The sequence below is a fragment of the Eriocheir sinensis genome, chromosome 35, assembly GCF_024679095.1.
Source record: "Eriocheir sinensis breed Jianghai 21 chromosome 35, ASM2467909v1, whole genome shotgun sequence".
NCBI classification, from domain to species: Eukaryota; Metazoa; Arthropoda; class Malacostraca; order Decapoda; family Varunidae; genus Eriocheir; species Eriocheir sinensis.
In genome coordinates this window covers 4635070-4705299 of record NC_066543.1, presented here as the reverse complement: position 1 = coordinate 4705299, position 70230 = coordinate 4635070, and the positions used below count along the sequence as shown (strand labels likewise).

Below are 70230 nucleotides of genomic sequence, written 5' to 3'. Positions count from 1 at the left end.
CTTTTTTTAATATCGCTGACAAGTAATGATAAGTATTTACAAGCTTATAAAATGCGACATCCAAAACACTGACCTTATTTTTTCGTCTTTTTTTTTTAATCTCGCTGACACAAGTAATGATAAGTATTTACAAACTTATTAAATGCGACATCCAAAACACTGACCTTATTTTTTCGTCTTTTTTTAATCTCGCTGACACAAGTAATGATAAGTATTTACAAGCTTATTAAATGCGACATCCAAAACACTGACCATACTTTTTTCGTCTTTTTTTTTAATATCGCTGACACAAGTAGTGATAAGTATTTACAAACTTATAAAATGTGACACGCCAAACAGTGACCTTATTTTTTCTTCTTTTTTTTTAATCTCTCTGACACAAGTAATGATAAGTATTTACAAGCTTATAAAATGCGACACCCAAAACACTGACCTTATTTATTCGTCTTTTTTTTTAATATCACTGACACAAGTAGTGATAAGTATTTACAAGCTTATAAAATGCGACATCCAAAACACTGACCATATTTTTTCGTCTTTTTTTAATATCGCTGACACAAGTAGTGATAAGTATTTACAAGCTTATAAAATGCGACATCCAAAACACTGACCATACTTTTTCGTCTTTTTTTTTAATATCGCTGACACAAGTAGTGATAAGTATTTACAAGCTTATTAAATGCGACATCCAAAACACTGACCATACTTTTTCGTCTTTTTTTTTAATATCGCTGACACAAGTAATGATAAGTATTTACAAGCTTATAAAATGCGACATCCAAAACACAGACCATATTTTTTCGTCTTTTTTTAATCTCGCTGACACAAGTAATGATAAGTATTTACAAGCTTATAAAATGCGACACCCCAAACACTGACCTCATTATTTTTTTTTTATTTGTGCTGATAAGTACTGACGCGAGCGAGCGAGTGCGCAAGTAAAAAACGTGAACTACTTGCTGACAAATTATTTAAAATCATTCCATATTTATCCCACGGCATGTCTTTCTCTGCACTTTTTGCAACCTACGTTCAAGGATATTTATAACTACGGAATGAGAACCTTGTTAGTCCTGACCTGATACAATGTCCTGGGCTCAAGGTTGGTTACGAGAGAAACTTTTTACTACGTGTGTTAGTATTCCTAGCAGCCTCCACTCATGGCTAGCAAGTATACTATATAGCCTACCATAGAAGGCGCGAGGAAATCTTAATCGCAGCGCAGTAATCGTTCATGGCTAACAGGTAGGGTACACTTGGTTCTCTTCTTCGCTGTAGGCTTTTTACGAACTTAACGAATGCCTCGAATGTCAGAGCCTTCGGTGGTATTCTTCATATCAAGGTTTATCCAAGGTCAGTGACTCGTTCCTGATGATGATGATGATGATGATGATGGCCGCCGTCAACTAACAAACACTTCTGCGTTATCATCCCTGAGTGTTGTTGGTCCTGCTAACGTGTGTGTGTCGGGAGAGCAAAACATCTGACGCAGTATAAGCAGACGACACACACACACACACACACACGCAGAGACAGAGAGAGAGAGAGAGAGAGAGAGAGAGAATGCCTCAACGTGATGTAACAACCTCACACGAATCAGACAACCCACACTTTCCCCTTCCTTCGCTTCCTTTGTCCTCCTCCTCCTCCTTCTCCTCCCTGACCACCGGACGTACTGTTGGCAGGTGTGTAGCCAAGCAGGGTTTTGGTAAACACGCCTGGCACGAGTGGGGACAACCTATAGAAGTGTCCGCGTTAATGTTGCATACTAACACGCCGAGAACGAAAGGAACAGCAACCGAACCTTCATTCCGCGAAGTGGGTTCCCTTTGTATGGTATGGCGGAGTTATGGGGGGGAGGGGAGGGGGGGAGATGCAAGGTGCGAGGGTACAATATGGGGGGTGAGGGGGTTAAGGGGGGAGGTTAGGTAGCGATAGAGAGTGAGAGTAGTAACATGGAGGGGAGGGATGGGAGGTGATTGAGGGAGGAGGTGACAGAAGGGACAGTGTAGAGATGAGGGCTGGTAGGGTCTGTGGATGGGGTGAGTTGGCTAAGTGGGGAGTGGGGGGGGATAGGAGTGATGGGGAACTGAGGAGAGGGGAAGAAGTGGGGAAGGGATAGAAGGGCTTTGTGATGAAGAATTGAGAGTGGTGGGGACTTGGATAGGGGAGGGATAGCAGGGGGTTGGATGTGACAGAAGTGATGGGTGGCACTGAGAAAAGGGGAAGAGGTGGAGACTGGGAGTGGGGAGAAGGGTCCTGGGGTGAGGAATGGTCGGTGGAGGGGACTATGAAGGGTGAGTAATGGAAGGGTGTTGAGGGTGATAGGAATAATGGGCAGCACTAAGGAAATGGGGAGAGATGGGGACTGAGAGGGGGCAGGGATAGGAGGGTGTTGAGGGTGAGAGAAAGGGAGAGATACTGAGGGTGATAAGAGTGATGGGGGGCACTGAGGAAGGAGGCAGCGATGGGGAACTGAAAGGGGAGGAGGAATAGCACGGTAAAAAGAGTTATAGGAGAGTGATAGAGACGAGGCACTGAAGGAAGGAACACTGATGGATGGTACTGGTGTGACCGTGTGTGCTATGGGGAGCAGTAGTAAGGGAGAGATAATGCGGTGGTGAGGACTGGTGGAGGGCTGTGGATGAAGAGAGGAGGGATATAGAAGGGCTGGAGGTATTAGAAGAGTAGAAGGGAAGCAAAAAGTAGGTAAAAAAAGGAGGGGGGACTAAAGAAGGTACACTAATGTTAGGTAGGAGTTTCAGGAGTATTAGAGGGGGGAGGATAATGTGGGTGGGGGGGTTAATGAGTGAGGGGAAGGATGGGAGCTCATGGAAAGGGGAAGAATGGGGAGGGGAGGGGAGAGAAGGGAAGGATAAGGGACTGAGGTGGGTGAGTGAGTTGAGGGGGGCGGGGGGAGTAATACGTGATGGGGAGAGGCAATACTGGTAAGAAGGGGTTACAAAGTGGTGGAAAGGGGGAGAAGATAGTGGTGGGGAAGGGGTGGAGGGGCATAGTGAGGTGGTGGGTGGCTATGAAGTGGTGATAAGGACGGGAGTGATATAAGGTAGGGGAGAAGCATGGTGGAGCAGTTGTGGGGAGGGTCGTGGTGGGATTGTGGGGGGTGGTGGGGGTGTAAGGGTGAGGTGCAGCCAAGGTGTCCCCGAGGCACCCGCTTCCTCCTCTGGGACCTTGGTGTGTGTGTGTGTGTGTGTGTGTGTGTGTAAGGAAGTATAAAGTGACAAATAAGCAATACTTCCTGATATACAACAACAGCAACAACTACTACTACATCTACTACTACTAATAATAATAATAATAATAATACTTTAGCTGCTATACCACAATTAAAATTAGCCAATCTTAATCGATACTAAATAATAGTTTTAAGCCTCAAACGGCAACGCTTTTCTAAATACTATTAAAAATCCCTGTATACTTCACTCCCCCACGAGAAAGTGTGTTCATCGGGAATGATGTAATAGGGCAGCTCCTGGTGACAACACTTCCTCATAGAAAACACTGCTGACCTTAACGAGTGTAACAAGGAAGAACTTCTTGGTGGCAAATGCAGCTGATCTTGATGCATTATGAAATAGGTGTCTGGAGGCAACACTTCCCTAAAAGGAGCACTGACACATAACTGGAAAGCAGCCGAGGACAACACTTCCCGACACGAACCATTGATTTTGCGACACCACTCGAACTCGTCTACATATGTAACAGGAAGTGTGCATCCAAATCGAACAAAGATAAAGTAGAGGGCATACGCTGAGCTGCGCGTGACCTCGGTGCTTATTTCCGTTTTATTGGCTCTCGAGCCTGAGGTGGGTAAGAATTAAGAATCCATTAGCCCAGGACACAGGTCAGGTATAACATCCGGGTTAGCAGTTCACCTTCCCCTGGTTTCCCCGGGTAACCACAATATCACAAAGGCTTCAGATTTAAAACACACACACACACACACAAACAGCTGCAATCACTTAATAAACCGATTACTATTATTATTACACACACCTTGATATACCACACACAACACTTCCCAATGAAAAGTAATGCTGGCCATGTTCAGCAACACTTATTGATAACTAACACTGATCAAGGTTCAGCAACAACTTCACGATGAACGGTGTTGCTGCTGTTGTTGCGTTGTGGTACTAGCGTAAGATGACAGCACACCCTGATGGGGAAACAGCACACTGATCCCTGATAACCTTCCTCACCCTGACGGACACCTATCGCCTCCACCTGCCAAAATGGTTCTACACAGAGCATTTTGCATGTTGCTGCTGCTGCAGTTAAACATGACTACTCTGAGCTATGTCAAGCCTGCCAGGGGAAGCAAAACGCAGCCTTGCTTGTGTCCCTCAACTTATTCATGTCTCACCAAGAAAACATAGATATACAGATTTTATGAAATATGTTAAGTTACTCCAGTCAACTGTTCATCCACATCTTCCCACCCCCACCCGCACCTACACACACGTTTACCTCCCGCCAGGTCCAACTGATTATTATAGTTATTTGCTGTAACAGTGAAACTGAAGCATAATTAGTTGTACCATATATAGATAAATGAATGTGTGTGTGTGTATAATATATATATATATATATATATATATATATATATATATATATATATATATATATATATATATATATGAAATGAAGGAAATGGGGCGCTAAACAGCAGTACCGTATGCGGTCTCGTACGAGTCCCCGCTGCTTGGCCTGGTGGCCCAGTTCTTATCGCGCTGGTGGTGACCCAGCTTGAAGAAGTCACCCCCCCTCCTCCTCCCAGTGACCCCCCCCCCCATGGAATACAGCAGCACCCCCACCAGGAAAGCTTTCCCTCTCCTGCTGACCCAGCCTGACAGCCACCCCCAACTAACGGGTGATTCCCCCCACAAGAAAGTAGAGGCACCGTTGGTTGGGGGTGCTCCCCCCTCCTCTCATGCCCTGCCCACACCCGGTTAACGGATGCACCCCCGCCTCCCTGGTGACCTGACTTGACACTCCACCCCCCGCCCCCGCCACCTGCCTTGACGTGGCTCCCAGCCCCCGTGACTCACCTTGAAGTAGCCTCCCTGGTAGAGTGTGTCGGGCGGACCGAAGATGGCCACCTCCCACTCGAAAAGGTTGTCGTCGTTGAGGAGCTTGACGCAGAAGCCCTCCACCGGCTCGTCCTGGAGTCCTCTGTATTCCAGGGACAGGGCTCGCACAGCACTGCTCGACGGCTGCATTGCCATGGCCACAGCACAGCCTGCACACTCCGCCTTCACCTGCTCCTCCCACTCCCTGCTGCAGCCCCTCCTGCACCCTGCTGCACAGCCTCAGGCTCCCGTTTCACGCCGTGCTGCTCCTGCTGCCTGCTGCTGCACGGCCCTCCTCGCCCTGCTGCTGCACCACCACCACCACCACCACCTCCACAATCAATGACCGACTTGCAGCAGCGGGCCAAACTTCCTTCCTCCCCCACACACACGCGGCGCCCCTCCCTCACACAGCTGACACAGACATGCACCTGGCCGAGGGGCAGGAACCTGGAATCTACAGCATCAGAAAATCCAATACTGGCCCTTGACACCTTGCGCCACTCTTATCGTTTCTGAGGCACAACCTTGGTCTATATACGGTTCAGAACGCTCCTTCAGCAATCACAGATCACTCCGTCGTCTACTGTTCACGGCCTCGCTGAGCAGGGGGGCTCCAGGCGGCAGGGAAACACAGGAGAGAACAGCTGTGTGTCTGCCTCAGTACAACGAATATGGCGGATCCTGTCCACCAGCCTCAAGTGTTTTTATTTACTCGCATTCGCACTTCCGTGGCAGCCTCGATATGCGCATGATAAATATCACGGTTTAACTTATGTATCAACCTTTCTATTTCACGATAAAGGTTAACCAAGGAGGGAGAAAAGGAGGAATTATGCGGCAATCTCGGGAGTTCTTGGCCCCTCCCAGCGCACCCACTGCTCGAGGACTGGAGGGCAGGCTATCGGATTGTTGTGGCGAGGCTCAGCTGCGGGGGGAAAACGTCTCGTACTTCTCCTCACCACCACCAATCTTATAAGAGTCATATTATAAAACCTTTCGACGCCTAAGCACATGCATTTAACAAGGCTTACGTAGGATCTGTGGGCATTTCCAGGGGTAATTGTCTGACCCAAGGTAAATATATATCTCTATACTTGCTTTGGTCTGACCCTGGTGGTAGAGTGACAAAGTTTCTCCACCATGATTAACGTAAGAAAATAGAAACACTCATGGGGACGCGTTTAACACCAATCTTATAAGGGTCATATTCTAAAACCTCTCGACTCACAAGCACATACATTTAACAAGGCTTTCGTAGGATTTGTGGGCATTTCCAGGGGTAGTTGTCTGACCCTGGTGGTAGTGACAATTTCTGCACCATCATGAACGTAACACTCATCCTCGGGGACGCATTTAACACCAATCTTATAAGGGTCATATTCTAAAACCTCTCGACTCACAAGCACATACATTTAACAAGGCTTTCGTAGGATTCGTGGGCATTTCCAGGGGTAGTTGTCTGGCCCTGGTGGTAGTTACAAAGTTTCTCATGGGGACGCGTTTAACACCAATCTAATAAGGGTCATATTCTAAAACCTCTAGACTCACAAGCACATACATTTAACAAGGCTTTCGTAGGATTCGTGGGCATTTCCAGGGGTATAGTTGTCTGACCCTGGTGGTAGTTACAAAGTTTCTCATTGGGACGCGTTTAACACCAATCTAATAAGGGTCATATTCTAAAACCTCTCGACTCACAAGCACATACATTTAACAAGGCTTTCGTAGGATTCGTGGCCATTCCCGGGGGTAGTTGTCTGGCCCTGGTGGTAGTTACAAAGTTTCTCATGGGGACGAGTTTAACACCAATCTTATAAGGGTCACATTATAAAACCTCTCGACACTCAATCACATTCATTTAACAAGGCCTTCGTAGGATTTGTGGGCATTTCCAGGGGTAGTTGTCTGACCCTGGTGGTAGTGATTAACGTAAACACTCATTGGGACGCGTTCAACCTCTTTTTTGGCCTTTAATTAAAATTGACTGATGTGAGAGAAGGAAACGAAGAATATGGAGATCCCCACATTAGGTCCGTACATATTATAAGACTTTCGCGTCAAAGAGTCAAAGAGGTCAAAGAGGGGGTCAGTCGGGTTCTAATGCGTGCTTCTTCAGGTTCATGGTGCAGAAGAAGGGTCAAACTACCACCACGGTCATCAAACTACTCCTGGCAGGTCGGTATTATAACTCTTTCCCTTCTCACATCAGCTTTTTCTAAAGGTCAAAGAGGGAGTCAGTTGGGTTCTAATGAGTGCTTCTTCAGGTTCATGGTACAGAAGAAGGGTCAAACTACCACTAGGATCATCAAACTACTACTTCTGGAAATGACCACAACTCCTACGAAAGCCTTGTCAAATAAAAATTATGTGGTTATAGTTTCTCTCGGGCTTAAAATAACAAAAATGGACATACTTATACATCATATTTTCCGTCATATGAACACTTTTACTTATTTACTAGCTTGTTTTATCACCAGGTAAACTCGATCCGCACTCTCAAATTCTAACGCATCCTCCTCCACAGCTAAATATAGATAAGTAAAGGTGAAAATAGGTCAAAGAGGGGGTCAGTTGGGTTCTTATGAGTGCTTCTTCAGGTTCATGGTACAGAAGAAGGGTCAAACTACCACTAGGATCATCAAACTACTACTTCTGGAAATGACCACAACTCCTACGAAAGCCTTGTCAAATAAAAAATTATGTGGTTATAGTTTCTCTCGGGCTTAAAATAACAAAAATGGACATACTTATGCATCATATTTTCCGTCATATGAACACTTTTACTTATTTACTAGCTTGTTTTATCACCAGGTAAACTCGATCCGCACTCTCAGATTCTAACGCATCCTCCTCTACAGCTAAATATAGATAGGTAAAGGTGAAAATAGATAGATAGGTATTATAGCTGGATATTGATGTAAAAGAAAAGCCTACGTCTATGAACTTTTCGTATTAATGCTGTAAATACGTAAGCCAAATCAGCAGGTATTTAAATCATAATCCTCAACAGCTTTTATTAATTTTATTAACTGCATGGTCATATTTTCTTATCAATCCAGTTCCAGTTTTAGGAGGCTAATCAGCTGAGGGAGGAACATATACCTAATATACACTTTTCATTGTATTGCACTTCCTATCACAAACTATTGCTCATGTATTGTCTGAAGAATTTCTTTCCACAAGGTATATCTGGAAAATATGTGGTTGAAACTTGAAGACTATTAAGTAGTATACAAGAGCTCTAACAATGGTTTACAGACTGGTATAAGAAGAAAGTTTTAAGTCTAGCAACACACTGCTGCCATGCAAGTCACCTTAATATAAGGTTAATATTAACATGGTTTAAAGTATTATGATCTCTCTCTCTCTCTCTCTCTCTCTCTCTCTCTCTCGTCTTTCATCTCATTATCTTTATTTTCTCGTTTTTTTTCGTTTTCTTCTCTCTCTCTCTCTCTCTCTCTCCATATTAACACAAACAGTACATCCAGAGGTCACAGTTTACCTGAACACCCACAATTGTTGATACACTAACTCGTAGAGCCACAGCTCAGAGTGTACGTACAGCTGCCTCACACACCCACAGCTCACTCTGTATAGTGTCTCAACTTATCCACCGTTCACAACAAAGCTGCCGCTACACTGTGACTGATATACAATAGCAATACACTGTAACTCTTCAGGACAGTCACTGATCAGGTTACATTACACACCAACTAATACAATGTGACCCAGTACACCCACACCTGATTGTGAACAGTACCCATACCCATAGATACATGTGATGTGACCTACTACTGATACACTAAGACACAATACACCCACACCTGCTGATACAGAGCACACCCATACCTGCTGATACACTGTGACACAGCACACCCACTCCTGTTGGACAGGGGTTCTCACAATGGCATGACCTCTTGATGTGAATATAACTCACCCACACCGGCAGACGAAACATAAAGGTATATTTACCAAGCAGCTTTGGTGGACACAGTCACCATCTTCAGTGATTTGAAGGAAGAATATAAGTAGGGAAAGTGTGTTACAGAGCTCATATATATATATATATATATATATATATATATATATATATATATATATATATATATAATATATATATATATATATATATATATATATATATATATATATATATATATATATATATATATATATATATATATATATATATATATATATATATATATATATATATATATATATATATATATATATATATATATATATATATATATATATATATATATATATATATATATATATATATATATATATATATATAGTCAGGTCACCTCCTCCCACCCCCCTGCTCTGCGACTGACTGACGAGGGCGTTGAAGGGGTGGGAAGTGACCTTACTGCTAGTGACCTCATTACATGATCTAACAAATGTATATCCTCATGAAGTGATTTTCTTATTCATTAATCCAATGTGTGTGTGTGTGTGTGTGTGTGTGTGTGTATATATATATATATATATATATATATATATATATATATATATATATATATATATATATATATATATATATATATATATAAAAAATCACTGCATTTATACAAAAGTTAGCTACCATCCCAGGTGATCCCATGATTTGTTTCTTCAACATGTAAAATTAGTTTTCATTACTAGTCCGAAGTGTATATTAAATTTTGTGATCATTAATTCGTTCTTTAAAAATGCACGTTAAAGAGCACAAATATACCCTCAATTTCAACTCGTGAGGATATACTACATATGAGTTAGATCTTGTAATGAGGTTGCTAGTGGAGAGGTCCCCTCCCACCCTCCCGTCTGTCAGTCACTGAGCACTGGGAGGGGGGGAGGTGATCTGACCCGCCCACAGTAATTACATGAGGTACCGCTTGGAGTGATGGCTTTGCCAGCCCTCCAGCCCCGCACTCTCGGGAGTCACCTGATTACCTTTTTAAACCTGAGGTGTGTTTGTATACATAAGGAGCTCTATACACACTTTCCCTACTTCTACTCCTCCTTCAAAAACCTGAAGATGGTGACTGTGTCCCCAAAATCTCTGGTAAATTTGTACACTTTCGTTTGCCAATATGGGTTATGTTCACACACCCTCACCTGCTGATATTGAGATAAATTACACACACACCTGCTTATACACTGAGACTGTACCAAAGACTTCAGTAATAGACTCCATGCATGAAGAATTGCCATGAAGGTTAAAAGTTCTGACAGTGTACAGCTTGTTGAGCCTTAAAGGTATATACATGTTGTTGTGTGTGAGTGAGTCACAAAGATGAGTTTTCTCACATGCTATGGTCAAATCTGTACATCATTACCCTCATGGCTACCCTGTTCCTCACTAAACAAGCTGGAAGATGAACACTTAAGACAGAAAATAGCACTCAGAGCACATAATGACTGAGAGAGTAACAACCAGACAAGTGGAAGCTCATTTTTTGTTCTCAAACTCTTGAATTCAATGTGACTCTCTCCTTCTCTCTCTCTCTCTGAAGATGGTCCCAATGAAAAAGAATGAAAAACTTCATTATAATTTTCCTGTCCATATTTTCCAACTGTCAGCTTGAAAATCACACCCACTTCATTCAGACATACACAGTAAACAACAATACAGTCTTGTTTGGTTTCCCAGGACCCTGAGCAGGCACTGGGACCAGCATGAAAACTGTGACCTTGTTATGAATACAGAAAAGTGAAACTTCTGAACTCTATCTCTCCCTCACAGGTGCATACACAATCAAGACTATCAGTAACAGTAACAAGTTTAATTTCACCATTCCAAAAAATACTTTAAAATCTGCAATGTCTACAAAAGTAAGAAATTAAACTATTTGCAGGTACTATTGCAAAACTTCTTGTGACTCGCTAAGGCTAACTAAACCTCCCCGGCTAATAAACTGCCTTAATCTTTGTTGTGAAGTAAGGAAAGACTGGTGGAATAGAGTGTAATGCAGACTAGTGAGTATATGCTATGTATCTATACCAGCAAGCCACTAATTCTGCTCAGCCTTTAAAATGTGTCAAAGAGAAAAGTTTGTTCATTTGAGTATTAACAACAGACAAAACATAAACTCACCATGCCATATGGTTTTTTTAGACTACGAGAAATAGTCAAATGACACCATGACATATTACCATGGCCCTCTAGGATATGGTTCGAGAGATGAAATGACTCATATACTGCGTCATGGTACTGAAGAGGTTAAAGACAAATTACCTATCCATAATTATCTGGGAGTGTAAAAAGACAGAAAGTGCAGAATAGAATATGAGTAACTAAATACTAGGAACACTGGCAAACTAATTCAGCTGAACCTTCAGGAGGTATTACGGACGAATGGCTATCGACTCTGCTTTGGAAGTAAAGACTAATAGGAGTCACATAATTAAAAAATGTTTCATTGGTATGGACCGTATAAACACAGCCTTAATTTAGCTGAGCTTGTATTATGAAATTACGTCATAGTTACTTCTTGTCATGGAAGTTAAGAACACCAAAACAACACAATGGACTGCTCAATATTTCTACCAACAAAGCTATTATTATTATTTTTTTTTTCACAAAGTATGCCTATCTACTTGGTGTTCTGGATGTGAAGATTCAATAATGGCCAAATTAAGCAACTCAGCTACTCTTTAGAATGGATATCTCTCCCTCCAAGAAGCTGCCACAACTAAAGGACAAACTTGTGACCCCGCAGACACAAGCCTGGCGCTCTACCACACAACATCCTCCAATACCCTAGAACTGAACAGAAGCAGAAGCACATAAAACAGACTAATGAACATTTTTACCACCCAACCTCTAATTCAGCTGAACCCTCAGACTTACATGTGCCTATCCACTCTGTTCTGTAAGTTCAGAAATACAGGAATATGAGGATGCAATAGACAATGATTTATACAAGTAAATCTCTCATTGGGGTTCACCATTAAGAGGAGTTGGAAACGAGTACCTATCCACTTCATACTGAATAATCAAATTCAAATTAAACTGAATATCTGCCTACTTCACAGTTGCTAGGATGTTACACACACTGTACCACAACACTAAGTTATGGCTAGGTACCTTTGAATATTCTCTAGTACATGAAGTCAGAAAACAAGAAACTCTCATAACTTGTAAATAAGGAAAAGTTAAATGTTTGAGCCTTTGCCAGCTTCAGGAAAGTGAGAAACATTTCATGGCACATCATGCTGAAAAGAGACTTTCACTGTGAGAATCACAACACTGTTGTGCAAATTCCATACAATACATCTTTTATCAAAGAATCTAAACACTATAATGAGGATCCACCTGCTGCTGGGAAAATATAATATGGTTAAGTTGAGGGGAATTAACAAACTCAATGATGCTTGTTTTATCTCCATACCCTCTGATCCTACACCACATAAAGGCACTCAACAACATGACACTGAACCATCTGCGACACCTGGCAAAATAATGAGTTGGAGGGGGAACAATTTAGAAAAAGAATGCAAAATTCATGGCAACTAAAGAATTTCTCTTGGCTTAATAAAAAAGATTGTTAACCTTTTGACAAGTCTTAGTCCTGCATGAAGCCTTGTTAATTATAGTATTTTGGAAGGAGAGCACCCTGGATGGATAACCAGTTGAATACCAACTTTCCTACCATGAGTCAGACCTTGTGTCAACAATTTTCATCAATTGGAAAGGAAGCATAATTAAATGTCAGAGGAGTGACCCACTTTTGTCACAGCGAATATTCACACAGCTGCTGCAATACTTCAGTGATTGAGATTTGGATAAAAGACGTACTGTATCTACAATTTCTTTGAGAATACAACAAAATACCAATTAAAAATAAAGTCTTATTGCACTCATATTAAAATATATAAAATAATTTATTACAAAATGCATAAAAATCTATTACAACTACTACATACAAAATTATTGACTAGGACACTTCTTTTAGTTAATACTGATATGATGAATTATACAAAAATAGTCATAATAAAAAGGAGATGACTGATTATCAAGACTAGAAATTATTTGGGACTTGACAGCTCCCTGACAGCTATTGAGGCAGGTTCAGGTGCTTCAATTAGGCTCCAAGAGTATTACTTGGGAACAAAAGGGCCATGAGAAGGCTTGCCTACGAGTTCTGTTATTCCTTGTAGAGTTACTGGCTGACTCACTTCTGGCAGGCTTCCCTGAAGGAGGCTGCATTAAACTCCTTGAAATACAATTCTGGCCTGAGGTAACCTAACAACTTCTCTACAGCACACAAGCTGATGGCACCACGCTTCACACTACCTGATTTAAGTTGTCTTATGGTCACACTCTCACAGAAAGGAATAAATTTGGTGATGTCTTTGCCATTATACACTAGCCTGAAGTAATATGCTGCCTGGTACCCTGGATTGTGAGTGGCTGTGGTGTTCTGGTACAGCTCCAGCACCAGTCTGGAGGCATAGTGGGGCAGCTGGTAGTTTGGTATGCCAAGAGTATCCAGCAGGTACTTAAGGGTACGGTCATGGCCAGAGTACACCACTACACGGGGCCGGTCTTCCCTCATCATGTCATTTAAGGATGAAGAAATGCTTTTCATCAACCCATATACTCTTAGTTTGGCTGCTTTACGCTGGGCGGAGGTACGCTTCTGTCGGCCTTCCCACTCCTCATAGGATACTAGGCCTGTGACATCTTCAACCCTAACACAGCGACCACCAAGGCAGGGAAGTGGAGCTCCATGACAAACATAGGACAACAAGGCATCACGCATTACCAAAGGGCTGGTTATGTCCTCCCCCTCCCTCACCAGTGGGTTGACACGATGCACCAGGTCCACAATGCCTGGGTGGGACCTACGATAGTCTCGACGTTCCTGCTCATACTTTTGGTCATAGCGATCAGACTGTTCACAGTGACAGTCATCCCCACAAAAGCTAACACCACGGCCCTCCTGTAGGCGCACTTTAGAAATGTCAAAATCTGGGATGAAGGAGTAAAGGAAGGCCAAGACACTCTGGAAGGTACGTCGGTACTTAGTACAGTACACTATGATGTCGTCCAGCTCCCAGTGATTACTGAGCAGGTTGAACTCTGTGAGGTACACCTGTTTTAGCACTTTGCCCAGCTGTAGGTGCTGTAACACACCTTGAGGTGTGAGGTGCCCCAGGCCACAGCGAGATGGAAGTGGCAGCAAGGGAAACCTTACAAACGGCCCAACAAAGTTAACGTAAGTGTTAGTGCGCGACACATTGAGAATGTCCCCAACATACTTTTTGTAGGTGGGGGTGCCATAGCTGTGATGGCCACAGTTGATGCTGGACAAATTTCTTACATGTACTAACGGTCCACGATCCCCATGACGCAGCAAGATCATGACTCCACTTAGCTGATACTGTGATGGTAACACACCTGTGAAGAAAGTTTTCATCAGTGCTGAAATTGAAGCATTATCAAAGTGCAATTTCTACACATATACACTAAATTTTCAAGATGCCTATGTGAATCTAGTTATTTCAATATATTATTTAAACTTTTAATAATGTTATGGAGTAGACTAACATAACATGAACTTTATGAAAGGGAAATAAAACCTAATAAAAAATACAAATGCTGAAAGGCAACACTGACCCTCCTGGTTCCTCTGTATACGATCTGGTGGGTTACAAAGGTGGCGTAGCTTCTTGGCACGTGGCTTTTCCTGCTGCAGAAGGCTGGGTGCCGGCATTCCTCCCCCAGTGACCTTGAGGGGTGCTGGGGGGTGTGACGGATCTGTTTCAACCCTCCAGTATGACACTGAAAATACATTTCTTTCAAGAGAGAGGAAAAAGCCTAACAAAAGAAAAAATGAAAATAGCAATAAACAATGCTAAATGCAAACATCTTACTCAAGTCTTTAGAATACTTTAAATACATATTCCTGAGCCTGCTTCAGAAGGACCTTAACCCAACCTAACTATAACCCAAACATTCATCTTACTTGTGTGCTCTGTAAATTCATATATGCTTCTGCAGTGATAAGACTTTCTATCTAACAAAGGGAACTTGTTCTTTGTTGATTTTTACTATATGCTGCTGCCCGCTATGTTCTTGAAGATACAATCTCAACCTTGTAATTTTCATGCTCCTGACATACAAGTATTATACATCCATATCCATATGGCAGTGTTAGCATTAAAACTTTTTCATACAGATACGCTCCAATCCTCCTTTCAAAAGTCTTGTGGCAAAGTACCAATACAATGAGCCATTTTTAAGAGCAATTATAATCACAATAGCATGATACATATTTGCTACAAGTATCTTTATCAGGTATATATATCAGTGTTATCCACAGCCAATGCCAAGAAGCCAGAGATAACAAAAGAAAAGATTTCTCTAACTCCTACATCAATTAAACTTCACCAATTCTTTTGAAAGTCCAATTATATCCAATTCATTTCTTAAGAAGTCAGATTCCAAAACAAGTATTTCTATAGCTTCTACACCACTGAAACAACCACAAGCCTTACAGAAGAGGAGTATTATGCCAAGCCAGCCCAAGATGAGGATGTAGCAGCGGAGAACCTTGAACTTCTTGTGCCAGCGCATGGTTGTTTCTGTGCTGAGCTTGTCCTCAGACTTGATGGCTTCTGTTACAGCTCTGAGGATAAAAGTGTACATTTTAAGGCTTTTTTTCATACAAAATAATTTCTTTAGAGATATCCAAAGCCAAGATTTATTTTTTGATGTTCTTGAATTGTCCTGGCCATTCTTTATAGCAGTGTTTATATTATCATGAATTACATAGTGAAAATATTGTTTTTCCAACTTTTGAAGGCATGAAGAAAGATACAGGATATCTTTTCTTTCCGTCCTTGATCAACTGCCTAAATCAGTCTGCCATGTAGTGCTCTAGCCTAAAATAAGGCCTATAAGGGTACTTACATAATATAGCAGCAATATTATTATAGTTACTTAATTGTGTGTATTCATATGATAGTCAGTAACCTACTGAAAATACAATAATAGTTTCCTTTTTCCACATTACTTTCATAATCCTAATAAATCAGTTTCCTGTCTTTCCTTAACTTTGATGTGTCAGTAAGGGTGTACATTGTTTTCTTTATGCTAGACATCTATTGTACTATTCTTTGAATTATTACAGTGCCATATATCTCTATATTCATATCTCTTTGTATATGTATGGTCCCAAAAGGACTGACCTTGGAGAAATAAGTTATCTCTTTGGTAATTGTGGAGATTCACTACGCGCCTCCAAAATACGATATTACGCCTCCATATTATACTTAAGGGACGAAATACATGTCCCTCAACCATAATATGAAGGCGGAAAAACTTATGAAAGTAAAGAAAAAGTGGTAAAGGTAGTGAAAAGACATATTATACCTTCGCGCACTGTTTAGGTATTGGCGGTGGTGGCAGTGTTGCCACCACGCTGTTATTATTTTTTTTAGAACACGCACCTTTACCTATACTATACCCGGCCCAAACCTTCACAAAACCCTTTGGGTAAAGGTGCGTGTTCTAAAAAAAAAATTACCACGCGTGGTGGACCTGGTCTCACATGCGTGGGCTAATCGCTAACTAAACGTACCATCGCTAACTGGATCGTTGGCAGCACTGCCACCGCCGCCGACACCTAAACAGCGCACGTATGTATAATATGTCTTTTCACTACCTTTACCACTTTTTCTTTACTTTTAAGTTTTTCTGCCTTCATATTATGGTTAAGGGACATGTATTTCGTCCCTTAAGTATAATATGGAGGCGTAATATCGTATTTTGGAGGCATGTAGTGAATCTCCGCAATTACCATCTCTTTGATGATGCCAAAATTTGTCTCATACATTAAGGGTTCAGGAGGCTGTGAATTTACTAAAATTGGATACCAAGGGAAAACATTATTTTGTTATGATATTAGCTGACTAAATTAGTTTTCTTGCTGTAGATATTCTAATGAGAATATGAAAACTTAACACTGAGTTTTGTCACAGATTGAGGACCACACAGATTCCTGGAAGTGCTGGCGAGGAAATATAACATTACGAAAGCAGAAGTGAACTGGCAGGTACACCACAAGCTTATCAATGCCAAGATCCACACTAAAGGGTAGTTCGTATTGCAACCTTCACCTGTATAAACCACATTAATTAAATTACCCACGGGGGAACGTATACTCCTCCTGCATAGATAACTGGTCTGTGGCCCATCACTGGAGCACCACGACATGTCACTGCTCCACTTTCACGCTGCCAAGTAACCCCAATCGTCAAATATCAAGGCTGCTCCCTTTCCCGATAGCAGTGAAAGCATTAGGAGGGAGTGTATCACTGCCTAGTCGTTGAATATCTCGGTTTGTGGCACTGTGTTTGTCAGTTGGCACCTGTGGCACTATATGAACCCGAGCTGAGTGTGGGTTTGGAAAGGCAGGAGGCGGGGCACTCGGCAAGTCAACCCACCCGACCCCGCGCTGCCATCCCGCCGCCGTGGCTGTGTTGATGCTTCGATCGGCGGCGGTGTGGCGAGAAATACCTCCCCGCGGAAATAACTCGCTGTGATGCCGGAACCCATATTAATTTACCTTACTTTCCTCTCTCTGTCCACCTGTCATCTTTACAATGGTTGATATTACTTGCAAGACACCCACCCACCACATCAACAGACCAAAAAAGCAAAAATAGAGTGACCATCAACGTGGGGTAATCCTTTCTAAAATCTGCCCTATTCGTTTGTTATAAAGCCTTCTCTGGATTAAGAGTGTTGCTCTGATGTTTGTGCCGCATATTGGAGCCTACACAGGACACGTAAGCGATAGCGGTGAGCGATACATGGAACAAGTAAGCAAGTTAAACCTCTCTCTGCGAGTTATTTTACAATTGCGAGCTGATTCCTACAACCGCGGCACGGCCTGTCCTGGCTGGCGGCGGCGAGGAAAGGAAAATAGAAAAATAAAAGACTGTGAAGGCAAAGTACATGCAAAAGCAGAGCGTAGTGCATAGTGAAGTATTAGAGAGTGGAGAAGAATCAAGGAGTGAAACAGCAAAACAGTCATAAGAAAAGAAAAAAAAAAAAAGAGGGAAAGGGTAGGCTACCTCGCAATCAAGTTGGCAGCATATGAGGGAGAGAAACGTTCTGATGATGGCAGTGATATGAGAAAAAGATCTTTTTGACGTGAGTCGATTGCGCTGATTGCCATATATAACAACCTCGAGTATAATATTATTATTATATGCTTCACTCTCGAGCGCATATAAACCTACCTTTACACTATTTATTACCTATATTAGTTGAGACTATTTTTAATACAAAGCACTCGTTCCGATAGTATATTCCAGCTAGTGTGATCGATTTCTGTGTCTGGCTGAATTCCTTCACACTGTGCTTAATATATTTCCTTCATCAACTTGCTGTAGGCCTACCCTTATGAAGATAGATGATATTCATTGATGTCAATCTTTTCCTTTGACACCTTTATATAACACGATCGTATTAATTGTCTCTTTTTGACTTGTCGGATATATACATATGCCTTTATTATTTATCATTATGAGTTATTCGTTATGGAAGCGGAGATTTGACTATGCTAATAATAGACTATAGTGACGAGTGCCGTATATATATATAGTTCAACGAGTAAGGCGATATTTGCATGAAGAAACTCTATCATTATACACACCATGCAGACACTGAATTAGATATACATCATATAACACCCTAGGAGAGCTATGGTATAAAGGTAGGACAACTTACTAAAAGAATATGCCCGTGTGCTGTGTGTGACGGGGACCAAGAACTCGATCCTGCTGCCTTCCTGCAGTCACTCATGAGCACTATTAATAAAGTGCACGTACCCACGCGTCATATGCACCAGTCACTAGGCACCAAGGTCACCACTATCAGGATTATCCCTTATGATAACTTATCGTGAGCTAGGCAACAGCAGACACTTAAAAAAAGGTCGATGTAGCCCAAGATTCTCTAGACTCCTTGATGTAGCTTATAAAAGGTAAAGGTGGGCGCATACGCCATATATCTGAGAGTGGCTGCGGTGCCCATGAAGTCCCGAGAAAGGAAGACGACATTGATCGTAATTTTATAATAGATCCGAGAGAAATCTCTGGCACTGGCATATTAAAAAAAAAACTCCAGATATGAAGGACAGCAAAAAAAAAAAAAAAAAAAAAAAAGGGGAGGCCAAAGTACACATTGTTATAATTATTACTATTAAAATTATCATTATTATTATTATCATTATTATTATTATTATTATTATTATTATTATTATTATTATTATTATTATTATTATTATTATTATTATTATTATTATTATTATTATTATTATTATTATTATTATTATTATTATTACTACTACTTCTATAATAATAATAAAAATTACTATTATTGCTATTATTATTATTATTATTATTATTATTATTATTATTATTATTATTATTATTATTATTATTATTATTATTATTATTATTATTATTATTATTAGTAGTAGTAGTAGTAGTAGTAGTAGTAGCAGTAGTAGTAGTAACAGAGTATATACTATTTTTTTATGGTAGTTGTAGTAGCAGTAGTATTTTTTATAGCAGTAGTAGTAGTGGTGGAGGGGGTTGTGGGGGAATTATTATCATTAGTAAAGTACGTACCTAGTATATGTAGTGGTAGCTAGTATATATAGTAGCAGTAGCTATCATTATATTATTATTGTTATTATATTCACCAACACAGCAAAAATTAGTAGGGCCACACATCACCTCCCACTGGTGGAAGCCCGAATAGATCAATAATCTTAGTGACCTAAAGGATAATTACTCGCCACACTTGTTGGTCTCTCTCTCTCTCTCTCTCTCTCTCTCTCTCTCTCTCTCATATTTAAACAATCTATCAACTAAGTTAGCTGAACTATGCCTTTTTGGTGTCTAACTGTTAACTAGTCTGAGTACGTGGTCTGTTTTTCTATTCATCTCTCTCTCTCTCTCTCTCTCTCTATTTAAACAATCTATCAACTCTGAACTATGCCTTTTTGGTGTCTAACTGATAACTAGTCTGAGTACGTGGTCTGTTTTTCTATTCATCTCTCTCTCTCTCTCTCTCATATTTAAACAATCTATCAACTAAGTTAGCTGAACTATGCCTTTTTGGTGTCTAACTGATAACTAGTCTGAGTACGTGGTCTGTTTTTCTATTCATCTCTCTCTCTCTCTCTCTCTCTCTCTCTCTCTCTCTCTCTCTCTCTCTCAAATGGAACTTCATACCTAAGGATCGAGGTGTACTGTTATAATTATGCCACTAAAGATCAATTCTTTCTGCTTTTGTTGAAGGTCCATCCAGAACATCTGATCCACTTATATGTAGACAAATAATAATGAGGCACTATCCTAGAGAAAGTTACCACGTATTGAATTTACGAGCTTATTTGTTCTCCATTAAGGAATACCAGTCTATAACCCGTAACTTGAGGACATACTGAGGGGACTATTCTATATTTTTCAATGCAAATAGTGGGAGGGGGGAAAAGTGGGATAAGTAAGTATTAATGAATGTCCTGGGATGAAAATGGCACCACGTGACTCCCAAACAAGGAAGGCTGCCTAAGAGGGTTGTGTCGAGGCGTGTGATTGGTCCATCTTGGCGCCTCTCCACCAATCAGGGTCCAGGAGGTTGCAGTAGCCACGCAGGGTAAACAAGAGCAAGGTGGATCCCTGCGTGGAGGCCGTGCTGCTGCTGTCCTTGTCAAATCACCTTGCCGAGGCCTGACGACCGACTACACGCCTTGACACCCTCATATAAAGGTATTTCAAAGTGTTTCTAAGGTTTGTAACAGCTGTGGCATGACCGTTTGGGATATGAAGGCGTATTGCTGAGTATATTGACACCTACTAAAACATAATTGTCAACAGCTGAGCCACGCGATTAGATTTAAATTTCGCGTTGAGACAGAATAAAGCTGAATAATACACACAAACTAATCATGCAAAATCCTTAACTAAAAACTAGGCCATGTTGAAAGAAATATAAATAGTTAAATAATCATAAATATATATTAGCACGTTCACACCAGCATATCGTATTACTAGTGACCTTTTCCATTACTGTCATGATGTTCTAGGTTCCATAAGGATTGTAGGAGAGTGTAAAGAGTGTGTCAAGTAAGCAGTGTGGTGCCCAACAACCAAGGAGTTCTCTAAATCCCTTGCTAATAGCTGAGTGGATTGACAGCCTTGGGTGACGCCCGCCCTGTCTACAACACAATGGCAAGCTACATCAAGGGTGTCTATAGCTACATAAGGCCAGTGAGTATCTACATCATGCCAAGTTCCTTACTCCATCCAATACACTATTATTGTGCCTACTCCCATATTCTTTTTACTTATGGTCATTTAGTTTTAAAAGTGAGACATTATTGGATTGGAATGTTGTTAAACTCTCCAATAGTCAGATTAAAAATGACACACTTTAATTCTGTCCCTGGGAGGTAATGTGTGTGTGTGTGTGTGTGTGTGTGTGTTTCTTGGCATTCCTGGTACTATTTTAGAATTAGATGTCTCAAGATATCAATATGTACAAAAGTGAATCTAATTTCTGGTAAAAACTCAATCAGTCAGTGATATTATGCTGTGTGGAAGGATATTCATAAGAAAAAGAGAACTGGCCTTTGCCAAGTATTTTTCAGTAAATGAAAGAAAAGTGTGCAAAGGTAAAAGGAAAAAATCTTAGAAAAGTTTTAAGAAAAAAATCATAAATCAGTAAATCTGTTGTACTAGTGAGAGAGAAATGTGTGTCCTCCTGATTAGGTTGTCTGTTGAGGAGCAGACAATCTGACCAGGAAAGAATTAAATGTTGTGTGGGATTAAAGAATACATTAATCAAGCAACATTGCTAGGTAAATAAAGTAACTGTTGTTAACAAAAATGCATGTAAAATTGTTATACATCCTGAAGGTATATGGCTGGGATAGCAACTACTGGTGTGTGTGATAGGGTTTGTCATGTCTCTGTGGCTAGTCCATGACTGTTACATGAATGGTTATAGGAGAGGAATGAAAGCCAGATCTGAGGATGTAAGTGCAAGGCTTAAAGTGATTGGTATGGAGCAGTACTTGGTAGCAGTCTTTTTTTAAATGATACAGTATTGTTGGAAAAAAAATAAAGGATGCTGCAGAAGATTGTGGATGGGTGGAGAAAGTTGAAGGTCAGAGATATATATAGATAGGGCCAGACAGTCTGATCAGCAATGATAAGACTTTTACTTTTTGCTTGTAAAGATTCTATACATAACAGTTACCATATTTACAAGTGTAACTTGAGCTTTGTGAAAATTATATTCATTGTGGGAGTAATGTGTAACTTGTCATCATAGTAATATTATTATCTATTTGGTTGCTATCATGCATCAAAATTCAGTGAATATGATAGTAATAACAGTGAGTATAATGTTAAGGCTGAGGACGATATATGATTAGAACACTGAGAAAAAAAAAATTTGACAGTACCTTTAATCTCTCCTTGGTCTATTCTTTTATGAAATGACCCCCAACAGGAAAGTAAAACTGAAACTGCAACAGCCACAACAACATCAGAGCCAGCCAGCCCCATCACAAGCACTGCCAGCCAGGCTGAAGAGAAGCCACAGCAATCAGGGTACTTGGGATGGGCTGTAGGAGGTGTTGCTTCAGGGATCTATGCTGTAGGTGAGGAACACTAAAAGTTAATTACCTAGTTTATTGACTTTCAGAATAAAAAAAATATATGCATAGTCTTTTATTAGGCATCATGACCATACATTTAGTTGATACTTCCTTGTAGGTTTATGTTTGCTCCTAACTTTACCTTTATTCTTGTTACTTGCTGTCCATTTGTTACTCAATCCCACAGTTGATAATAAAGTCATGAGAGAACAAATATGAATTCCACACAGTATTGCTTCTCTTGCTATTCTTGTTTGCCATTTTCATGCTTATTTATAAGGACATATAACAATTTCAGTTCAAGCTCTAAAGTAGTATACCGTATTTTAATTACCTGTACTTTTTTTTTATCTCATATGGTCCTGCTTTAATGCATGTGGTGTCCAGGTAGTATGTCTGGTGTATGGCAGGTTGCAGGGAAGAGTTTACTATTGCATAAACATAAATTGTATTAAAATATTTGGTAGTAAAATCCTTTCTTGCATTGCATCTTAACCAGGGTCCAGCACTGTGGGAGCTGGAGTATCGGGCGTTAAGTGGGTGGCAGGCACTACCTACAATGTAGGCTCAGGGGTGGTAGGTACAGCAGGGGCAGTGGTGGCAGGCACAGCCAGCACTGTTGGGTCAGGTGCCACAGCTATTGTCTCCAAGATCACAACGAAGAAGAAGGAACACACAGACTGAAGGATAGTGAAGGTGCAGGTTGCTTTCTTGATGTCTTTTGTGCTTTGGTTTAGAGCTTAGATCATGTTACATGAATATTCAAAGTGTAGAAAGGTGTAAGTATGGTAGTGGTTTAGCTAATGGGGGCCCTAGGGGAGTGAAACCAAAGCCCATGAAAGTTGGGCACTTCATATGAAATTCTGAAGGAAAGTTGGCAAATTAGATACACAATTCTGTTTAGGCATAAGCATAAGCAGACCCATGGATGTAAACTGTTATGGCTGTGTTATCCATGTTTCTCAGAAGAAATTTTTTTTTATCTTTGATGACATGGATGATCTGAGGGGCCATGCATACATTCAAGGTAATGACTTGTTACCCTGGAGTGCTGAGAGTGCAATAAGTACACCATAAGCAATATATTTTATTCCAGTCCATAGATATATTTCTTGACATGACAAAAATATTATGATTCTTGCACATATCATATTATTTAGGAACTTTATATATTATAAGTGTTTGTAATGTTACGGAACTGTAATGATAATTAAGATGTCGAGTGTGATACCCAAGCTATGTGTTTCTAGTACTCGTATACATTACCTTGTTGCTCATACTGTGGCATTCTGTGCACCAATTTTTGTATAACCCACATTTCTTTAGTTGCCATAAAATTAGTTGTGTTGAAATCCGGTTTAATTTTATGATTTACTAGTATCAAATTTTGTTCCTGTCACTGCTCTTTGTTTGTTTATTTTTAAGTTGTGAGGTTGCTTTACAGACAGCTGTATGATATTATGGGTTAGGTAATTTATAAACCAAATGAGTAGTAATTTATCGCAGATGGACAGAAGCAATCTTTGTCTTAAAGCACCTCACAGTAGCTATGTATAAATATTAGATATTCTATTTTTTCACTTAGATAGTTTTATTATTTTCAATTAAGTTAAAACATTCATAATGCCATAGTAGTTTTAATGAAGTTGTCTCATGAATAGTTATGGTTGTTGCTTTGTTTTAAATGTTGAGGTCTGAGGCTGTTCCTAATGGATAGATGATTTGTTGACATGTTTAAGGTTTTCAGGTCTGGGTCACTTGTGAAAAGTTCCTTATGTATTCAACTATTTAGCATCCATAGCAGTGGTGACAGCAATTAGAGGGCTCTGACACCCTTGAAAATGTGTTTAAGTGAAAGTATTTTGAAGATTATATTTCCCTAGTAAGTAATGACAAAAATGCCTTCCATGTACAATTTACATAACTTTTATATATATAGAAAAATATTTTTCAGGTACAGTTTATCATGTCTAAAGTTTTTGATGGTTATATCAGTTTAAAAAGTGTATTGTGCTTGCATGTCTCTAGAAATAGAACTCAAATAAAGCTGCAGAATTTGTTGGATGGTTTCTATTAACGATTATATTGAGGTGATAAAATGATTGTTCTCTTCCTCATTGACTCCAGTTCTTGCCGAGACAGATTGGAGTTAAAAGTCCAAAAAGAGACGAAGTCATTTAGATGGTAAATCCAATAAATTAGCAAGGGAAAGGCCTTAAAAAAAAAGGACCATACTGCACAAGTGCGCATACTGTTGTAAGAACTTGACACAGTCACTGCCACTACAGCAAGGGAGGTTTTGCCCACAGCCCTATATAGCTTGGGGTGAATAATTTCTCAGTAGAATTAGGGATGAAAATTTTATATATGTTTTGTTTACAAATGTATTTTATACAAACTTGTCAGTTGCATACACTCTTACATTCTTCATTATTATCCCATACTTGCACAGTATTTCATTAAACTGAATAATTTCCAAGTCATCCACACCTGCCGTCACTGATATTTTTGCATAGATTGTTTTCATGTTGTCTCCTTTCTTCTTTCATGATGGCTACACTACCTCACCACACTCCTGTTTATCTTTTGCATGGCTTCTGCAGTCAGCTTTATTTTCCCTCCAAATGTTCCTTAGCATGGTCATTTTATGTTCTCGCTCTCATTCCTAACCTTTCCCTGCACAGTATAAGTTGTTCTACAAAATTTAATGTGTCCAGTTGAAGCTGCTACAAGTTTGGTAATAGTTAGTAGACACACAGCTGTATTTTATGCAAGTATTGGACAACTTTGTGATAGATAATGATGGAGATTTGGGCAACTTAAGTGAAGATTAAAAGTAGAATCACTTAAATAATGCATTTTACCTTGCTTTGAGTGAGGCAATGCTTTTGAATAATTTGATATAAATGATGCATTTTCTGGGGAGCTAAGATCACACAACATTGCCATGCTTATAGAATATTTCTTGTGGGCAGTACTTGGCAGACTTAAGAACCCAACTATCAAATCAGGAGCCACAACCTCTCATGTTATGTCACTCAGCTCCAAACATAAGGGAAAAAATCTGATAATCAGAATATCATACAGAAAACAATGCTTCCTGAGCATGCATTTATCAATTATTATCTGGCTCGCTAACAGTAAGGAGGGCTAAAAATGTTTTTGACGTCTGTTTGTCTGCCAATCCATTAACAAAATATCTTTAAAAAATGGACTGACATCTAGTCACCAAGTACACACAAAAACATTCTTTGGTAAATGCCTCTAAATAAACTGATTAACTTTTAGAAATTGATAAAAACTAAGAATGAATGACAGGACTACCATATGGAAAAACCTGCTTATGTTTTAATGGCAGACCATGAGTGCTTCCTGAGGGCACAAAGTGTTTGGGAGGTGGTTTGGCCCAAACCATAAATGCTTTAAGTGGGTAACCGAGGGGCTTGGGAGCTGCTCCAGCCCAAACCATGAGCGGTTACAGTTTTTGCTATACACAGGAGTGGTCTGGTTACTTTCTAATAAAAACTGGCCAGTATAGCTGGAGAGACTCATTCTGCTTGATTTTTTTCTTGTTTGCCATGTGGATTCACTGGGTTAATCTGTCTTGTTGCTTGATGTGTTGAGAGCACTTTATGAACTGTGGATACATAAGAATTGTTGGACGATGAATAGTTATACTCCTTTGGGTGGGAAAGAATTAATGGTAAGTAAGGCTACATTGAAACACATCACATTTTGAGGCAGTCATGTTATTTTGGAGCCAAACAATTCTTTGGGGGTGAAAAATTATATATATATATATATATATATATATATATATATATATATATATATATATATATATATATATATATATATATATATATATATATATATATAAACAGAGAAAAAGAGAGAGATAGAGAGTTAATATGTACTACACAACTTCCACTTTTACGTATCATACAACAGTGGAATGTTCTGTAAATGCTGAAATGTTTGTACTCATCAATTTATGTGGAATATAAATATTTTGCTATACATAAATACCAATCCATTCTGTAGTACTTTGTACCCCAATACATCCTGAACTTAAAAAGGCTTAAGTATAAAACTCATGTCATATGCATCTCAAGATCGAGTAACTTCAGTAATCTGTCACTGATAATTTGTTATATATCAAACAGTGGATAGGAAATATCATTTGTCAGAATCCGATAAAATCCAGATTTGTGGGAAAGAAACTGCACCATGTATACTGTAGTGACAGGTCCCAGAGTATGCTTAATTGGCAATACTTTTTTAATGGTGTTCAATATGAAAAATATTTAATTCAAATGTGAGTTCGTTGTGATTACAATAATGAGTTTAGTGATTACATTTTTTATTAATATGAAAGTTCATTGTGATGACAACAGCATAAAAGATTAGGTGAACTCAAAATAATTATATACTTTTGATTTATATGCAAATTCATTAAGATGACAATATTATAAACAACCTCATATGACAGCTTACTTGAGAATGACACGTGGATCAGGTCAATCGGTGAAGAATGCATCCCTTGTGGATTGTACTTAGTTTATCAGTGATTGAAAACTTACCCATGGCTTCCTAGACTGGGTAGAACAAGATAAAGCTAGTAATAGTATTTACTATTAAGGCACTACATTTTCTCAGGTAGAACAGTGTACAGTAGAATACCACAAATCTCCAAGATCCTTTATCTTCTGAGAAGTAACTAGAAACTTATACTCTTAGTTTAAAAACAGAGGGAACAGTTTCCAAAGAGTTCCAGTCACCATACCACTACTTCAGCAATAAACTAAAATAATATACATTTCATTATTAAGGAAAAACTACAGTACCACAAAAAGCACAAATCATGAAGTACCAGGGAAAGAAAAGCACAAAACTACAAGATAATATGCATGCAAAAATATATAATAAAAACTCCGCTTGTGTTAAATAAAATAAGATTAATCACCATTTGCACTCTGACCATTTCCCATTATGATACTCTCCAACAGCTTGTGAATGGAAGCACCATGATCATCACTTCCAATAAATATGTATGAACATAAATTGCTCTATAACCATCTTGACTTGTGAACTTGTGGTACTTTACTGTACACTGCTCACTATCTGGGCAATGCTCTTTTCTTGCCACAGCCCTTCTTGGTTATGATGTTTGCCTCATTTTGCAAGTTAGTTGTCTGTGTTATGTCAGCACACACTGCTGGTGGCCCTCGGTGACTTTGGTACTCCATTTCCGTTTCCGAGGACCTGAAAATTGTATTCTTGTCACCAAAATTTCTAACATCATTAGGAATCATCATCCTATAATTTCTCATGGTGAAGAAATGGGGAATGTGATATGGGAGGAACAGGATGAGAAATCCCTCACTTTTACCGTCATTCTCAAAGGCAGATTTTATGTCATAATAGGTCATCCAAACAGCTATTTTCTCAGGGAACCTGCAATCACCCAAATCAAAACTCTCCAAGTTTGCATGTGTACAAGGCATCACACTATTTCTAAGTTATCACAGCCATAATTTAACCCTTATAATCTGCAAGGCAAAAAAAGTGGTCCAACCGGCAGACTCCATAAGGCCAGAATTGTGCCCAATCCAATTCTCCAGGTCATCACCGAGCCTGATGTTTGTTTTGGTCCTAGTCCTTTTGTCCAGTCCTGCTATTGGCTCATCACTTCTACCAGCTGATGCAACCAACCAATCACAGGATGTCTTATGAGTGAGCAAAAAAGACGGCATTGTGGGCGCCGTATTTTCCGCGGGAGTGAGTGTGCTCATGGTATCCTTCACATTGGATCATATTTCGGAGATTTATTGTTGAATTAAGTAGAAATTATACATTTCTACAGATACATGAGTGTTTCAGGGATGTTATTCATAGATATTGGAGACATGATAATGCTGAATTGTTTAACACAAGAGATATACTTTTTTGTTTTTGGCCAGTCAGTGATTTATTTTTTTATTTTTTTTTGATTCCCCAGTATCAGTTTTTACATTTCTGTGTATGTCATCAAAGAGTAGATTCAATGCTTTCTTTTCATTTGGTATATAATTATCTATGTTTTGTTTAATGAAGAGTGCATTTTCACATTAGCATAAAATGTGTGTGTCTGGGTTACTGCCTCCACTGTTTATCTACACATCCAGAATCAGTATTTACATTTTTATCACGGAGCGTAAGGGTTAATACCTGACCAAATTCATGTAAGGTGTGGAACAGTAGGACAGCATACCCTTGGTAGAATGAACGTGTTACGCCTTTGTTCATTTTCTTCGATCACTTGTTTCTTTTCATATCCCTTGTTACCATATACTTAGGTTGGGTCGAATGTTGTGCCTCTTCTTAAGGTCAACTTCATGTGTTATTGCATAGTTAATACCTTTGCAGGGCTGAAATTCGTGTCCAGATTGAAAGTATTGAAGTATTGAAAGATTGAAGTATCAGAACTGCTGGCACCTACAATTTTTTTTTTAAACATGTGATTGACCATGTCAAGGATTGCATCTACATTGAACTCATTATAAGTTTTGCTATATGATGAGTTCAGGTTCCCCAGGAATCTTTTCCCATTCTATAACAAAGGTAACCTAGATATCTTTTTGTTCCTGGACAACTCAAAGAAAATGAATTTTTCTAATGAGTCATCTTCACCCTCTCTGCCTACCTAACATCAAATACTAGTTTCCTTTACCCATTTTGCATACTTAAGGATCTCAGATACAATTTCACCATACTTTAAGAGAGGGAAATTTCAGTACTTATATAGTAAGCTGAAGTCAATTATATACTGGAAAGTACAGCTGATTCCAAATTTCTGGAAACTACGAGATGAATGAAGTGGCAATGCAGTAATAAAATTTAACCCATATAATCACATTATCACAAGGTTCAATCTGAAGAGGGAAACTTTTAGGTGTATGAAATAGGATATTGATCAAGAGAATGAAGAAGACAGCCACCAGATTAAGAGATAAGGCAAGGCACTGCAATTCTGGAGGTGAAAGTCAAGGTGAAAGTCATATACTATTAGCCTAATGAAACAGACCTGTGTTAATTCATCACCAGCCACTTTCTCCTCATGCTCACTCTTGCCCTCAATCTTGTGTCTGTTGACAGACTCACCTGGCACTGGCCTGTAAGGGTGCCATGTACTCTTCCAGTTCCTCATGGTGTCGCACTCGAGACTTGAGGGTCAGCTCCAAACAGTCCATGGCAAAGTCATCTGGGTCACTTGTGCTCAACTCAACGTTGTGACTGTTTGCCTGCAATGGTGGACCACACAGTATTATACACTTATGTCTCTCTAGAATTATAAGATTAACTTCAAGAATTGATATGGTAATTATTTTATTTGACATTATATATGAATTTCCACAACATGCCTGATACATGTGGTTCTGAAACTCTAATAGCTTGAGTCCCACTTGAAGGTCTATGATGATGGTTGCATAATCTTGATCCAGAAAATATATAAAAAGAGTAAAATAGAAACAAATGATACATGAACTTTATTAAGTCTATCTATAGCCTATGAGAGACTTCAGATAACAAGCTCAATTAGTGTAACTTTAGCCCTGCCCCATCCTTTCCAGTAACATTGTTTGAAGTTGACTACTACATTAAGCAAGTGTTATGAGACATCATATATTACCAAATTCTTGTACCCCAGTATGAGAATCCCTGGTCTAGACCTTTTAATTAGCCTAAAATAACTTATGCTACAGTTAAATGCCAAAACCAACACTTTATGGCCAATGCAAGTCTTGTACTAACAAATATCAGATCAGCTTCTGCCTCCATTTGGAACCATCACGAGTGGGACCAAACAGATACACATTTGTGAAATAAAAGACATTTAAATGCCTAAAGCAAACCCACCAGCATAAGACAGGAGAGAAAGAAGCGAGACACCTCCCTTGGGTCGTCTTGCCCTTTCATGGATTGTCTGAAGCTGATGGTCTGCTTGCGTCCATCATTCGGGAACTGACTCAGAATCTGGAATAAACCATTACCCATTAAGGAGAGAGAGAGAAAAGAGAGAGAAAAAAAAGAGAGAGAGAGAGAGAGAGAGAGAGAGAGAGAGAGAGAGAGAGAGAGAGAGAGAGAGAGAGAGAGAGAGAGAGAGAGAGAGAGAGAGAGTTGGACAGCTTCGGGATGAGCTAGAGTAGAAAGTTGTTTGCAATGAGCCTATGGGAGTGGTGAAGGCATGCAGGTAGCAAGTTAATAAAAGCAGTTAACATGAAAAATAGCAGTAAAAGATAGGAAAGGAAGCAACACTGCAAGGGAATATCAAGGTGAGGGAGAAGGTGATGATGTTGCAAGAAGGGAATATATAACTGGCAGGAACTGGAGACTTCTGATGTGGCTACCCCTTCAAGGAGGAGTGTGTAAATCATAGAAAAAAAGGTTAAAGTTATGAATATACACCTGCTTTTTAACAATGTAATGTGAATATAAAGGAGTTGCTGTGTGATTAGTCATCCAGAACAACTTACCTGAGAACCATAACGATGGATGTCAAACTCTGTCCTCTTCTCCTCCGCTTGCAACTTGGGCACGACAGTTTTCCGCCACTGGTTAACTCTCCTCTCAAGGTCTGTAGACTTGATGCTTTCCTATGAATTACAGCAATGACTGGTGTACATCACTGGAGCCTATGTCATATTACTATTACTTGATTATAGAATTTTTTTAAAGAAATAATTCCACTAAATTGTAAAGGGCCCCAAATTTATGTGCTGTGATATTCTGGTCAGACTAGACAAGCGTGTAGTGAAGCTGGTAGTGGAATATGATGACAAATTAAAACTGATAAAAAATCATAAAAAAATGTATAAGTAAGGTAAGTTCAAGAAGACTGCAAAGAATGTGGGAAGGTTATATTAAATATTTTGAGAAAGAACACTGCAAGGGAGAAAAATGCAATGCTTTGGTGTGAAATAGGAGCAGAAGACTCCTCCATGGTAATACATGCAGGGAAAGTCCCAAAGAGCAGCTTTATGAGCTGCAAAAACACAGAAGGTAATTCACCTGTGCACTGTTGACATAGTCGGCCACCCACTTGAGCACCAGTGCCTCATACTCAGATGATGGCTCTTCACTGACCACGGAGTCGTTAAGGCGTGCAGCAGCAGCAACAGTGCCACCCTCTGGGAACTCTCTGCCTGGGTGGGCTTCAGGCAGAACAAACCCAGTGTTGTCCAGATCTGATTACATAATGGAAAGGTATTTTAAGAGTAGCTTGTCTTTTCCCAAACATGTTAGAAACTATAACTGCTTCAAACAAAAATTCTGCAAGTGTTAAAATTTTTCTTTGTTTCTGAATACATTATAAAATTACTGCACTGAACTTGCAACAATCTGTTTTTATGTTTACACATATTACTACTATGCCAGGGAAAACAATCCAATGAAGAGTGCAGCATCTAACTGGGAAACACACCACTTTTCCAGTGCACCATGATTATGACATGCTCTGACAAAATGACTAGATCCATCACTCACATTATTATTATTATTATCACTAATTTTAAACACACTCCTATAGGTTGAGCCACAAGAGTAGAAATATCTACTGCATTACAGTCTGTGACTCTGACATACCTAAGACAGAGAATTCAGAGTACAGGGAATTAAGTAAAATACACAACTAAAATAAATAAGGTCTAGAGTAAATAAACAAGAAACATCAAATAATAAGGCAGTGAGAACTATGAGCAACATTTATACACACTTGGGTCAATCACAGAACCATGACAACGAAGCTTAAAAAACTCTACATCAATATACTAATTTCCATGGTGTCTGAATGCTTCAGTCCTCACCTTCCTCCAGCTTCTCCCTCCAAATTTCACCTACATTCTGCTAATATTCTCTTCCAAGTCTTAAAAAGGCTACAGGATTTAACTAAACCCATAAATGTCTCCCTAAACCAAAGGAGGATGCAAAAAAGAATTCAGCAGTTATAAAAGGGATAACCTTAGCTTCTGAGTGTGTCAAGGAAGACCTGTGTGATTGGAGTGATTGAAGGAATAGTTAAGTAGGGAGAATTTACAGTGTACAGCATGTGTAGTTCAGAGATTTGCCATGAAAATGACAGAAGACAAGCATGTATGGGAAGTCCTAAAACTTTGTTGTAATCATGGATGATAAAGTGAGCAAAGGAGCTTTATGGGCTGCTATAAAGATCTATTTCATGTGTGGGGTCTCCTTACAAGAAGAGAGGTAACAGCAGAATGGTGAGTTTGTGTAGAGGGTTAGGGGGTGTACAATAATCAAACTGAGAGGTTGGTGTCGCTGTAATACCAAATGGTTATGTATAATCAGTATAGATATGATTGGGGAATACATAAGGCAGGAGGGCGAGTTCCAATGTTACAAAAATGTAGTGATTAGACAGGGGGATCTGAAGACTTCTACTGTAGCCCTACTGGGGTAGTTCTTCGATACAACAAGGCATCTACAAATCTATCTTAAATTATATAAATAGATAAGACACAACTAAAAAAATTGTAGATCCTAACTAATCATGTAAGTAAATACTGATAAAAACAGTACATATGCCATGTATTAAAGGCTAATCACAGTCTCAATCAATTCTAAGAGATGTGAGAAGCATTGCACCCTTTCACCACTTACCTAAGTCTACAGGTGCATCACTCATGAGTGGGTCATCTTCGTCCTCAATATTTGGGCTGACACGATCCTCCTGGGTGGCCTCTTCAGCAACCTGCAGTGCTTCCTCCCTAGACACACCTTCTTCACCCAGCCGTTGCACCACCTTCTCTTTAGCTATGTTGATGCGGTTTGCTTCCTCCTCAGCTGCCTTCTCCAGGATCTCAGGTGGTATCTGATTGCATAAACAAGATTCCATGAGCCAACAAGAAACCATAAACGTACACCATGTACATGTTGTACATGATTTTCACGATTAAATGAAACCTGAAACTTAATGAACATGGAAGAGATGCTCTCAATTAGATTTGAGTCTACCCTATGTAGATATAATAATAATAAAAAGAGAGGGAATGATTACTGTGATAGTCAAATACATGATCAAATTTAAAACAGTGTTGGTACATATTAAGTATCTTGTTGCTACAAGTGAAATGAGATGTAGATGGATCCTTCATGCATCAAAAGGCTGATACAGTGCTTACAAGTGTGGTGACAACAAATACAGATCATTCAGAAACATTTGACTGCCAAATATATCCTATCATCCCGTTATAACACAACACTACGCTAACAATACTCATGGAATTCTCCTGGAAGGAGTGAGGCTGTGAGTGTTGGGGGATGACTGTATTTACTATTATGTTTTTCTCTCTCATACAAAACTAATAAAATCCACTGAAATAACACTTTGATTTAGTTCAAGTTTCTTTCTTTGGCATCTATTTTGTGTTTAACTGCAGTCCTACCCTAGGATAAAATGGATAATTTTGAGTCAACCACTCTGGCTGATGTGCACGGCAAGAGGAAAAGCTGCCTGCCATGTAAGGGTTCAGCAACTTTTCCAAATACCACCCTTCCTTTCACTAAATTTAATGGCACCATTCCACAACCAATTCTTACAACATTCCATTCCCTTCTCACCTTTTTGGTCCTCTCCTTCTTGTTCTTTTTGCTGATTATGTCCTTCAGCTCACTAGTGATGAATTCCTCCAAGGGAAGGTATGACTTGGATGCCAGATTCTTGTTCTTCTTATTCTTCTGCCTCTTGCTCTGAAGAATAATGGAAAAGACAAGGCTGTTACTAGTTATGCTAATGAAATATTAAAAGTATGTGCTAAGCAAAGGGTCACAACACTAAAAACTACTGAGGCTGGTAAATCTGTTGGTAATAACTTTGTATGAAGCAGATGAGGTTAGGGGAGTATATGCCAAGTAAACAGAAAAGGTGTAAGGTAGAATGGGAGGCCTATATGTGCTAAAGTTACGCATTGTGTTGGTGCTGCATTGCATTTCATTGACTCTTGAGCTTGTGATAAGTAAGAACCCATTACTCCAAGATGCACGGCAAGTCTGACATCCAGACCACAGTTTACCTTCCCAAGGTTTCCCTTGCACACAACAGCTTTTGATCAAATACACTAGGGATAATTTTCATGCATGTCACCTCAGATGGACGGTGGCAGGGGCATGGGGTGGGCACACGCAGCCGCCCTGCCCTGGGTGGTCTCTTCGGGGGACAATCAGCATTGGGGTCAAATGGCTTCAGTTTGTCTGTCATCTTCAGCGTTGCCACCACCTCCGCCTCATCCTTGCGCTTCCTGAGGCCATACCTGTGGGACGTAACCACGAAATATAGAAAAATGTTGTCCTTTATACATTCAGTCAACCACATGTAAAAGTGGAACAGCATGTGTTACCCATTGTGGAGGTCAAGAGACCACTCCACAAACAAGGCTAAACAAAGAACAATATCAATATTACTGTGTCAGTATAATGATGCATATCTGTGATATAACATCTAAAGTATTTGTTACAGTCCGAGACTTTTCCCAAATAGGTCGAGGGAACACTGGGGACCTGGAGGAGAGTTAGAATTTCTGTTGGAATATTTATTATCACAAGACAGTGGGGTAATATTGATAAGTTTATGAAAAAATGAAAAGTTAGTGCCTTTACTAAATTTACTTTTCCATAGACTACTTAAGACTTACCTTTGCTTGATAAATCTGGAAGGGAATTTCATCTATATGTGAAAAGGGGGTGTGGAGGGATGGACCCATTCCCAGGGGGTGTGGTAGAAAAAAGTTTAAGGAGCGCGACTACGGGGGTCCTCCTGCACATATGGTATGCTTTGAAATTTTAGTATGTTATTTTTAGGTGTAAAGGTATGATACTCTGTGAATTTCATTAAATTTGGGTGAAGTTTAGGAGACTCAAACAGTGTATTTTTTTTGTTTCACTTTATTTTTCAGTTAAACCCTTTGAAAAAAATACCATAGAAACTTTGTTTACCTATCTACATTCGGCATTGATAAAATTTAGGATTTTTTTTTGGTCTTAAAAAAAAAAAAAAAAAAAAAAAAAGTCACTTATAATTTTCTCCATTCTGCCCCGTTTTCTTTTGACATTTTTTGATATTTTATCAATAGTGAAAATTGTCCTTTAGTTGTAGTTTTAAATGATACCTAACAAAAGTCGGTCAAACTTTTAACCGATTTTTTGAAGTGTAAAAAACTACTTTTCGAGATTTTGGTTCCTAAAGATTTTTTTCCGTTTCATCCATGTCTTGCCAACTGTATTTATCTGATTGGCATCATTGGCATGAAATTTTCACATATGACTGTGTATACCTTGTGGACTTACTGGAGAATGATAAGGCATCTGGTCCCCCTATATAAAAAAGTTTTAATCAATCAAAGGTGAGGGTGTCAGGAGGTCAAGGTGTTCCTGCATGACCGTACTGGGCAATGGTCTCTTGAACAGTGTTTGTAGCTGAGAAAGCAACACGGTGATGAAAATTTTGCTTGTACTCAGGCACAATGTTCACAAATCTGTGGATAATCTGTTGTCGGAGCTGCACTGATGTCTCGAGGCAATGTAGCTGATTCTGCAGTTGGCGGTGATGTAGGTGGTGGTGATGTAAGTGGTGATGAAGCAAGTGGTGGTGGATATAGGCGTGATGAAGTACAAAGTTTATGTAGGGAGTCGCGAAACATATGTGGAGATGGGTGGCCCTTGTGTAGCCCAGTGTGAGCTGGGCGTGTAGCAGGAGTGCCGGCACACCCACTCGCTTCTACGCTACTCTCTTACTTGTTTTCCGAGTCTTGGCCGCTCCATTAGCCCTCTTGAAGTTGATGACTCTCTTTCTGGTTGCCTTGTGCTCGTACATCATTTGTAAGGACGTTTTTCGGGGAACTGGAGTAGAGAGAAAAATACGACGCACTCTCCCCTTCTGTCTCACTTGCTACTGGCACGCAGCCGCCTCTCCTCTTGGTCTCGGAGCTCCCTTGCCTCGCCGAGCGGTGAGGATGACGGATGACAAAATTTACGGAGAAAAAATATTCTAATGCAAATTTTATGTATATACAAGCACTGAATGATACCGCATATGTTGACGCATATGTCCGGCTATGACGCAACAGCACGGGGCATTAAAAGTGGCCTCCAGGGAGGAGGGGTTTAAATTTTACGAAAACAAAGTTCACCACCTGGCAATTTAGGCTTTCCCAGGCAGGATGAGCTAAAAACATGTACTCGTCCGATTTTAAGTATATTCGTCGAAAAAATACCCCGTAATCGCGCTCCGTAACAACTGCTGCTCTAAACCCCTAAACATAAACAGAGCTACCATATAAAGATTCTTACCTTTGCTTGGGAAACTCAATGGCCATTTCATTGTTGTTGTTGTTGTGATGATTCAGGTCAGGGTCCTCTATAGGGGTTGCTGGTGGTGGAGGGTCCTCAGATGGGGGTGGAGGGTCCTCTGCTAGGGGAGGGGGGTCCTCTGCTAGGGGAGGGGGGTCCTCTGCAGGGGGTGGAGGATCCTCTTCTGGGGGTAGGGGGTCATCTTCTGGTGGCATGCAGTCATCCTCCAAGGGTGGAGGTTCATCTGTTTGGGGGTAAAGGACCACCTGACAAATGATGAACAACTGATGAGGATCCTCTTTATCCTATGCAGCAGTACATTAATATTGGCACACAAAAAGGAATTTGAAATGGAACCTAGCATAGGCAGCCCTTGTCAAGCCTGCAACACTTCCTCATTCACACAAATTCGTGACTGCTCTGCCACCTCTGATACTTAAATGTTCTGCAGCAACACATTTACTCTAGCTTGAAAGAGCATATTTTGACTAATAAAATGGGATGAGAGAACCCCGTTAATCAACAAAATTTTTAGGACCATATTGCATGACAATTTTTATAAGTACATTTGTCTGTAAGTCTTCAGCTATACTGGAGGGCTGAAGGCTGCCCTTCCCATTGTACCTCTACAAATCCTAAATTCAAAGACTAAAATCATATATCATGGAAACAACATTTATCACTCTCGTTTTATGGCAAAGTGGAATGCAATGTGTATACTTGATCTTCATCTCTTAGGGACAAATGCATACCTTGATCCGACTCTGCTCTGATCTCCATTTCAGGAATGTCTGTGGCAACACTTGCTGCCTCAGTCTGCAAACAAATGAACTCATATTTCCAACACTCAAATTTGTATTGCACAAGTTTACCCATTCAACACCTGCTTGAGTTTCATAGTTAAGATTTATAAACACCAAATTTTCCATGAACAAAAGATGGACACAGACAACCTTCCAGAAGTCTGCTTCCCTTGGTCAGAGAATACCAAATTATCAAGTTTAGTACAGATGACAATTTTTGCAATGATGTTCAGTCTGGCACAAAAAAAATAGTGTTCCAAAAATAGAATCTTATGGGTGGGTGGGTGGGGGGGAGAGAGAGAGAGAGAGAGAGAGAGAGAGAGAGAGAGAGAGAAATTACTGACACATATAATAATTTTTAACGTAAAAACTACAAGAAAATCTGCAGCATAGTGGTGCACACATACCCGTTGACTTGGCAACAGGGTGGAGGTGGAGGTAGTAGCGGTGGCATTGGCTCTCCCATCAAGCATCTCACTTGGAACTTCAAGGTGAAGCACCCCTTGGGGTGTGAGGTAGGAGCGGGTGATCCTGAAATCATCCTTGGCGCCCAGCAGCTCGTTGGTCCTCATCCGCAGAGAGATGCGATTCTGAGACTTTTCTACTTCCTTTTCTATTAAATTGAGTGGTGTGGAGGGAAGAAACCTGGGGAAGAGCAAAGGGGACGTGTCCTGAGACTTTCCTTTCATCACCAACTAACTCCTCCCAAATCAACTCCTATTTACTTAAATATAATTGACCCTCACCCTGCATGCATACATGAAATGGGGTAATGACGGCAAAATGTTCATGAAGAAGCAAAGAGGACAACTCCAGCACATCAGCATCTTTATTGTTTTTATGTGATTGTGAAAGGTATTCATACTCAACATACTTGACACTTTTCCGCCGTGAGTCATTATCATCATCGTCTTCACGTAGCTCAATGTTGTGGGACTCCTTGATGCTGTCAATGCATGAGAAGGAATGGACTACCTCCATTCGGCTTCTGCGTCCTCCACCACCCATGCCTGCACCAGCCTCCATTTCATTGTCCTCTAGAGCACGACGACTGGACAACAGGTCTAAGGTCTTCAGCACCATTTGCCACAAGAAATCCACCTGAAAAGATGGGATCCATTCAAAATGTAGTATACATAATGCATACAATATGAGAAAGTGTCTGAGGATGTTGCCTCAAAATTATAAAACTGTATCAAATAGATACATGCAACTGATAGCAGCATTAGTAAAGTTAATACGTATAATAACACATGCTGAAAGCTTGGTATGATGGAAGCATTATTCGGCATCTGATAGAGGGGTAGATGGACAGACCTTCTTGCTGTAGACAGTGACGGAGCCCTGGATCAGCATGGCAGCCTCAGCAAAGTTCATGGGTGTCACCCCCCCATCCAGGCTGATTGTGACCCCGGCCAACTCCTCCAGGTACTCCTCCAGATACTGGGGAGGAGAGGAACAAAACCTATCTCAATATTACCTCATAAAAATCAAACAATGCTGAATGACTTGCTATTAACCCCTTCGCGCCGGATGTTCAAAAAGCCCACCTGGCTGATATACGGCGTGCACGGCCGCGTGCGGGAAACCTGAGCCGGCATGTATCTGCTTGTCGCCTCCGTATATTATGCTGCTGAAAGCCCTCATTACATGTATCCCGTATTTGCAAAGCAGCATACACGACGAGTCAACATATACCTGCTATGCATAATATAAATTGCGTCAACGCGGAAAAAAAAAAAATAAATAAATAAATAAATAAATAAAGAAAGGGGAGAAAGGGGCAAGGGGGAAAGAAATAGAGAAAGCAGATGATTGTGTAGAGGAGGAAGAATGTTGAGAAATTATCAGCAAATACAACTCTGTTATCATCAGTCAGAGAGCTGCCAGATACTCCTTTGTCATCACAGACAATGTGTGTGTGTATGTGTGTGTGTGTGTGTGAGAGATAGGCAAGGAGTGGTGGTGTTGGCACCTTGGTGTCTGGGAGAGAGAGAGAGAGAGAGGTGGGCGAGACGCACCTTTGCCAGATTATCGTACTCAGAGCCTCGTATTTACCTATTTCTGAGCCATAGCAATTGCCAAAAGACACCAATAATTAATTATTTTACCGATATCTATTTATATAGGCAGTTATTGGGGTCGAGGAGGCAGTTTTTGGGTCGGAAATCGGCAAAAATAGGAGGCTGAATACAGCAATCTGGCAACGTTGGTGAGACGTGATGGTGTCGGCGCCTCGGTGTCTGAGAGAGAGAGAGAGAGAGAGAGAGAGCCAATGAGACTTCCTAATTTTAGACACAAGGTGGGAAGAAGGCGGTGCATACTGTAGCTCATTTTTTGTGATTGGTGGGAACAAGGATGGTGGGAGGAGAAATAGGATTTCAAGGACAGCATACGGCGTCTTTACTTAGTAACCAACACAAAGTACGGGACAACTCAATAGAAGAAGAAACAGAATAGAAATATGACGCCTACGTAGGCGTCATCGTATATGCTACTGGGGCTTCATGACGCCTACGTAGGCGTCATCGTATATGCTACTGGGGCTTCATGACACCTACGTAGGCGTCATCGTATTGAAAGGGTTAAAATAGGGAACTCCTTACATACTCCCAGCTTAAAGGGTGCTGCTTCTCCCACTAAGTAGCATTCAGCCAGGGACCAAATGACTCCTACTTGTGCTATTCAGTCAAAATATTCTCACTCTTAAATATGAAGGCATCGTGCTCTTTTTGGGCCTATAATACACATTGAAGGTGCCTCTGAACACAGGGTCTCACCTTAGCAATATCAACCTCCCAGTTCTTGGTGAGGTCCCTGATGGGGTTGAGGAAGACTGAGAAGCGAGCATCCAGCTCCTGGGAGAGTGGTGGCTGGCTCTGGGACATCCTGGCAGGTGTGGCGACCACGTTTTGGGAATGTGTGTGACTACTGCAAAGAAAGCATGTCAAAGCTGGAATGGTAATACAAAAATATAAATTGAAAAAGAGAAGAGGTGCCCAAAACTGGGATGTTAAACATAAAAAATTATTGTATAAAGAAAACATTGGAAAGAATTGCTGTTAAAAAGGAAGTGACATGTTGATAAAGTAAAGACATGAATTAAATACTGTCGAAGATGCTCCTGCAATGGGATTATTTTAACCAAACTACTTAATTTCCACAACCATGCATTGGGGGTGTGGGGGGGGGGACATTAAGTAATCTCTACATATTTTAAAGACTGGGCAGGAGAATGAAAGACAATTCAATATGAACACTTATCTAGGGATCTCCCTCACACATATACTCTTGCGCTCACTCTCACAGTGGGGAACTTCAGCACTGATGATAAACAGGTGTGACAGCCTTGTGTACAAAAAGCATCACCTCATTTTGATTTCAGTGGTGTTGGATGTGTAGCAGAGGGATTAAAGCAATCTCAAATTTCAGTTTTAATACCTCTAATATGTGCCTAGCAAGGCTGAAATTTGAGTGAAATGATGTCCTTGCACATGAGATTGTTGCAGCTGTTTATCATCAGAGCTGGGGGGGCAGGGGGGATCTTGTGGGAGTGGGAGTGATAGTGGGGAGTGGATGAGTGAGAGGGGAGGAGGGGGGGAGAAGAGGGTGGGGTGGGGTGGGGGGGGGCACCCATGAGTATGTTGGGAGCTGGGAGAATATTTTTAAATGAATCCTAATATGTGAAGGGTTTCTATCACCCACATCTGTGCATATGAATAAAACTGCTAATTCAAAAAAAAAAAAAATAAATAAATAAATAAAAAAAAAAAAAAAAAAAAATAATAATAATAAAAAATAAAAATAAAACATTGTACGGTATATACTTTTCAGTTCTCATGTATGCTGCTAGTTCTTGTAGTACCAGGATGGAGGAGGAAAAAATAATTTCCTACATAAACTGTAATCAATTAAAAGTAAAAAAATGTGAATATTAAATTTGGGCATGCCACCACACATTTATTACCAATAGTTTTCATTTAAATCAACTCATGTCCAGAAAATTAGATTTAATTTTGTTAGTTTAAATAACAGGAGTCATCTTCCCCCCCGTTTTAAGGTTTTGTTTGGTATGACTAAAGTGGGGAGTCAGGGAGGGGTGAAGCCCCCCTCCAGGAGGTTAGACTACAAGAGCTGGGCATAATCAATTTTGATAAACACTTACAATCAAAATGCTATGGATTAGCCTAGCTTAGCGGTCATAAGCTGCATTTTATGGCTGCTTTGAGCAAGTCTGGATAATATTTACAAAACCCTAGCCACTTCTAGCAAAGTTAATACTTAAATCATGGATTTCTTTTTAGTCCCTGAATGCAGGCAGTAACAAGTGACTTCCGGAAAGGAGTAAGAATCCAATTCAGGGACTATTTATTGTTGAAAATAGGGGATAATAATTCATGAAAGCGTCACATCCTCTGGCGGCGGCCATGGCGCTGTGCTGCGAGAAATACCTTCTCGTAGAACTAAGTCACATATACATGAGGGGGGGTCCAGGGGGGCAGAGCCCCCCCCTGGTTAGAAGGGGGGTCGAGCAGGGCAAAGCCTCCTCCATTAGCTACTAGGTCATAAAGTTCGGTTGGGATAATTTAAATATGGTCCCCCACCCTCAAGCCTCTGCGGGCTATTTTGCGGCTGCGTTGGCGGTACTCTCGCTGCGGCCGCTGCCAGAGGAGGCGACGCTTTCGTGAATTATTATCCCCTATTTTCAACAATAAATGGTTCCTGAATTGGATTCTTTCTCCTTTCCAGGAGTCACTAGTGACTGCACTGCAATCAGGGACCAATAAGAAATCCATGATGTAAGTATTTACTTTGCCAGAGGCGGCTAGGGTTTTGTAAATATTCCCCGCAAGTCTGCTGGCACTGCCCAGGAAAAATGTGACCATCAACAATATATCAACTGCACCTAATCTGGTCAAAATAATTTTTTGCCCTGACCTGACATTCCAATGATGACCTGACCTCACAGAGCCACGACCACAGACTGACCCACTCCGCTATGACAAGTGCCCCCACACCACAGAATAACCCCACACTACAGACTGACCCCACACTACAGACTAACCCCACGCCCACTCCGCTATGGCAAATGACCCCACGCTATTACAAGTGCCCCCACACCGCTAGGACAAGTGACCCCACTTCGCTATGACAAGTGCCCCCACATCAAAGATGCCCAGCCTCACCCCTGCGTTGCCTGGCCTGCCCAATACGTGGCCAGCACTCCCCGCCCCGCCCTGGCCAGCCCCCGCCCACGGCACGCCCACCCGCGGCACACACACACCAAAGAGTTGTTTTACCCGCCAAACCGAAGTGGCTGCCCTTCTGCTGCCCCTCCCGCCGCTGCTGCCCGGTGTTCACGCTGCCTGGCGCGCCTCGGGGCCTCTGCGATGCTCTAGCTCATGGTCCAGGGCCGCCCCGTCGCCTCAGAGGGCCCGTGCTGCAGGCCCAACAAGTACAAATTCGAACAGTTTGCGGGTCGCCCTCAGCAAGCCGCCATTATTACCAAAACAGAAAACGGTAATTCAAAGTGTGGTAACGTTTGCAAGACCGCCACTCGGCTCTTGTTACAACGGACTATATATCTCTTTTTAAGGAATTCTATAAGTAAACTAGCGATTTATGAACCTTAAATAGACAGTTAAAGAGACCTCATCAACGGTAAACAGTTATGAGAGCTCCATTAATCTATTTTTCAGGTTTAGAGATAGATAATGGTAGAGGTGAAGGCCTTAGGCACATTCAACAAGGTTTTCTTAAGAGTTTCGGGCATTTCTATTGGTACTTTGGATGCTGGAAGGGAACTTATAGGTACAAGGAATATCTCTGAATAAGCCAAACATTTCACTCGCAGCAGTACGTTATTATTGAATCTAAGGCGCAGGATTGAGATGATTGATAAAAAGATAAAGTAATTAAGCCTTTAAAGTATGATATGGATGTGTAAGAGAATATAATCAACTCCTTCATTGAAAAATAAAGGAAAGCTTGAACTCGTTTGGACTTGGTCTTGGGCGTGGCTTCTGTATCGGGTCCTTCACCTGTCATTATCACACTTCCTCTGCTCCTGCGCCTCTTACAGGAAAAGAAAAAGAAGAAATAACAAACAATTAAGGATCTAGTAACTTTATTCTGCACATTCCCCAAAAAATCGGTGTTCCAGTGACTGTAATATCGTACAATCTAAGCCAAAATTGTTGTACTGAAGTATAAAACCAATGTTTGTGGTATAAATATGCCATTATAGTTAATTCATTGCTCTTTTCATACTTTTTTATCGTTTTTACTGTTTCCTATGGTTTTCCGGGAGGTTAGTAGCTCTCATATGGACGTTATCGTTGGCTTCTTCTTCTTCTTTTGAGCTGTTCCGGTTTGTCTCGCTTCTCATGCAGGTCCTTGTTCTTCACACTTGTATACTTCACTACACACACTTAGTTACCTCACCGCGTACACACTTATAATGCGTACATCACCCTGCAATGTTCTTTAGCGGTTTTTCTGTAGGTACTGTTTGCTTCCACCCACCGCATGCTTTTCTATTTTCCTTTCCTTTGTATTCTCCTCTTTAGCTTACTCAGGACTTTCCTTTTTTTTATTTATCTTTCTTGGTCCTTTTGTTTGTTTCCACCATTACACTTTTCTTTTTATTTATCTTTTATTGCTAATCTATCGTATTCAAGTCAACGTTACCAGATTATCGTACGCATAACATTGTATTATCCGGTTTCTGGCCCATAGATATTGCAAAAAAGAGATACTAATAATTACCGATTTTAACAATGATTATAAATGCATATCATTAGTTTGTGGGTGCGATAGTTTGGGGTCAGAAATCGGCATAAACAATACGCTAAGTACGACAATCAGGATGACGTGCTTAAGAAAGTGATGTAATACTGAAAGAGAAAGTGCGAATAAGTGAATAAAAAGAAAAGATTAACGAGAGGAGAAGGACCTAAGAAGCGATACAAAGCGTTACAGGTCATAAAAAGAAGAAGAAGAAGATAACGTTGATTCAAGTGGTAATCATCGTACATCTGATCGTGGTAGACGCCTGCGCGGGGAAAATTTGGCGCCATTGAGTGCGGCGAGACGAGAAGGTTTGTTGTGGCGCTGCACCGACACAATGACGGACAAGGAGGGCGCCAAAGGTAAATGTGAGTCGGTGTGGCTGTTTGCTGTGGGGCTGCGTGCGTGTGGGGCTGGGGAGGGGCACATGGGCGGCGTGGGGCAGGGGTGACAAGGGGGCTTTGGGGCTTTTGGGGCGTGCTGGCCGGGCTGTCCTTCTGTTGCTTGGCGTCTCGTGTTTTCAGTATTAAATAGCCAGTTCGATAGTCCACATATAGTCATTGTAAGCGCTCAAACCAAACCATACTCGCTGTTTCTACGCAATACCGGATTCTAACAAAGACTTCCTGTGTGGTTACCTAAATTCTCCTCTCCTTTATATCTCGACGCTAAACTATATAGAGCTTTTCGTCGTGTTTTGTGTTTAGTTAGATTTTCATTTTTTCATCTCTAGGGGACGCGCAGAGGGCCACTCTCGGGGTATTCAACTGGCCAGGACAGGATTAGGATAAGGGTTAGGATGAGGAAAGATTGGGACATTGTGAAAGGCCAGGATTAGGGAGATAATGATTGATGATCCTATTCCTAAATGTGTCAAGAGTGGGACTATTAACTACATGAGATGGGAGATGATTCCACTCCTGGATGCTGCTGGCGTCTCGTGTTCTCAATATCAAATAGCCAGTTCGATACTTTAATGCCAGAAGGTTAAGTTAAGTATGCAATGTATGCAGGATCACAAAAGTAGGTATTGTAAGTAATCCAACACATACTCATTGTAAGCGCCTCTCCTCCCGGCATTGACCTCTCTTTTGGCCACTCGGTAATCTTTAGGAGCAGTAAGTAGCGGTCTTTTTTTTTCATTATTGTTTTATTTTTTGTGTGCAATCGAACTGTCCTTTGCTGAAAAAAAGAAAAAAAATACTGATTATCGGATACTAATAAAGAGACTTCCTGTGTTACGTAACTCCGCCTCTCCTTTATATCTCGACGCCAACACTATTTAGAGCTAAATTAGGAAATTTTCGTCGTGTTTTATGTTTGGTTGGGGGCTTACGAACTTTCTGTATTGGACTGTAAAGCTGGCCCTAAAATGTGCCTCAGTAATTAGTCTTTTTTTATTTGTCTTACATTGTCTGTCCCTTGATATGAGGCTGGTTGCCCTCCTTGCAGGTCCTCGCCATTGCCCGCTGTCTCTACCGCCTTTATGCTGTGGAAAGACGGTGTTAGGTTAAGGGGAGGCGACGGTAGTTATCTAGGAGGTGATATTCATTCTTTTCAGATTCTCATGAATTTGGGTATAAATATATCTTTATACATGAAGTATTAGATCCCAAAGTTTCATTGAGATATGATCAGTATTTAGCGAGAAAGAAATATATAATGCTCTGAAAATGCCAATGACTTTTACATACATGTACTTCACAAAATCTCGACTATTGAAAATAAGTTCTACGATGGATACATATAGTGTTTTTTCATCTTGGCAGATTTTAGTTGTCATATTTCATATATGAAAAATAAGATATATCTTGGTGCCAATTTTTTCTTTCTTTTAGAAAAAAAAATCTTTTGGGATCTGGTTTTATCTTTTTAAAAATGTCTTACAATGAAAAGTTTTCGCTTTCTTCTTTCCAATAATACCTTTATATCTACAATCACTTCATAAACAACAGAGAAATTGCACTCAAAATGTCAGTAACTTTTGTTTTGAGATATGAGCAGCTGTATGTCGAAGAGTGTCTATCAGGATGTTTCTAGGCTTAATGCAGCATAATTTTACACATTTTGGGGTAAGAATGACAAATGAAGGCAAACCAGTGTTTATTATGTAAAATATTCAGGCATTTTTGGCACCTGGTCTTGTATGGGGGTGGCATGGAAGCGGCATTCGATGGGTGTGCACGTGGGTGGTGGGTCGCTTTGTCCTGACACCCTTTTACTCTTGTTTATCATTTTCATTCTTTCTCTCTGCCTCATCTTCAGCTTCAGTTGACTTTAACAGGAAACAGGGAGCATTTTAAGGGTACCAAACTGTTAAAACCTGAATTTTGATGCCTGAGTTGAAAATATTAATTTTTTGCCAGTCTCCCCATAAATAAAACGTATTTCGGGTTCTGGTGGCTGGTGTTTTGATATCTGTACTTCTTCCTATTAATTTCTGAGAGATGTGAAGGTTAGAAGTATACATAAATGACAACAGAAGAGCAGTTGATCAAGTAGGAGACAAGCTACTGGTGCATTGATAAAACCAATCTTAACTTGTGTTGATTTGATTTCTACATTAAATTGTGGAAGTTTTTCTCACTTGGAATACTTGGGAGCTAAAACAAATCAGTATTATTCCAGAAGTACACCCATTTTATTGTGAAGGACACCATTGTGCTTTATGAAGTACTTTGCACACATATAACACCCTGGTATATTGTTTTGTCGCTGCACATCACTTTTGTGAGATATTAATTTCTTGTTATATATGGTCATGGGGGATATATCAAAGGACTTCAATTTGTTTCATTTTGGCAGTGGAGCACAAAAAGATTCTAACCACCAGAAAATGTGAATTTAGTCTGCAAAATTACACGTTAATAACCCTGTTCTCATTTAACGTACTCCATCCTGATCCAGCAAATTCCCTTACTTTATCTTTCCATTTGGTTCTCTGCCTTCCCTGTCTTTTTCAATTCATGGGTTGTCAGCGTGTTATTTTGGTTGTCCATCTGTTATTAGTTCTATGCATGATACACATGCCTAAGTCCATTGCTCATTCCTAACCATCATTAAAATATCTTCAACTATTGTCTGTTCCCTAATCTATGATGCTCGGTTTCTGGCGCTGTGTTATAGCTAACATTTTTCTTGCCATTCCTATTTATGCACTTCGCTTTCTTCAAATCTTGTAAGACACAGGACTGGCACGATACATTGATTGTACACATTTCTCTTGAGGGAGAGTGGCAGGTTTCTATTCATAATATTACTTGTGTTAACCGTAAGTGCTTCCTCCTATTTTTTTCCCCTTTGATTTCTTTTTAATGGGCTGGGTTTGCACTAATTGTTAGTCCTAGACATGTATATACGTGTATTCTTTTAACTCAAGAAGGTTTACGGTGGATTAGTGAAGCTCTCTTGAGATGAGAGGCCTGGCATGTTGTTCCCTACGAGTCTATTATCTCATGACCATTTTAGTGGTTCACATATGACTTTAACCCCCCCCCCCCCACCAAAAAAAAAAAAAAAAAAAAGCAAAGGATGAAAAAATAACTTAATTTATATTTGAGGTGAAAAATGTTCAAACTTCTCTAATCTACTATTCTAAATAAATATGTACGTACCATATAGAAAGTCCAATAGTTTTGTTAAGTTATTTCTAACCTACAAAAATCAAATTAAAGAAGCTCAGGTGCTTAAAAACAGTTTTTGGCCTGTAACATTTTTCAATTTTCACATACTATTCAATAAAAGGATTTTTGCATGAAGCACTTTAAATCTGAATATGATGACGTAAATGGTGGTATGTAGGTATGTATATCATATAATAAAATCAAGACAATGTCTTGTGTTTAAAGTTTAGATAGACAGTTCCCTTTTAAGTGTTTAAAAATTCTGGAAATTGTTCAAAAGATAGTTTTGCTTATCTTTCCGTAACTAGATTTGGATTACAAGAATAAATGCTTTTCTCTTAAAGGGATCCTTTGTTCATATGTATTTTCATCAAGGGAATTAGATTTTAAGGTTTTCTCTGTATTTACATGGGTGATTTGTGTCCAGTTAAGTGGTACAGAGTAAGTTTTGATGAGGGCTGTTGCCTGTTGTGGCTGGCCTGCAAAGAATGACATGGTGTGTTTTCTTGTTGTGTAGTTGGGGATGGTGGTGGTGGGCCTGCACCAGACCTCCCGCCGACACTGGCCTTGGCTGAAGTGGCACCTGCACACCGCCTTCAAGGTGGGCTGCAGACAGTGTCATTAACGTAATAGGTGACACTTTACCCCCTTAACCATGAAGAAGGCTTTCCTACCTTCAGAAAGTGTGAGGCTGCCACTCAGGGCAGCATATCTACTAACAAGCCCCAGGTGGCTTTGAGCCTCTCCTGGCTCAGTAAAATACTTATCTCTTGCTAAAGTTCCCTCACAGAAACTTAGTTTCTTGTCTTACAAGCTTTAATGTTTAGTAAATAGGTTTTCTGAGTAGCTTGCTATCAGCAAAACTTTTTCTGCTACTTTATAAAGATTTTCCTTGTAATGAGGGAACTTTACCTATTGGTGTGCTTAAGGTCTTCTGCTGCCCTTGTTGGCTCAGCCCCTGCAAGGGTGAACCAGTCACGCTGTTATGGCAATGACATTGACTGAGCATGCTTTCTTTACGTAGTGAGTTGTTCCCTTCTCAATACTGCCTGAAGAGTGTTTGTGGCAGCAATGCTAATCTGTCTTGTCCCTGACATCACAGACACATTTGATGATGCGGTGGAGGAGCGTGTCATCAATGAGGAATACAAAATATGGAAGAAGAACACTCCCTTCCTCTACGACCTGGTGATGACACACGCCCTGGAATGGCCCTCCCTCACTGCACAGTGGCTTCCTGATGTCACAAGGTATTATTTTGAGTACTGAGATCTTTCATAGGAATGGTATGCACCTTAAAATTACATTAATTAGTTATATTTATCATCCAATTTGCCAAAATGATTAGTATAGTTGTGTTTAGTAGTCTCCTTTGCATTGTGATATGCTGAATAACATAGGATAGTTGTGTTTAGTAGTCTCCTTTGCATTGTGATATGCTGAATAACATATATCATTACCTTGCCCTGCTTATGTGATGATAATGAATTCCTATTTATATGCACCAGACCTGAGGGGAAGGATTACAGCATCCACCGCCTCATCCTGGGCACCCACACCAGCGATGAGCAGAACCACCTCCTCATCGCCTCTGTCCAGCTGCCCAATGAAGATGCTCAATTTGATGCATCCCACTATGATAACGAGAAAGGAGGTATGCTCAAATAAAAAAATAGGAGAACAGTACATATCTTGGTAGTTAGAAGGAAGATAATTCTGAATATGTATGTATTGATTGATCTTTTTTTTTCCCATTTTAGTCTTGTAGTTTTTGTTGGTGTATGCTATGGCAGTTATTGCTGTCAACTTTAATTCTAATTATCATATTTTTTGTAAAAGGATGTCATAGATCAAATGTTTATGGTGACAGTTCCTTATATATTTTGGTGTTGACTGACAACTGACAACAGTTAAGTTGGAAATGTAATGGTCATTCAGTTAGAGGGTTTGAACTTTGAAATTGCACTTTGCTAGCCATAATTTGTATCAGCTGTGACTAACAATTCTTTCAGAGTTTGGTGGCTTTGGCTCTGTTAGTGGCAAGATTGAGATCGAGATAAAGATCAACCATGAGGGTGAAGTGAATCGTGCCCGGTACATGCCCCAGAACCCATGTGTCATTGCCACCAAGACTCCCTCCAGTGATGTGTTGGTCTTTGACTACACCAAACACCCCTCCAAGCCGGACCCATCGGGAGAGTGTCACCCAGACCTGAGGCAAGTAATATCCTTTGTTGTATTGAGTGGATAACTGATGGAACAATTGAAATAGGGCTCTGAAACATTTAAGTCTTGCAGTGTCAGGCTTTATTGAGTGTGTTGACAGCCCAGTAAGATGGACAATTTATCACATCCAGATCTGAAGGTGTTTGGATGTATACTACAGTCGTCCCTCAAATAGTATGGTTTCGGTTTTATACGGATTATCATGGATGAATTTTTTTATGATTTTTAAATTTCCCTCACGTCGCACCAAGTAGCCATAGTGTGAGTGGCAACACTTTTCTACCAAAACACCTGCTGAAAGCATCCCAAAGCGTTTGAGAAAGTGTGCACCTTGCAGAAGAATTCAGATTTAGGAGAAGTTACATTTTGGGATGAGTTACTTTGTGGTAGGGAGAGCATACCACATGAATGAGAGCAGTGTTCGCTGTATCTATCATAGTGTAAAAGAAATGCTTGCCGCAGTAACTGTGAGTGCTGCTAGAGTGGAGATAAAGCCTGTCTTTTTCTGTTTGTTCATAAATTAACCTTTTATAAACACATAAATAGGCATTTTCTTACCTTAAACAAGTAATTGGTGGGCAGGAGTGGGCAGTCCTACGGAATCCGGGTTTCCCGCCTGGCTCAGTTTCTACTCGCCGGCCAAAGTTGCCAGTTTTTCATTTTCTGCTGTAGTGTTACCAAGCTGGACAAGTGAGCCATCCTGGCAGCGCTGCCTTCCACATTGTCAGCGAGCGAGCGATGTCATACACTCACACTCTCTCTTACTCTCAACCACAATTTCTATTATTGCTCTCTAAATCATACTTTAAATAAGATATGAAATGATAATTGTGGAGATTGACTCCGCGCCTCCCAAGTACGACATGACGCCTCCATATTATATAGTTAAGGGACGAATATTTAAACTACTCCAATCGAACTTTAAATAACCTGACCTCTAACGGGGGCCTCGACCCCCCAGCGTGGTAACACTGCACTGTGACTGCAGCAGAAAATGCATAACTGGCAACTTGGGCCTGTGGGCAACAGCTGAGCCAGGCAGGACCCGGATTCCGTAGTGTTTCTAGGGGGGCAGTAATTTTATACGGATTTTCGAATAGTACGGGGGTCCTGGGTCCCTAACCTCCGTACTATTTGTGGGACGACTGTATTAGGTTTGTAGTTGGATAAAGATTTTTTTTTTAAGACTAGCAATATTTAAAAAGGTTGACATGATTTTAAGATTTTGATTAGTAGTTATATTCTTGTGGCTTTGCTTGATGTATTTTAAATGGATTCTGCACCCCTTGTTACAGGCTGCGGGGCCACCAGAAGGAGGGGTATGGGCTCTCCTGGAACCCAAACCTGAATGGGTACTTGTTGAGTGCATCAGATGATCACACAATATGTTTGTGGGACATTAATGCCACACCCAAGGAGAATAGAGTCATTGATGCCAAGACCATCTTTACTGGACACACTGCTGTGGTCGAGGTGAGTGTCGGAATTTTGTAGGGGAGGGGATGGCTGTAATGAGACAGTATCCTCAGGTCACTGGAAAAGTGCCTCAAACAAGGATGAGGAATAACCTTAAAAAGATGGGTCAGTGATGTCAGTAGCAAAGTTATAGTGTAGAAAAAGATATGAATTTAGGTCAGATATTCATCATTGCCACACTTGAATTATGCATACAAAACAAAAATAAAATATGATTTTTCTTTTACCCTCAGGATGTTGCTTGGCACTTGTTGCATGAATCTCTGTTTGGCTCAGTGGCTGACGACCAGAAGCTGATGATCTGGGACACCCGAGCCAACAACACCAACAAACCCTCACACACGGTGGACGCACACACAGCCGAGGTCAACTGTCTCTCTTTCAACCCCTATTCAGAGTTCATCCTGGCCACCGGCAGTGCAGACAAGGTGGGTCTCATAAGTAGAAGCCACTCATTCATTTGTACTTTTGATGGATAGACATTGTGTTAGTTGCTCTGTAATTTTGTCTTTTGTGTTTATTACTGTGTTGTGTGACTTGTCGGGTATTTCTGTATGCTTCTCATTTTACATTATAGTTCTCAGCTTTTAATTTGAAGCTTTGAAAGTTTTGCATAGATACCAACCTTAATTATTTTACAGTAGATCAAGCAGACCTGTCCAAGCTATTGCTGAATTTTCATGTCCTCTCTTGAATCATGAACAAAATTTCAGTGTATAATTTTTGTTATAGATTTTTTGTTGTAAGTGGGAATCCACTGGTTGTTTGTTGTAATGGGGAGGCCTGGTTGAGCTGTCTTTAATGTTGCGGATGATTGATCCTTAGAATAGCAAAAAAATTCTTGAAGGAGGGATTGGAATTGAGCCCCAAACAGAGCAAGCACAAAACAAGCCCCCACACTCACTCAAAAAATGCTCAAATAGTAGTGTTGGTTTCATGTCTGTTGTGTCAGCTGAACAGTGAACAATACATTGAGTTTATTCTCAACACTCATGTCATTAATTAATGAAGCTTACTTATAAACAGAAAAATCTTTCCATTATTCAGTACTCATTTGTAATATGCAGTTACCTCAAGAAATGGAAATAGGTTTGCTTTTGATTCCTTGCATGATGATGATGATGCATACTGGTACCAATTCCCTGTATTCTGTAATGGGTCAAGAAAAGACTATTTTATTTACCCCTCGTAACTACCCCAGGGTCCCCTGGCCCTATTTTCCCTATTTTTCTTGTTCAATCATAATTTTACCAATCACTACCATGGTAGGAAATTTACCATGGTTGGTAAGGGTTTGCTTTATGACTCATTTTTCAATGTTGATTCTCATTTTTTATACTTAGTATTGCACTTAGTGAAGAAAGTGTGTCAGTAGCTAGCTGGAGGTTTTCTTTATGTGTAAACCCTGTAATCATTATTACCTCTGCCAACGAAGTTGGAAGGTTATATTTTCGGTCCAGTCAGTATGTTTATTTATTTATTTGTTTGTGAGCAGTCTCCTGTGCACAATTTTGCGGATATCTCAACCAGTTTTTCAGGGAAGCTTCGTGTCCATCCAGAATAGAACCCATTAAATTTTTGATGTCAAAGGTCAAGGTCACACAAAACGTCAGATTGGCCATAACTTCGGTTCTCGTCATCGTTGAGACTTCAGACTTAGTTCATATCTTAGCTCATGGGAAGACGCACCTTGCATGGCCTTGACCTTGACCTTGAAAAGTTCGCCCAAGGTCAAGGTGTCCCCCCAAAAATAGAATTTCATCATATTCCGAAACAAATGCTTCCATGTGATGCACCTTGCATGGCCTTGACCTTGACCTCAAAAAGTTTGTCAAAGGTCACAGTTAAAAAAAAAAAAAAGAATTTCATTAAGTTTTGAAACAAATGCTTCCATATGATGCATAGGATCACAGTTGATGCCCATACCAATTTTCAGGACGATCTTTGGCGGAGGTGTGCACTCTCCGAGTGCTATGTGTCCAGTTCTTGAAGTTTTCATTTTCACTTCACTCAGGCTTAGGAGTAAAGTTACTGACAGGCTTATTATCATGTCCTTGCTTTTTGAGAGGAAAGTTTCTTGATTTTGTTTGTATGATTAGAAATTATATTAGGATGTGATTGCTATTTAACCCGTGTGGGTCGGGTGACGGGAATTTCCGCTCGGGCGGAGAGCGTCGGGTGGCGGGAGTTTCCGCCATCCGACGCGTTTGGCTTGGCCAAAAATAGCCCCTCTTCCCAACATCATATCTCTGCTGTGCTGCAACCTAGACACTTCAAATTTATTTCATTGTGGAGAGGAAGGATTTTCGATGAAAAAACAGTATAAATGATTATGTTTTCGTTTGAAATTGCCACACGGGGCATTGATGAAAGACACCTATTTTCCAAAATCTATCAACACCGCCCGTGCGCTGCGAGAATGACAATAGTCCTCTAGCCCGACCCTTATGGGTTAAATGTTGTTTTTGTGTTTTGTGCCAATAATATTTGTTTTATCTGTTGGTAGCCTTAATGCCTTAGAATTTTTCTGATATGCAATACCACAATTTAAAAAATTTTTCTGTATAAAGTATGATTTTTTTTGCTTCTGTCTCCTGTGTGTGGTGTTGTACATATTTTTCTTCCTGTTTTTGTGTTCTGTGGTGTTGTATTTTCTCCTGTCTGGATCTACATTTTCCATACTTGGTAACAACTCTTATAATATTTTTTTCTGTTCAGCAGCAGCAGACAAATGGAGTCAGTAGCTGAATGCAGCATTTGTTCTTGATGCTTCTGTGTAATTTTCTGCATGCTGCATGTTGGCTTAATGTTCACACATTAATCTAGAAACCAATATCTGAAATACTTAGTTATAAGAAGGAACCAATATTTGAAATAATTTTGTGTTTATAGTAATGACACTTAAAAATAATGGAAAGTATGTTTGAAGAGTGTGAGTGGCATGTGAGGCAGGTGTGTGTGTGGGGGCAGGGGGGGAGGTGTCTTGGAGCTGTGTCACAGCACATATGATGAGGAGTAACTTTAGCACATGCAAGTGATGGTCATTATGACAATGAACTGTGGCATATAAAAAATGAATTTTAGACTATGTTCCTCATTGTACAATATTTTGACCTTCTAAATGAGGGGTTAGAGTGTGGTTAACTAATTGAGTGTGAGTGTAAAATTTAGTGGCCTCACTTGGCATGGGCCTGTACTGCTGTCATTGGGATGCTTCCTGTTCATATCTCCTAAACTTTTGAAATTTGTCTGAATCTGTGAAAAACAAAAATTGAATACTAAAGTAAATTTTAATCCTATGGGATGATCAGTTGAGTAATATTAGTAGGTGTGGTATTATGTATATCTGGTCTTAGGGTTCAAGATGACTAAAAAGTAAGTCTTCATCTAGTGGCTTGCATCCAGAGTGAGTGCTTGGTAAGGTGAATAATGTGCTATGGATGTGATGGGACATCTCTTGAGGACTCTCAGCCTATAATGTGTGAACAGTTCAACATCCAGCTTCCCTTACAGACGGTCGCTCTGTGGGATTTACGTAATCTGAGCTTGAAGCTTCACTCGTTTGCCATGCACAAGGACGAGATCTTCCAGGTTAGTAAGACTTGCATGTGTTCAGTGTGGTGGTGAGCGCCTCAGTTACCCTTTTCCACCCGCCTTGCAGACAGTTGCCTTGTGGGACCTGCGCAATCTCAAGCTGAAACTCCACTCGTTTGAGTCGCACAAAGATGAAGTATTCCAGGTGAGGTTGGCGGAAGCTGTGGAGTGGAGGGGCAGCGAGGATGGGCTGACTGAAGCACTCCCATCTTGGGGGAATGTTATTGGAATGTTGTTTGTAGTGCTCAGTGTGCTGTTATTTTGCTTTTGTTGCTCTTTGTAACTTGAAATTGATTTTATAATGTTGATATTGGCTCATAGCATCACAGTATATTTTATTTGTCATGAAATTGCAAAGAAAGAATAATTTAATCTGTGACAGGTCTTGATGGGATTAGAGAATCATGCTCTATATCAAGGCTTTTGAGAATAAAAACAAATAAATAAATACATAAATTATATAGTATTTATTTATTTATACTTTTTCAGTTAAAATGAGAATAGTATGCCTAACTGTTTTAACTACATCTAGACTGTTGGTTGATATAATCTTGGTTTACTTAATCAAAAATACATGTTGGGCAAGTGCTTGAACTTAGACATATAAAATCAACCACTTGACAAGTTTACCTGCTGGGTGTGCAGGTGGGGAGACAGGCATAGACGGTTCTCTGTGAAGAAAAAGTATTAAGACACTTTTCTGTGGTCCTTTTAGGTGCAGTGGTCCCCTCACAATGAGACCATCTTGGCCAGCTCCGGCACTGACCGCCGGTTACACGTGTGGGACCTAAGCAAGATTGGAGAGGAACAGAGTGCTGAGGATGCTGAAGATGGACCTCCTGAGCTGTTGGTGAGTTTCTTTGTGCCAGTAGTATGAAGGTGAAAAAAATTAGTCAGTGAGTAGGGTTTGGATGTCATGTGAGAGGTGACAAGAGGTAACTTATGAGAAAATTGGAATTATAATGAAAAGGAAAGGTGTGTGGTATTAGTACATATTGGAGAATAGAAAGTGGATTGGAAACTGGTGGATGGTAGGAAGGCACCAGTGGAAGAAGTTTTTAGGCAGGATGTTATTTCTCATATCAACTAATAACCTAGTCTTATGTTGCCGTATGACCTCTGGCAATGTGCTTTGGGTCATTTTTGCACACTATGTCAGTGACCCGTGGTGAAGTGGGTAGTTCACATAGCTATGAACCTGCAGGCCTGGATTCAAATCCCGGCCCGGTCAGTCGCTGTGCAGCTCACCCAGATGTTCACCCTCCCTTTCTGGCTGGTCAATATTTGGGTTCCTGGGGATACCTTGGGAGGGTAATTGTGGCAACCTGGATGTCAAACTGGCTCTGCGTCCAAGGGTAATGGGTTATTACCCGCCACAGGCTCAAGGGGCAATGTAATGGAAATAAGCACTAAGGCCATGCACATCTTTAGCATATTCTTTAAGTAATAGTCAGGATTTGGAGTAAGAGAACTGAAAGTCGTATGGCATATTTCACTGGGTAATCTTCAAAAGACAATAAACAAAACAACTTGCTTTGAAGGAGTTGCTCACTATCGTATATGTGAAAAGCTTTTATTGTTATATTTCTATTTATGTAGGAGATTCATACTACAGTTTATGTGGTTTGGACAGTTTATCAGTTATGTCGTCTATTCTTTCTGGAAACTCTGTGGACTGTGGTTGATGATGATTAATTTTTTTGCAGTTTATCCATGGCGGCCACACTGCCAAGATCTCAGACTTCTCCTGGAACCCCAATGAACCATGGGTCATTTGTTCTGTTAGTGAAGACAACATTATGCAGGTTAGTGCACACCTTTACAGAAGTATGGACCCCTAAAGGTTTTGTCTATTCAGACACCAATTTGTGGTAACTCAAATTAATGGCCATTGTCATTTTTTTATTTCTTTTGCAAATATTTATACCTAATACTGCAAACATTTTCCTTGAACTTAAAATGAAAATGTTCCCATCTAAGTGAAGACAGAACAATAAACCACCAGCTTTGGTACAGGGAAGTATTCATACTCATGTTCATTCTGTCATGTGTTGCTGTTTCAGGTGTGGCAGATGGCAGAGAACATATACAACGATGAGGAGCCGGAGACACCAGCGTCAGAGCTGGAGTCTGGTGCCTCGTAAGTGTGTGTAGCAAGGGGGAGGACAGTATTGTTGTGGGCGGCTGTCATCATGTGAGTTTAGTTAAATCATGTTTCTTTAAGTAAGAACAACTATTTTCTGAATTTCAAAGCATTATTATATCATGGAAACTATGGCAATTACTTTTTTACTGTGTAAAATCATTTATTGTCATTCCACATAATTTGTAGAATTTTCAGCATCACTTTAATATTAAAAATATTTTGAAAGATGGTGATTTTATTGGTCAATGAGGTTTAATTAAATTAGTGAATGTTTATTATTAAAAAGTGTGATTAATCACCATCAAAATTATGTACATGGAACCATTTGGTTAGCTACATGACACTTCAGACATTCATCATTGGTGAATCATGGATTACCATTCTGGCCTGCCACATTAGTGGACATATTTCTTAAGATTCTCTTTGGAGGGGGTGACTATCATATGATTCTGCAAGGTATGGAAATTTCTCAGTTTTTTTTCATAGCCAGGTTTTCCGTAGAAAAAAAAAAAAAAAAAAAAAAGATTATATTGATAAAAATATCCTTTTTTCGTATGATTTCCATTATATGAAGGAGTAAGTGGAATAAGGAAATGCTAATACAGCATCATGAGCTCCTCATACATGGCATATCCAAGCTCCATTTAACCTTTATTAATGAGATCCATGAAGTGTAACTGTAGAGTTGTGTCATTCTTTTTTTGACATTCTTCTTCGCACTGTTGTCCACCAACTCTTGCACCACAAATTTTAGTCTTCCACAAGTAAGTTGCTTTAGTTCAGAAGTTAAGGTTTATATCAGTGGTTTTATTTTGAGTATTGGGTAATACTCTATGCATGTTTTACCAGATTGGAGACTGAAAAATTATCATGTATAGCAAAAACTGATTAGATTTGCAGAAAAGATATAAGTGAGCATACTTCATACCTCTTCGAAGGTTTGTAATGGTTTGAGTTTCTAAGTGATAAATGACAGCTTTAAATAGCATGAGGAAAATTGTGTCTAGAGAGTTTACAAGTCTGTTGACAGTAAGCCATTCCACAAGTCCTCTGAGACAAACTGAGAAACTCATGAGTGGTTATTGCTGTGTGCTGACTGCTGTGCTTAGTTACCATTGGTGCTTTGCCTTCAGAGAGGAAATTCATTGATGCCCCACATCTATACTGGTGGGCTTTTCAGGGACATTTATGTCTTTGTCTTGACACTGATTTGTCAAGACCACAATAGCTGCTTGTAATTTAACAAGAAATGCAAGACATTCAGAGTAAAATGTGATAATGCTTGCAACAGCAATACAGATCATGACCGTTCATCATGTCTCCCCAGGATTCTGTTGATTGTGATGATATTTGTGAATGTTCAATGATAGAATAGTTTTGTGACTTTATAAATGACATTGATGAATAACATCAAATTTGAATTGAAATACAACAGGTATGAATTTTGACGTGCAAATGGTAAATATGGACCCAGAAAGCAAATTGCTGGATTCTTTTGTCCTAGTGTTAGTGAGTATACTGCCTGAGTGGGAGAGTAACTGATTGCACTTGTGTGTATGGTGGACTGACTTGTCTATAAAGGTGTGTACCTGAGGGGAGCACGAGGGTTAGATTTAATGCTGTTCTGTTCTTATTCAGACCTAAGAGGGGAACTTCTCATCTTAGAAAGTTACCTGTAAATATGGTGCACTAATTGAAGATCCTTCAAAAGTAAATAAAATTCAACAATTTTTATACAAGTTTCTGATTGTTTCAGTGTTGTAGTGCAAATAGCCTTTCTGTTATCTTCTACTTTCTGATTGCAGAGTGAGAGGAATGAATTCCTCTAGGTTCATTTTATGCACGTGTGCATATGTATGAGCGAGCTTGTGCTCATGCACATGCATTTCTCCGTATCTTGGATCCATATGACCTACAAAGCATAGCATTGAAAACTTTGCTTCTTCACAGAGTGATGAACTCTGATTCTGCAGAGTATATAATTCGAAAGGTCATCAGCCAAGGACTTCATTGAAGATAGTGCCAAGAGAGAAAAATGGAGTTGCTATTCCTGCAGCTTCATATTTTTTGTGCGAGTGTGCATGCATGGGCCCATTTCATCTTAAACAAGCCCCGCAACCCTGTAAAGCATCACTGAAAAGTTCCTGAACCTGGGATCTCATGAAAAATTCTGAAAGAAAGAGTAGATTTTCAGGAACATGCCTTGCAATCATTGTTAGAGCAATAGGTAGAGCTGGAAGAGATGAGGACAAGATGAGTGTTTGGGGTCTCGAGGCAGAACAAGATTAGAAATTAACACATGAGGGGAATAGTAAAAGTTAGAGATGTAGGTGAAAATATGAGAAATGCGACGAAGGTTGTACAGAGATGCGAAAAAGTGCAAGAATAATGATACTGGCTGAAGAGTGTTGGAAATGGAAGAAGGAGAGGATGACCAAAGTTGAGGTGGAGGGACTCCATTGAAGCTGACTTGATGGAGAAGGGGTTGGAAGAGTGTGGTTTTTAATAAAGAACGATGGAAGAGACTCTTCAGAAACAACAACCCATTTTCTACAGTCAAACCTCATCCACAGATTTGAATATCCGTGGGGTAGCCCATGGACACTTGATTATCAAGTTTAAGAAATATTTGGGTATCTGCAGTTTTTTTTAAATTTTTTTTTTAGCACTTTTGTGGCCAGCCAAAGCACTTGTGGCTCACTGTACACCCCTCCATCACTCCATGCACCTTCATACTTGCAGTACTAACCAGTGCCAGTAGTTGCTGTTAAGTATCTATCACCAGATATCCGTGGATTCTCAACATCCGTGGGTGTGTCTGCTACCTATGCCTCGTGGATGTTGAGGTTTGTAAATGGGAAAAGCTGCAGAGGAATGAACGTGTAGATTGTTATCAGTTTTTAGTGAAGAGTGAATCAAAGCATTCATGATTAAAAATCATAATGCAACTAGGATGTTGAACTAGGAAATTAACAGATATTTGAATTTATTTGTCTCCCTTAAATACTACAACTTTTTAAATAGTGTGTAGACAGTTCTCCTTCCTCAGAAAGTAGAGATTTACCCCATAATGTGGTGTAAGGATGTGTTTATTGAGTTCAACGACTTGGTTTCCATTTGGTATATTTACAAGATGTCCTATCCACCTTTATGGCCATGTGTAAGATTCTAACATCATTACAATTCGTGTTTCCTGCACTCATAGGGTGCAAAGTCAAGTTAAGCCTCAAGAAACAAGAGTTAGAGGAAAGATTGCTCACTGAAGTGATTAACATTACATATAAATGCTCCATTTAAGCATGAATCTGGTGCTGTGATGCTATTTAGGTCATTTAAATTTTGTAACCCAGACCCTGACTTTAGTAATGATTATGGTATTAACACCACATGACATCCTGCAACCCATCAAGATATGGCATCATAACAAGAGTATAACTAGTTTATTTGTTCTGCTTGACATTGTTTTTCCAAGCTAATCTTTTTCTTTCATATTTGATGTCCTGCCCCCTCAAGAGGGTGGCCACACCGGAAACGTTTCCATCTTTCCTTGTTCCAGCACTCAAGTTTTTTGCATACCAACTCACTCTCCAATACTCATCCACTCTTTTGATCCATTTCACTAGTAGGTTTCTCCTGACACCCTCTCCCTCAATCCTGGTGTCATATACTCTGTCATTGTCATTCCTTCTTGACCATAACCTTACTCTTGCCAACACTTATTTTCATTGTTTCAACTCTTGCACACTTGTCAAATTCATCCACAATCCTCTGCAGCATCTCAGTGCCTTCTTGCAACAGCACTCTCATCTTCATATGGTGTGCCATAAAGGACTACTCTGTACCTCTCATTTTCAGCCTTGGGCCCAACTCATGAATAAGCTTTGACAGATTGCCATTTCCATTACTTTTTTCAATTCTTTTGTATTATAAAAACAATATCTTTTCATCTGCTTCCTCAGTGATCACAGGTATAGATTCTTTTTGCCACTATTGTCAACTATTTCATTACTCCTTTTTCTGTCCATCTTTGTATGTAACATGAGCTCTGTATTTCATTGCATCTCCCACCCACCACATTCCCTTGTGCATCCCATGAAGTCTGCAGAAGTTCCTTACATCTCCAGTACTCTCATCCTGGACAATGTAATTTTGCCTCGTGTTTCAGTTTCACATAGCAAGGTCACCTCTTAAGACAGAATCAAGAATGCAATTCATATTTTATCAACACTATACTCCTTTGTTTTGAGGATCTGAAGCAGTTAACTTCATCATGTGAGTTTTCTTGTGAATTTTTCTTTACTTGTTTGTTGGGAACGATCACTTTTAGTACGTATTTACATCTCATTCCCAATTCCCCAGAAATCTTCATCCATTATGAGTAGCTGACTCTTGTTTGACATATATTACCTGGAAATTATCAGTTTGTTTATCATATTGATAACCCTCAAAATCACACAATGATACATTTGTTATAGTTTTCTGGCATTTCGCAAGGTATTAGGTATTGGTATATGTCACAGTTGTCTTCATAAGGCTTATGCTCACACTTTTATGATAAATGGAAGGACGAAACACCAGAAGCCACATATTTACAAAGCTTTTATTACTGGCAGCTCAAACTGAAGCTGAACTAATCTGTCACTTTATTAAAAAAGATTGCACATGGATTGAGCTATTGCATCTCAGAATAGCAGTTCTTTTTCTTTCAGGTATTAAGCTGTGTCCTTATTAGGCACCATTTGTCTTTTATTTCAAGGAACACTTCATACAGTATCCTTTGTGGTAACAGGTACTATTTTGGTTTAGCATTCTTATGGACCAACTCCAGTCTCTCCGTTTTCTTGGTTTTGTTTTGTTTCTTTTGGAAGAATTCTTGAGGGTGAGGCATTGCATATCTGAGATTCTCCCAGAACTTCGGGTGGTCTGACTGGAGATAAGTCCTGGTGGAGAGGTACAACTTGAGCTCCTCGTCCATCTCAGACTCTGGGGGCACCTGGAGCATGGAGGGAATAGAGACAGATTAGGCTTTCTCCTCAGGCTGAGATGAATGATGAGTTTGATATGAATATTTCATTAGGACTCAATATTACATGAAATTTATTATGTACTTGTTTACCAAAACTAAAGTTGTCTTTATACTTTAAAATTTTGCAAGTTTTTATTTAATTAGTTTTTATTTTTTTATTTTTTATTTTTTATTTTTTTACACCAATGGAGAAAGCTCAAGGGCAATTAAACAAAAAAGCAACAAAACCAGTGGATGCAATAAAAGAATCAAGATGTTGGTTAACTTGCATAAGGGATTTGTACAGTATAGGGGTAAGAGTAGAAAGTTGAGGGGAGGGGGAAGGCACACAGTTGGCAAGTTCAGAAGAGCAGTCAGCATGAAAATATAGGTAGGAGATAGAAAGAGATGCAGCATCATGGTGGAATTTAAGAGGTAGGAGACTGTAAGTAAGAGGAGAGGAGTTGACGAAGCGAAGAGCTTTAGACTCCACTCAGTCCAAAAGAGCTGTGTGTGTGTGTGTGTGTGTGTGTGTGTGGAGCCCCCTCATACATGAGATACATACTCAATACGAGGGCAGACAAGGCCCCTGTAAATGGACAGCATCTGTGTGGGGGAAAAGAACTGGTGGAGACGATACAGAACCCCCAACCTTGGGGAAGCTGATTTAGTAAGTGAGATGTGGTTTCCAGTTAAGATTTTGAATCAAGGATAGACCGAGGATGTTTAGTGTAGAAGGTAACAGTGGAGTATTGTTGAAGAATAGGGGATAGGTGTTTGGAAGATTGACATGCTTTAAACCAAGCATTTTTAACAAATAAATTCCATAAATTTTTAATTTGAAGCCAAAATGATCATTGCATGCACTCACCTGTCCCAGAACTATAACAATTATCTTCTTGCTCTTTTCCCTAAGTGCCTTGGAGTGGGCTGTCTTGAATTCAATTTGTCCCCAAACATTTTCAATGAAGTTTGAGGAGAGCACAACAATGGTGCGGTGGCTGTCCTCAATGCTCTGGTCAATCTGGTTCTGGATGTACTCGCCGGGCACCCAGTCCCTGTAGTGGAGGCACACCCGGTACCTGGGCTCCCCACACTCCAGGCCTGGCACCAGCACTGTGTTCACATACTCTTCATCCTGGTGATGCAAAGAAGGGTAAAAATACCATTTTTAGAACAAGCCAATTACTAATATTGGGTTATTGCAAGTGCAGAGGGGGGAACAAGTAGTTTCTATTTGTATGTTCAGTTTCAAATTAGGGATGAACAAAGTTCATGGCATCAAAGTGATACAATAGAGAAATTGAGATATTAAACAGGGAAAAAAGTACTTAAGAGTTTTCTTGATTGTACTACTTAGGTATGAGATCTAGATGGAGAGAATACATGTCTGAGGCACAGATGATGACAAAATACATATCTGTGTTGTGTCATGAAGGTAGCAACCCCATTCTATGACATATCTGGTGCAAGCAGTCTTGTGGCTGCTTTGATGTACAAGGTTGATGGTTGGGAATGAGAATCTGCCTTTCTCTAGTTTTTCCAGAGAAAGGTTCCAGTCTTCACCTTGTTGGAGTAGCTGATGAAGGCGTCATATTTCTTATTGGCATCTGCTTCCTCCTTGGCCACAGCCCACAAACACATTCGATGATTAAAAAGCCACACCTTGATTTCTTGCTGGAAATTGAACACAACCACAGTTCCTGTAATTAATGGCTGGAATGTAGTTCACATTTTCTTCCCCTAAAAATTAAGGAGCACATAGGCACTATGTCATAAAGAAATATATTATCCAAGTCATATGGAAGTCTTACGCAGAAAATGGCATGAACTGAGAATGAGAACTCTTGGTCTTGTCTCAATTTCTACATGGTGTATAAGATGGTAATACAACAAAAACATTTTAAGAAAGAAGTATTATTAGTTTACTGATGACAAGGATAAGAAAGGGAATGAAATAGTTACATCATCAAACTGAGGTATATAGGTAGTATGTCTACTTCACTCATTGACTGTGGATTTCCTACAAGAAGACATCACCAAGCTATGGGAATGGATCAAAAAGTGGCTGCTACAATTCAATGAACAAAAATGTGAAGTCCTGCATCTTTGGAGGGGATATCCAGCACACCAATACCACATGGGAAACACTCCAGTGAATTGTACGCCTCCATGGTCTAGTGGTCAGCGTGCCTGGCTTCTACTCCACGGGCCCGGGTTTGAATCCCGGCCCGGGCAGTCGGCGTGCAGCTCACCCAGCTGTTCATCCTCCCTTTCGGGCTGGTCAATGAATGGGTACCTGGGAAACCTGGGGAAGGTAAACTGTGGTAACCCAGATGTCACACTGGCCCTGTGCATAGCTGGGCGTTATCGCGATAAGTTATCGCGATACTTTATCGCTGATAACAAAATCAGGTTATCGGCCATCCGCTACTTATTTAAATATATATCGGTATCTTCGTTACTTTTGTAACCAAACTGGCGATAATCGCTACTTTTTTCCGACTCAGAAAAAAAACGTTGTGTCCTCCCTACACGTGACCCGGGCGTCCGGTGTTGTATGAAAAAACTTTGGGGTATTTGATCATCACCATTAAAACACTATAGGTTATTTTTTTATTTTTATGTAAGACTCAAAAATCAATATATCAAAAAGAAAAATCATTTAACTTTGCCCCCCAAAATTATCATTCACTGCCTCAAATTTGATATTCCATATTCGTTTGTGAGCATGCCATGGTATTGAAGGCACCTGGTGTTGTGTTATTTGGTGTCCCATCGTCAAATGTTGGCGCTTTTGTTTACAAATACTGGTCTCTTGTGAACTACGCATGTTCAGACCAGTAAGTGTAGCCCTATAGAGTCTCACAAAGCTTTTTAACACATAAGACATACAGTACCACCATCCTCGCTGTTTCTAAAACGGCACTCTGTACATATAAATACAACTTGCACAGAGTGTCGTTCTAGAAACAGCGGGGATGGTGGAAGTGGTACTGTATGTCTGATTCAGCATTCCAGCAACTCTTAATTACGGTTAAAAAGCTTTGTGAGATTGTACAGGTCTACACTTGCTGGTCTGAGCATGCACAGTTCACGAGAGACCAGTGTTTGTAAACAAAAGCGCCAACATTTGACGGTGGGGACGCCAAATAACACAACACGGTTCAGACGTTTCTAGTATTACCGTCCATAGGTACGTGTCAACTTGTGGTTTTCAGGTTTTGTAAGTTTTCTATAATCCAAGTAATGAAAATTTGAATTCATCGATGTTTTTTTATTGGAAATAATATAGTATCATTTTCGCCTATCGGACTTATCGCTATCGGAATTGTGGATTAATATCAGGTATCGGTTATCGCCTATATTTGTGTTTCCAGTTAACGAATATCGGTTATCGCCGATAAGGTTTTCCATTATCAGTTATCGGTTATCGGGAATAAGGTTTTCTGTTATCGTGCCCAGCTATGGCCCTGTGTCCTGGGGTAAAAGGGCTCCCTCCCACCACAGGCTCAAGGGCCAATGTTACGGAGATGAGCACCGAGGCTACGCACTTCTACAGTGTATGCCCCCAACTTTACCTTTACCTTTACCAGTGAAAGCCAAATTCATTCCAATTGCAGCGGATGGGTTAAGGAAGAAAATGTGGCACAGCTGAGAAAAAAGAACAAAAAGTGAAGTTCTTTTGGCTGTGGTGGCCTGAATGGAAACATTATAAGATTTTTCTTTGACTAAAATAGAAAATTACAAACTAAGACTAAATACAAACTAACCAAGTACAAAAAAGACGACGAGCAAGACAGTGGTTGAGGCTATTGTAGCCACCACCATGGGCCGCTGGATGGTGGGGCACAGCTCTTCCTCCGTCAGGCTCAGCAGCTGCTTGTTCAAGTTGCTGCAGAGGATTGAGTGTGAATCGGCAAGCTGCAGGAGGGAGACAACAGTAGTTTTATGTAGCTCTGTGTATGAAGAAGTGCTGATAACAAGGGCTGCCTTGTATAGGCCAACCGGCCTCTTGCAGACTCCTTACGTTCTTATGTTCTTAAGAAAGGTTTAGGTGTAGTTATAAACAGCCATGGGAACTGAGAGGTAACTGAGAGAAAGAATCTTAATTTTGAAACGATGGCAACTTTATGGGCCATATGTAAGTAAACACCAACTACATGATGGGGTTTCATGGAAGACCAAATGGCTTCTTAACCCAGTAGCAGCGACGGGCCAAATTTGTGGCTTTAACGTGTAGCAGCGACGGGCCAAATTTGTGGCTTTAACGTGTAGCAGTGACGGGCCAAATTTTTGCCATGATATAAACCCCCCAAAATAGATGATACATAATCTGATCACAAATGCTTTGATATATATTATGAAATGGTTTGTGTGAGGGGTGATTTTTTCTCATTATTCTCGCTTGGAGGGACCATTAAGAAACATGATCCCCGCTGCTACCGGGTTAAAAAAAAAAGGAAGAAGTCTGCATATACATAGATAAACAGGTACATTCATTGTCAAGTGCATTCTAGGATCAACTACTCTATTGACATACCTTTCTCTTAGGATCTCTTAGGAAGACGTGGAGGTCAACCAGTTGGCAGTCACAGAGCCAAGGGTTTCCACCCAGGCCAAGATTTGCATTTGTGGCATTGAGGAAGCTAATGACTGAAGGACAGAAGTTGGTGAGATAATTTCTTCTGACATCTAAGACTTGTAGTGTCTTAGGCAAGTAACTTTCATTGATGACCTTAAGGTGGTTGGAAGGGATTGTTAAGTTCACTAGATTGTTGTATGAAGGGCTTTGGAGACCCTCAAGGCTGGCAATGGAGTTGTTCGTGACACTGAGTGTGATAGAGTAGTTTCCCTTGGGCAAGTATGGCTTCAGCTTTGGTATTGCCTGAAGTCCTTGGGAAGCACAGTCCATGATGAACATGTGGTCGTGGGGTCTGATGGCGCAGGAACAGGAAGGATGACATTCCTTCCTGTAGCAGAAGAGTTTGGTGAAGTCAAGAGTCATCACCAGCTTCTGATCACTGCGGTTGTTTGGCGGTGAACACTTCACAGCGTTACTATCTTCAACTTCCAGGTGCACCATATTTTTGTCCTGCTCTGAATTTTTTTCCTGCAGCAATCTTGCAAACTTATAAAGGTTGCAGTCACAAATCAGTGGATTATCTCTTAATTTAACACCAACTACTCGTTTAGGAATATCACTGTTTAGGTCTTGGCGTTCTGCCTGAGACGCATTACTCCTGTCAAGATTTCCATGATCTGGATTCCATAAGAAGTCAAAATTATCCAAATATTCAATGCTGTTATTCCTCAAATCCAATTGCATAAGATTTTGTAAGTTTCTGAAGGCATGAGGTATGGCTTTTATTCTGTTGCTGTTAAGGGTGAGTTCAGTGAGGCCAACTTGGTCTGAGAGAGGAAACTGTTCCAGCAGGACCTCGTCTGTCCTCCCTGCTTCTCTTGCTTCTGGCTTACTGACAATGGTTGAGAAGGACAGGTTGTTATTTCCTAGTCTTAGGATTCTGAGAATTGTGATAGGGTGAGGGAAGAATGTGCTCCTGAGCTCACTCAAGTGATTGTCTGACAGATCAATCTCCTCTAGTGACTCACAAGTCTTAAAAATGTTACTGGGCAGATCAGAAAGACTTGCATTTTTTAGGTCAAGAGTCTTAAGTTTGTGGTGGCTGTTAAAGGTTCCAGACAGCAGAGTCTTGAGAGGATTATCATTAAGAGATAACTTTTCAAGACTAATTAGGTCTGCAAATGATCCTTCAGGTATTTTTTCGAGGGCGTTTGCTGACATTGACAGCTCGGTTAAGTTTATCAGTCCTTGAAATAATCCTTGGGGGATTTCAATTATTTTGTTGTTTGAGAAACTTAAATCTGTAATCATCTTGGACTTGCTAAAAAGCTGTGATGGAAGTGCCTGAAGCTTGTTATATTGTAGGTTCACAGTCTCCAAGTCAGGACAGTTGTGAAATATGTCCTCTGGCAAAGATTCAAGTTCATTTATCTTGAGGTATAGTGTTTTCAACTTTGGAAGATTTAAAAATGTGTCTGAAGTGATCTTTCTTATCTTGTTTATAGAAAGTTCCAATTGATACACCTTGGGAATACTGGACAGGAGCTTTGGGCTAATCTCCCCAAGTGTGTTGCCGTACACAGTTAAGCCTGTCAGGGTAAAAATGTTGGAGAATAAGTTGTCTGGCAAACTCTCAAAATTGTTATTTATGAGGTGAATAGATTTAAGATGTGATGCACCTGCAAATAAGGTTTCGGGTACTGTTGACATATTGGCTTGGGAAAAGAAAAAGTGTTGCAGCTTGGGAGTGGCTTGAAGTAAATCTGGAGGTATGGTGGTAAACTTAGTATTCTTTAAATCCAAGAACTCAAGGTTTGTAAGTCCATCGAGGTGCCACCTTTCAAGTTTCAAGTCTGTCCTTACTCCTCGATTGTCGAATGTCACTTGTAAAATCTTCTCCGGCAGTATTCCCAACTCGGCAAAGGCCTTACTGAATGAGACATTGAAGAGTGGGCAAAGGCTGAGTGACACATGCTGGACTGAGGAGAAGTTACACCCTTTGTGGAAAGCCAAATCAAGATGTGATGCTCTATAGTCACACCTGAGAGAAAGTAAACTATCTGTTGTACCATTGTCATCTTTTAACTCCAGTTTGTATTGCTGTGCGAAAGTTGCATTCATTGAGCAAGATAACGTATCAAAACTTTTGTAGCAGTTAGGGCAGGTGAAGGAGAGGGGGATGGCCAGGCCCACGAGGAAGAGGGCCAGCCAGGGGGCAGCTGGCAACCTGCGTTGTGGCGCCATGGAGCCTCAGCACCGTCGCGGTCGTTGTATGTCTTCTGAGCCTTGTGGTGTCATCTGAAAAACGTGAAGCAAATTACTAAAATTACTATATATAGCAATAATGATTATTCATTTACATTTTTCATGGTTATGATCATCAGCTTATCATTAATTTATATATATTATTCTTTTTATCTGTGAAGCTGCCAGTAAGCTACTTCGCAAAGAGGACCTTTTTTTTTTTTTTTTTATGTGTGTGTGGGGCGAGTGAGTGAAGCGACGCCCCCCCGGACGTATGCTCCCCGTTAGCTATGTTCAAAGGGACGGACGCATCTTATTCATGCGGGACCCAAACCTTTGATCACCGTGATGAAGCGGAATGAGGCGCGACGACAACTTCCGTGGCACGTCTAATTAAGCGCGTGTAAAGCCTGTCATCCACCCCACCCAACACCTCCAGCCAGCCAACCACTTCTCCCTCCGCGTCTCCCATCCACGCACGGGAAAATGAACAGCGGTGTCACCGAAGATTTATCCGGAATAACTATTATACTGACTTTCCCGTGCGTGATGACTTGCGAAAGGGAAGCAAAGCCTTGGAACAGCTCCCTTATGTTCCCTCCCTCCTTAACTACAA

The 70230-nt window shown here is 40.3% G+C and overlaps 6 protein-coding genes and 1 long non-coding RNA gene across 20 annotated transcripts in view; 3 read left to right on the top strand and 4 right to left on the bottom strand.

Moving 5' to 3' along the window:
• Positions 1–5992, bottom strand: part of LOC127007300 (ubiquitin-conjugating enzyme E2 R2-like) — a 50559-nt gene extending 44567 nt beyond the window's left edge. The window contains exon 1 of the mRNA XM_050878088.1: positions 5073–5992. Within this exon, the coding sequence (XP_050734045.1) occupies positions 5073–5249 (177 nt within the window). The 5' untranslated portion in view covers positions 5250–5992. The remainder of the gene's footprint in view (positions 1–5072) is intronic.
• Positions 5993–9583: 3591 nt separating this feature from the next.
• Positions 9584–11838, top strand: LOC127007299 (uncharacterized). The gene is made up of 2 exons (XR_007760164.1): positions 9584–11154; positions 11308–11838. It is a non-coding gene; the product is annotated as an uncharacterized LOC127007299 (long non-coding RNA).
• Positions 11839–11978: 140 nt separating this feature from the next.
• LOC127007298 (2-phosphoxylose phosphatase 1-like) lies at positions 11979–18953 on the bottom strand. Of its 5 annotated transcripts, none has more exons than XM_050878087.1 (4): positions 18835–18953; positions 15594–15724; positions 14713–14877; positions 11979–14493 (listed from the first exon to the last, which is right to left on the bottom strand). In XM_050878087.1, exons 2-4 carry the CDS (start codon positions 15670–15672, stop codon positions 13265–13267), a joined length of 1473 nt encoding a protein of 490 aa, XP_050734044.1. In that variant the 5' UTR covers positions 15673–15724; positions 18835–18953; the 3' UTR covers positions 11979–13264. The 5 variants fall into 5 exon arrangements, with proteins under 5 accessions (XP_050734044.1, XP_050734041.1, XP_050734040.1 ...); XM_050878084.1 differs by lacking the exon at positions 18835–18953 and adding an exon at positions 17244–18080; XM_050878083.1 differs by lacking the exon at positions 18835–18953 and adding an exon at positions 17248–18079.
• A 1774-nt stretch (positions 18954–20727) lies between these two features.
• LOC127007297 (uncharacterized) lies at positions 20728–24839 on the top strand. Its single transcript, XM_050878082.1, has 4 exons — positions 20728–20885; positions 21203–21386; positions 22633–22783; positions 23280–24839. The coding sequence occupies exons 2-4, from the start codon at positions 21345–21347 to the stop codon at positions 23462–23464; spliced, it is 378 nt and encodes a 125-aa protein (XP_050734039.1). The 5' UTR covers positions 20728–20885; positions 21203–21344; the 3' UTR covers positions 23465–24839.
• Positions 24840–25125: 286 nt separating this feature from the next.
• LOC127007295 (condensin-2 complex subunit H2-like) lies at positions 25126–43462 on the bottom strand. 5 transcript variants are annotated; one of them, XM_050878076.1, is made up of 15 exons: positions 43227–43462; positions 40707–40857; positions 39244–39369; positions 38801–39027; positions 38334–38571; positions 37876–37939; positions 37124–37367; positions 34923–35088; positions 34400–34528; positions 33440–33650; positions 31832–32007; positions 31297–31416; positions 30680–30796; positions 29924–30063; positions 25126–26417 (listed from the first exon to the last, which is right to left on the bottom strand). In XM_050878076.1, exons 2-15 carry the CDS (start codon positions 40812–40814, stop codon positions 26411–26413), a joined length of 2073 nt encoding a protein of 690 aa, XP_050734033.1. In that variant the 5' UTR covers positions 40815–40857; positions 43227–43462; the 3' UTR covers positions 25126–26410. The 5 variants fall into 5 exon arrangements, 4 of the variants coding, with proteins under 4 accessions (XP_050734033.1, XP_050734031.1, XP_050734030.1 ...); XM_050878074.1 differs by lacking the exon at positions 25126–26417 and adding an exon at positions 26642–28045 and having other exon boundaries at positions 43211–43462; XM_050878073.1 differs by lacking the exon at positions 25126–26417 and adding an exon at positions 26642–28045.
• A 1481-nt stretch (positions 43463–44943) lies between these two features.
• LOC127007296 (chromatin assembly factor 1 p55 subunit) lies at positions 44944–58005 on the top strand. 5 transcript variants are annotated; one of them, XM_050878077.1, is made up of 11 exons: positions 44948–45083; positions 48856–48939; positions 49441–49588; positions 49847–49992; positions 50351–50555; positions 51860–52037; positions 52274–52468; positions 55702–55779; positions 56350–56484; positions 57341–57439; positions 57698–58005. In XM_050878077.1, the coding sequence occupies exons 1-11, from the start codon at positions 45053–45055 to the stop codon at positions 57776–57778; spliced, it is 1380 nt and encodes a 459-aa protein (XP_050734034.1). In that variant the 5' UTR covers positions 44948–45052; the 3' UTR covers positions 57779–58005. The 5 variants fall into 5 exon arrangements, with proteins under 5 accessions (XP_050734038.1, XP_050734034.1, XP_050734035.1 ...); XM_050878078.1 differs by lacking the exon at positions 55702–55779 and adding an exon at positions 55554–55631; XM_050878079.1 differs by having other exon boundaries at positions 44954–45077.
• A 2881-nt stretch (positions 58006–60886) lies between these two features.
• The window catches only part of LOC127007293 (protein toll-like), a 25333-nt gene continuing 15989 nt past the window's right edge, over positions 60887–70230 (bottom strand). For both annotated transcript variants that reach the window (XM_050878072.1, XM_050878071.1), the window contains 5 exons: positions 67329–69668; positions 66559–66709; positions 64352–64488; positions 63657–63923; positions 60887–62773 (listed from right to left, as the gene is read on the bottom strand). In XM_050878072.1, coding sequence (XP_050734029.1) covers positions 62573–62773; positions 63657–63923; positions 64352–64488; positions 66559–66709; positions 67329–69614 — 3042 coding nt within the window. In that variant the 5' untranslated portion in view covers positions 69615–69668 and the 3' untranslated portion in view covers positions 60887–62572. The remainder of the gene's footprint in view (positions 62774–63656; positions 63924–64351; positions 64489–66558; positions 66710–67328; positions 69669–70230) is intronic.

What these genes read in the sequence shown, in the direction of transcription:
- LOC127007298 (XM_050878083.1), bottom strand. Translation starts at nt 17,294, where the DNA reads ATGGGCCACAGACCAGTTATCTATGCAGGAGGAGTATACGTTCCCCC. An exon ending in GGAGGAGTATACGTTCCCCC is followed by an intron (nt 15,725 to 17,247) that starts GTGGGTAATTTA and finishes TTTTATCCTCAG; the next exon opens with AGCTGTAACAGAAGCCATCA. An exon ending in TATACAGAGGAACCAGGAGG is followed by an intron (nt 14,494 to 14,712) that starts GTCAGTGTTGCC and finishes CTTTCTTCACAG; the next exon opens with GTGTGTTACCATCACAGTAT.
- LOC127007297 (XM_050878082.1), top strand. Translation starts at nt 21,345, where the DNA reads ATGGCAAGCTACATCAAGGGTGTCTATAGCTACATAAGGCCA. An exon ending in TCTATAGCTACATAAGGCCA is followed by an intron (nt 21,387 to 22,632) that starts GTGAGTATCTAC and finishes GACCCCCAACAG; the next exon opens with GAAAGTAAAACTGAAACTGC. An exon ending in TTCAGGGATCTATGCTGTAG is followed by an intron (nt 22,784 to 23,279) that starts GTGAGGAACACT and finishes CATCTTAACCAG; the next exon opens with GGTCCAGCACTGTGGGAGCT.
- LOC127007295 (XM_050878074.1), bottom strand. Translation starts at nt 40,814, where the DNA reads ATGTCCCAGAGCCAGCCACCACTCTCCCAGGAGCTGGATGCTCGCTTC. An exon ending in TCACTGTCTACAGCAAGAAG is followed by an intron (nt 39,028 to 39,243) that starts GTCTGTCCATCT and finishes CCATCTTTTCAG; the next exon opens with GTGGATTTCTTGTGGCAAAT. An exon ending in TGATGCACCTGTAGACTTAG is followed by an intron (nt 32,008 to 33,439) that starts GTAAGTGGTGAA and finishes TTATGTAATCAG; the next exon opens with ATCTGGACAACACTGGGTTT.
- LOC127007296 (XM_050878077.1), top strand. Translation starts at nt 45,053, where the DNA reads ATGACGGACAAGGAGGGCGCCAAAGGTAAAT. An exon ending in CCACCGGCAGTGCAGACAAG is followed by an intron (nt 52,469 to 55,701) that starts GTGGGTCTCATA and finishes CCCGCCTTGCAG; the next exon opens with ACAGTTGCCTTGTGGGACCT. An exon ending in ACAAAGATGAAGTATTCCAG is followed by an intron (nt 55,780 to 56,349) that starts GTGAGGTTGGCG and finishes TGGTCCTTTTAG; the next exon opens with GTGCAGTGGTCCCCTCACAA.